Consider the following 64,885-nt stretch of genomic DNA (forward strand, 5'->3'; position numbering starts at 1 on the left):
TGGTAAATTTTTTACACCAGATAGTATTCCAAATCTGACAATCTGAACGATGAAGAGTCCACACTTTGACTTGGTAGTCTGGTCCACAGATAGCTCTCTGTCACAAAGCATATACATGTATTTTCTTTAAATCTTTACAGTCATAGTTTTCTTTTTTCTCTTCTAGTGATTTCTAGTGAATCTAACTTCAAAATGCCACAGGAATTTTAGGAATTACTTGACCTTTCTTTCTTTCCAAATTCATTACCCCTCAGGCCAACTTTTTCTACCTGAATGCTTAATGATTTAGTTTTGAAAAACAATACTGGATCCTCTTTTGTAATTTGAGGAGTTAAGTGTCCTCACAATGAAATATTTAATTCATTTGCTTTTTGTTTTTAAAATTTCAAACAAACAGAAAAGTTGAAAGAACAGGATAGTAAATTTAGATATAGCTTTGTCTGTATTCACTAAAAGAAAGGTTTTTAAATGGGAATAAGTTTGACAAGTTTGAAAAAAGGGAGAGGAAGATAATTCTTCTTCTACTTTTAGAGTTTGGAAGTTTTAAAGCCAAAGACACCAATCCACATGTGTAAGATAACAGTCATTGATGCTGTGCCCTGGGCATGCATCTTTCTCAGTTTTTCTTTTTCTTTTTTTTTTTTTTTTACTTTTCAGACATGGGCCAATATATTTTATTTGCCCTTAGTAGCCCTTTATCCAAGTTTACCACCAATTCTCTTTCCCTGTATTGCCCTTCGGTCAAGTCCCACTTCTTAACTTTTTAACTAAAAAAATTTCCAGTCCTCTTTTTCTTTACCTCTCAACTTCAGCAGCTCTTCTCTCATATTCCCCTCCTGCTAACCTCTATCCCCATTTAAACAAACAAACGAATGGCTCAGCTGGACTTGACCAGAGGAGCCCTTTGAAGTGGGCGTGCCTTTCAGCTGGGGAAGGGGAGGAGTTAGGTTGCAGGGAGCATCACCCCTCCCTGGACAGCTGGGAAAGCAATCAAAACTGCTGCAACTCTGGGGTTCCGGCCAGAGCGCAGGAGCTGCCCAGAGGCTGTGGTCCTGAAAGCTCCACTCCAGGGAGCTAGCCAGGGAGAGGAGGTACTGAAGACCGGCTAAACCAGCTGCATCAGCCTAAAGGAGTCCTGAAGGAGCATATAGAACTCCAAGGAAGGAGTAGAAAAGTAGCAGCCAGGGAAACGAGACCCGAGGGCAATTCTAAGAGGCAGTGGCCGAGTTTAACATGGATCGCTAAAAGCACCTGCTCCTATGCTCTGGATGGTCAGGGAGACTTGGCTTCTCTAAGTCTCCTCCAGGACACAGATTCACAGAGTTCACGCCAGGGATTGCTACTGACAGAGGTGAGCCGCGATGGGGTGGTGCGGGGATTACTGAAGTTTCTGTGGGTAGTTCCTGTGGACCCGGAGAAGCAATTGGGGTGAGGTAAGTCTCTTCTGGGCTAAGTAAGAAGGAAGTAGGCTTTAGGAAACTTGAATGGAGAAGCAGAGAAAGAACGCTTGTGGACAGATATTAAAATTGTAATAATTTCACTAATTCCCAAGCATCTGTCACTCAAAGTGAAACTCAGATATGCTCTATCACTTTTATAAAATAGGGATTATAAATTATCCACCATTCCTATCAAACACATTTTTCCATTTTACTGATGCAGAAGAAAAGGGCCAAAGAATTGAACTGCTTTCCTGAGGTGGGTTACCAGATATGTTGAAAGAACTGACCCAACCCACCATTCAGTTCACAGCATTTTTGACTCTGCGAGGAGTGAAGGGAATGGGGTAGGGGGATGAAAATGGAAAAGGGAAGGAGAGAAGATGTTGTCAAGTCAAGGCATATGCTTTGCCCTTTGGCACCCCTTTGCTTGGCTAAAAGTCCCTAGACTGTTGGCATCACGGGGAAACATTTCCTCTTCCTCAGCTCTTTCAGATGGGAAATCAGAAAAGAAAGATTGTCCATGTATAGTTTTGCCTCCTCTGTCTTTTATCATTCACCTACCCCTAGAAATATGTTCAGAAAAATAACAATATATGTAAAATGCCTCCCTCATTTTGACAGAGGGACCAGAGATGAAATGCTGAAGAACAAGGAGGGAAAACTGAAGGACTGAGTAATTTCTGTTGGCAAAGTTCACCATCAGGATCTGAGGCTATGAAAACTAAAGTGTGATGTGGCTATGCTGGATAAGGGGTGTGTGTGTGTGTGTGTGTGTACAAGTATTAATCAAGTAGGAAAGTGGGAGTGTGTAAAGGTTGAATAGTGTTAGTCACTCAGTTGTGTCTGACTCTTGGCAACCCCGTGGACTGTATAACCCGCCAGGATCCTCTGTCCGTGGAATTCTCCAGGCAAGAAGACTGGCGTGGGTAGCCATTCCCTTCTCCAGGGGGTCTTCCTGACCCAGGGATTGAACCCAGGTCTCCTGCATTGCAGGCAGATTCTTTAACACTGAGCCACCAGGGAAGCCCAAAAGGTTGAATAGAAAGGGTGCAAAACAGCCTACTGGCTGTTTCCAGGCAGCTCGGCTTATGAGCACCCTGGTTCGCATCCTGTTGTCAGTACAAAGACTCTGTAAATCCCAGCAAGACATTAGTCTCTCTGATCCTTACATTCACAAGAAACTGGACTGAGTAGTCCCTGTCCTTTTTGTATTTAGGATTTAGTCATAGGATCAGGAGGTAAAGTTAGTACAATCAGCTTTTAAGAGGAAAAAGACACCACTTAATCACCACAGACACACATGCAAGCCCTCCTGGCTCACTTAGTCATCAACTGAAACTTCTTTACAACTCAAAAATAGTAAACGTGCAGGATGAGTTCCAGGACAGTCCCACATGACAGTAATGCCCAAAGGCCTCAGCCCCAGTGATGAAAGTATTGTGTGTACTTAGTTGCTCAGTCGTGTCCAACTCTTGCAACCATGGACTGTAGCCTGCCAGGCTCCTCTGTCCATGGAATTTTCTAGGCAAGAATACTGGAGTGGGTTTCCATTCCCTTCACCAAGGATGAAAGTATTGGGTCATCATAATCATTGCCTAAACAAAACTTTTTGTTTTACAGAACAGATTTTTTAAAAATGAAAAAAAGTAGGAAAAAATTGACTGAGAGAATTGTCCAAACTTGAAATTTCACAGAAGAATCCTAAAGAAAGGGAAAAATTCTGTGTGAAGTGTAGATGCATAAGGAAATCCAAATTCTAAGATTAAAAGATAAAATGAGCTTTAAAAGATCAGAATGTATTTGGGGGTACAGGGGAGACTGTATTGTGCCTCCAGAACCAGTAGTCATTGATTTTTGTCTTATTTGAGTCTGCTTCATGTAAACTTTGAGAGCTAATTTCTTTTCTAGGAATTGGGGAAACCTAAAAATGGTGTATCACAGAACTTTGTGCAATAGTGGTATAGATTTTTCCATACAGCTATTATCTTAACATTTGCATAATAACTTTACAAAGTACTTGCTTTTATAAAAGCTTCTAAATGAGATATGAAAGACAAAAATATTATGTCCATTTTGCCCCAAGGGTAAAAGAATCATAATATTTTTTGCGCTTATATAATAAGAGAGTGATGGAACACAGTTTTGATTTCATGCTTTTTTCGATACACCTCGGAGCTGGTTCAGACTGAGAGCCATGGTAGAATTAGTTACCTGTTCTGGACACAGCTAAGTTGGTTTCCTTGACTGAAATTCAGAAGTGCATCACATAGGTTTTCAACTCTCAAATAAAAAACTGGATGTTTATCTTTTTTCCCCTGCTGACCTCTTGATGCATTGAAGATATTTAGGTGGAAAAAGTCAAAGGACTGTATCTTTGGGGAGTCCTGGCTTTTACTTCTATTTGAGAAACTCTTGATTTTTCTCCTCAGTGGTCTGGCCCTTGATTCTGGTAGGAAAGTCTTATCCCAAATGTTATTTAATCTGAGACAAAGGAAAAATGTCTAAGTGCTAAGGGTGGTCTATATTCCACCAGAAACTTTATGACCCTGAAAATTCATGTGACTGAGGAGGAGTCCAGCCAATTGTGTCTTGGAGTTATAAAACAGGATAAAAGAGGTTAACTTCCTTCTGGAACATGGTGGAAGAGTGTTAGTCAACCCAACAGAGGCAGAGGATAGAGTTCTGTTCCCTCATCCTTTGTAACAGAATAGGAACTTTGAAATTTCATTTCATTAGGAAGTTGGGGGAGAGGGTTTATCGGGAAGTTTTTGAAATTGGTGTTGAGATGGAGCCATTGGCTTTTGCTGGCATAAAATCAACATTAAGCATAGACTGTAGTTACACCTATTTTGTCCCTGTGGCCAGAAAAACTCATGGTGAACTTTAAGAACAAAATACCTCACAATCACATGGCATTTACAATATCTGGCACTACTCAAAGTCTTTAAATGTATTTATGCTCACAACAAATTAGTGAGGTAGGGCCATGTTTATGCCTACTTTAAGGAGAAGACTGGACAGAAAGATTATGAAACTTGCTTAAGACCACATATCTGGTAAGTGAGCTGAAATCTGAACTCAGATTTCAGTGGCTCAGTGAAAGTGGCTCAGTGGTAAAGCTTTGCCTGCCAATGCAGGAGATGCGGGAGACGCTGCAATCCATGGGGATGCAAAGAGTCAAAGGGGACCGGGTGAATGAGCACACATACAGAATCTGACTCCAGGGTTTGTGCTGTCTAGCCATATTGGGTAAAAGGGAACGTTATTAGGCAATTGTCAGATGATCTTCTGAGCCAATCAGAGGAGGTTCCATCCAGATAATAAGGGTCACAGTAATTAATACAGTTTCCTTTTACTATTCACCCATGAGGAATAATTTGTGTTTCTGAATAAGCAGATGTGTGAATGAATTTGATAAGAAAATCCCAGAATAAACAGAAAATAAATAAATATATGGACAATGTTTTATATCATTAAAAGTTTACAAAATCCTTTCTCATATTTTTGTCTTGCAAAACCACATAGAATATATCTTATCCTCACTCTGTGCTCGCTTCGGCAGCACATATACTAAAATTGGAATGAAACAGAGAAGATTAGCATGGCCCCAGAGCAAGGATGACACGTGAAGTAATTAGCCTCCAACTAATAAAAATAAATGAAAAAAAAAAAAAAGAATATATCTTATCCTCACTTTATCAAAGAGGAAGTGAAAGATCAGAGAGCTTATGTACTGTGTTTGAGAACAATTACCAGGAATTACGAGTTGGGGCTAGACTGTGTGTTATTCTAGCTTCCACGTTTTGAAACCACACTATATGTTCATGGGATTCTCTCAGAGCTTATGGACCAGTGTTTATGGGAATAGGGAAAGTTAAACTGGAGCTGTCTATATCCTTTCTATGGTCAGTAAGAGAACATAGATGAAAACTTGTTGCCCTTTTAATTGTTTTAGTCAAAGTCTTTTGGCTCTTTTCCTTTATATCTGCTGTAAATCTGATTTGAAAGCAGCTCTTTGACTCTTACAGAAACCATCTGATTATGTTAAAGGCAAAATGTAGTCTGTTCTGATCTAATCCCATGTCGTGTTGGGTGTGAGGGTAGACAGCACTTGGCTAGTGTCCAGAGGCACAGAGGTAGGGATGACAAAAAACTCAAATGCAGAGGCTAGGATAGTATTTGGTTTTAGGACAATGGAGGAAACGCTCCTTTCCTGCATCTTCCTTCTCTCCTCTTCATGCATGTATGTACCACCCAGTGCTAATGATGACAGTGAAAAGGGGATGAGAGAAAGAGAAGAAAGTGGCAAAGGAGAAGGAAACAGAGTTTGTTTTTTAAAAAGGAGGGGAGAATAAATGAGGAAAAACAACAAGAATCTAGCTTGGAAGAGGAAGGAATCCTGGAATATGAGAGTTTAGAAAGCAGAGAACTCTTAAACAAGCCTCCCTTTGGGTGAGTATCATTTCCTATTGACTTAGCTCTACTGACCCACATCTCCTGAAGTCAAAGTCTCTTTGTTTCTTCTGGTAGCAGTGATGAAAATAAAACGGAAAAAAACCATAAAACCGAAGAACTGGTGCTATGTCTTCCTCTACCTGCTCTAAGTCTTCACATTTCCATTACTTAATCTACCTGACCTACAGTGACCTCAACTATAGACTGAGCATCAGAGTCCCCTTTTCCCTCAACATTTTGCTCTAAGACTACACAAACGGTATTACAGTGATGTGTGGAACACTAGGTTTCCCAAGCCCACTCCGTCCTCTCTGACCTCAGACTGCACCTGCCTCTGAAAGGTCTGTGTTGCTTTAACAGAAAGTTAATTAGGCCTTTCACCCTCCCTCTAGATATTTGCCTGTGTTAGAAGTGCCGCTCAGCACACAAGCTCCATCATCCATATTAAAAGTGGGATTTTCTGATTTGGCCTGGGCAGCCAGTTGACCAATAGGTTTGAACGTGTGTTTTCAATAAAGCTGCTTACCCAGGAAGCCTTATTAAGTGAGTAAGTCAAGCTGACATGATTTCCATGCTGATTAACATGAAACCTAGGCTGTTTTTGCCATGCAGTCGCATTAATTATTTATAGGAGGTAAATGAGGTTACAAGGAAAACAAGCTCAGATTACCAGAAACAAATCAAACCATATATTTATACTTTTAAAAGCTACATACTAATTCCTGCATTCATTGATTTGAGGCTCAAGCCTCAAGGATCAAAAAAACACTTATCATGTTTTCCCCTTTCTGATATACAAAGGTGATGGAGGGTTTAACATCTCAAAAACTAGCTGGTGAACTGGGATGGCCCAATGGAGTTTATCAGATACTTTTATTTGGTAAATTATATACCTACAAATCTCTCAACAAATCTCAAAACAATTCAGGCTCTTCCAGAATTGAATGCTAAATGTTGACTAAACAACCAGTCTCTTCTGGTTTTCAAATAAGTTTTACTATTTTTCATAGAAAATTCTGACTAAACAGTGTCTGTTAGGCAAGTGAGTTAAAATAGTTAGACTATTTGCATGTTTGCCTCAAATAGTCTTTGCTAAGTTTGCAGTCACTGTTTGGTGAAGTGTAAAATCTGTTCCAGATTTTTCATTTTTAATGAATTCTTATTATAATAGTTGCACGAAGATAATCTTAAATAGATTTGGTAGAACTCTGGCTTGTAATTCTAGCTGCTGCCATTTTCTTGTCTGGTGGTGTGAGATACATGTTCAATGAAGAGTTCTCACTTTTAACATATGGGTGGATTTGAAAGATAATCAGAGGTAACCTCCTCTGTTTTCCTGATTCTTTCTAGACACCATGTGACTAACACCTCTAACACCACTAATGTTAGACAGACCACAAGGTGCTTACTGAAAAACTAAGTGCTCTTTTGGCCATGGTGAGAGAAATATTTCATGATCATATGGTGTACCAACAGAGTCAGTGGGAAACAAGGGATCTTGGGGTTAGATGTATGTGATATGTCTCTAAATAGAGATTGAGTAGTCCTTTGTAGAACATGAACAAAGTCTGAATGATCTCAGTATGGTTTCTCACTTACTTTGTGATGTAAATATAGAAAAATTTATTAATATTATCACTTGATAAGTTTTAAAATTTTGTGATAACTACAATTATTGTTTACATATTATCTAATTATAACTACTTCAGCATCTTCTTTCCCTTTCAGAAGTTTCTGTATTTGGATAATAATTTATATGCCCACCTTAGCTATTTTCTTTTATGATCTGATTCTGGGAAGAAATAAAAACATGTTTTGAGTGGTATATCAGCTATTTTTGAATAAAACATCCATAAGATGAAGAACTGGAGAATAAAAAGAGTTAGGTAGTGACTGCAATGAATAATCAGGTCAATTTCCTTTTTCTATAGTTGACTTTCTTATAAATACTACAGTTAAATGAGTGTGCTGGGCATTTACTTGAGTTTAGATTTGTTATTTAGAGTGGAGGGTTTGGGATAGATAATCATAAGTTGAATTTCAATACAAATTATGTGCTTTACATCTAAGATGTAAAAAGAAAGTTTAATTTTAAATCAAGTCAAATGTTCCCAGGCACTAACCATTGCCCTTCTTTTCCAGAGTCTGGAGATGGCAAAAGCTTATGTGAAACCCAAGGAGATGACAGAGTTGGTCAACACACCCTCTTGGATGGACAAAGGTCTGGCCTCTCAGAATGAGGTGAAGGAGGAGGAGCGAAGACCGACTGCTTATGGAATGCTTGGCAGCTTAACTGAAGATCATGACAGTATTGAGGAGGAAGAAGAGGAGGAAGAAGATGGGGAGAAGCCTAAAAGAAGAGGTCCCAAGAAAAAGAAGATGACAAAAGCTCGCCTTGAGAGATTCAGGGCTCGAAGGGTCAAGGCTAATGCTAGGGAACGGACCCGGATGCACGGCCTGAACGATGCCCTGGACAATCTGAGGAAGGTCATGCCGTGCTACTCTAAGACCCAAAAGCTCTCCAAGATAGAGACTCTTAGACTGGCCAGGAATTATATTTGGGCTTTGTCTGAGGTCCTAGAAACTGGACAGACACCTGAGGGGAAGGGCTTTGTGGAGATGCTCTGTAAAGGGCTCTCTCAGCCGACAAGCAACCTGGTGGCTGGCTGCCTCCAGTTGGGTTCTCAGTCCATCCTCCTGGAAAAGCGTGAGGAGAAATCTGTTTGTGACTCTGCCATCTCTGTCCACAACTTCAACTATCAATCTCCCGGGCTCCCCAGCCCTCCTTATGGCCATATGGAAACACATCTTATTAATCTCAAACCCCCAGTATTCAAGAGTTTGGGAGAGTCATCTTTTGGGAGCCAGCCGCCTGACTGCAGCACCCCACCTTATGAGGGCCCACTCACACCACCCCTGAGCATCAGTGGGAACTTCTCCTTGAAGCAAGACGGCTCCCCTGACCTGGATAAATCCTACACTTTCATGCCACACTACCCCTCTGCAAGCCTAAGCTCAGGGCATGTGCATTCAACTCCTTTTCAGGCTGGCACCCCCCGCTATGATGTTCCCATAGATATGTCCTATGATTCTTACCCCCACCATAGCATTGGGGCCCAACTCAATACAATCTTCACTGACTAGGGCAGTCAGACCAGCATTTCAGAGAAAGACGTCTGGAGACATTTTCCATAGCTCAAGTCATTGAGCTGAGGATTCAATGACCTTAATGGGACCCTATAGATATATACCAAACACAATAGTCCTAGGCTCTTTGGGTCTCCCTAACCTGTCACCCTCCTTTCTCATCAATTTTTCATATTGTATTGATTCCTTTATTTTGGGTCCTCACAAGAAATTATTTGATTGTTTACAATCTTGTGAAAATAGATCAGAAACCCTGGGTCTTATCCTAGTGGTGCCAAAACTTATTGGATGGTCTATGCCAATTCGTTTTTCATTTCTGACCTCTGTTTACTTACTGGTAAACCATGCAATTGTTCTAAGTTTAGATAATTTCTAAAGTTCTTCACAGTTATGAAATTCTATGACTTTGGGGATCATTCCTACAAACTTCTAATGGTGGAAGTCTTGAGGAGTGATAGGAAGTGGACACTATGTGCGGAATGATCGGATGGAATTGCCAAAGTAGCAGCAGGTTCTTGTCTTTCAGACTTGATGAAAGGACTTCTTTGCATCCATCTAAAAATAGCTTCCAGAGGCTGACATTCTACCTTGACTGTCACTGTGAATAATGTTCTTTAAGAGATTAGCTCTATTTCTTACGGGGCTGAAAGCTGAACATATCTTCCTTAGTAACTTGAGAACCATAATAGAGATCTCGTACCAACTTGATTCTTGATAATATTTCAAAAGCACTTTTCTCAGTACTCGAAATGGGGCAAACAAGACACTGAAACCTTAGACTCCTCCAAGCCAATAGGACTTGGAGAATCATTTCATGACCTTCATAACCAGAGAGGCATGGAAATTCTGATGAAGTTCAGGTACTGCTATTGGAATCAGCAAACAACCCAGGTCACATTCAAGAGCAATAAAATGGCCATTGGATACTAACTAACCATCATTTTGGGACTCTCAACCTGTGCATAGGAAAACCACTAGGTTTTCTTTGGCAAGATGAATTTCATTTGGTTAAAGAAAGCATGGCTAAAAACCACTAACATCTGCCCACACATATTTTCTCAAAGTACAAGCACCAGTCAATTTATTGACCAAACTTGAATTTTTCTGACATATATAATTCTTTATCTCCTTTCCCACTAATGGTTACCTCTTCTTCACTTTTAAAATATGTTATTACATATTGTAGATAACATTTCAAGTGACCAAACTTAGGGATGTAGAGATCAAATCCAAGGTCAGCAAATGATTTTACCAATTTACGTCTTCATCACAGATTTATCCTGATTTGCAGGATGTTTATTTTCTTCACGTAACTCTTCTTTCCTTTATATTAGCAGTCATCTCGTCAAGTTTATTTTTTCCCAGAGAAATGTGATCTGAGAAGTTTCACTGTCCTGTTCAATCTGCCAGAGCAATTATTTAAAACAAACCAAAACCCTACATGGTTTACATGATAGTGGATCATATCCTGCTCCTGCCAGAGAGGATAAGTTTAGGAAGCAGGCAGGGTACACAAATAGGGCCAATGAATAAAATTGATAAGGCAGATTAGTATGTGATTTTCTACAGCTCAGCTAACCCCTAAAACCTGCCAAACTATTTGTGTATTGACTTTTTTTTTCACTTTTTACTTATTATCTCATTATAGCTGAAGTCATTTTCTTTCCATTTTGCTTGCAACACTAACCCTACTTTTTTTTGCACCCTTAATTTGTAAATCTACTTGAAAGTACCCTTGAAGAGAGATCCTAAACCCCATCAGCCACCAAAGTGGTTCCCCTCACCATGATTTGCCCTAGAGGGAATAGACAAGTAAAATGATTTATAAAGCCATCCTATGTGCTTTCTGAGTCTATACTGGTTCTTACCTTCCTGAGAGGTTATGGGGGTGGGGGAAGCTATCCTTGAAGTTAGCATTTTGTGGCATTTAAGTTTGTAGATAATGAATGTTGTCTGAGTTATTTATTAGATATTATTTATTTAATTTATTTCTTATTTTCATGCAAATTCCTTACGTTCTATACATGTGCTTACAAACCCTCCCCAAGACTTCATTTGGAAAGTAGCTCAAAATTTTGCTAGGAATTCCTGAGTTTTGGGGTGAGGGCAAAGGAGGAAGTTAGTGCAAAGTTACCTGTAAGAATTTTATAAAAAGCAGCAATAATTTGAATGGCTATGCAAGTTAATATTTCTTAGATTTTTTTCTTCACTCTAAGATGAGCCAATCATTTTGGCTCATTGTTTACGATTTTAGGGACTATGGTATCTGTGAACCAGTGTGGGATTGTTCAGAGATTTCATAATTGAATAAAATTTGTAAATGCCTTGTAATTGGAAAGAACCTACTCTTCAACCCTGGATGGTCTTTTTCTTCTGGAGATTTTATCCAATTAATACAAAACAATTGTTTAAACATTTTGTAAAAAAAAACCCAACAATTTCCTCTTTTTCTAGCAGAAATAAAGCTGTGAGTCTTAATAGACATTGTGTTGCATTTGCATTTTCTGTCTTCAAATGTTTTCTTCATTCTCACCTATTAATTTTCTTGGACTCTAAATCCTACGAGCAACAGCAGGATTGCTGGCCCGATTGGAGGATTTATACATCCCATATTTCAACTGATCTTTCCAAAAGATTTGAAAGGTCTAAACCAAGTAGTTAGAAGCCTAGATGCACTCTGCCACTCACATAATCAACCATCTGCAATTGAGAAAAAAAAAAAAAACACAAAAAAACTCCCCATTTACAGAAATCTATGGCTTTGAGCATTCTAAGCCATCAAAGAGTTGACTTAGATGATGTACAGAGAGGTGGACCACAGGAAGATAAACTATTATCCAAAATTTAGCTGGACCTACCAACTCTTCAAAAAATTATGAGGCACGTTTTTTGGCAACTGCCTCTTAACAGCTCCTTCTCAAGATTTTTTTCTTTCAGATTTCTCCAGTTAAAATTTTCCAGGGTCCTTTCTTACATGCATAACTGCTGATGACAAAGAAATAATAATGATGATGATGATAAAAATGAACTTTAATAAAATATTATTGGTTAATCAAGGGAGAGAAATGGTTTAAAATATTTAAGAAACAAAAGAAAATGAAAGTCATCCTCCTACCCCCAATCTCCATTTGTCCAGTACTCACTTTCCAACTAGAAATCAATTTTTAATTTTTAGTTTACTAGTTACCAGAGATCTTTTATGAATATGTAAGCAGATATTAGGTACATTAGATACAAATATGGTTAGTTTATCCTCTTCTTTTTTTTCTATTATTGGTAGTGTATCACGTTTCTTTCATATGTCGTAAAAGTCTCAATTTCTTGTTATAGCTGGTTAACATTTCATGGCAAAACCCATAATATGTGATTAAATTAAATTACAAAATTTGGATTTTTCCAGTCTTTTGCAATATTAAGTGGATAGTAATGTACATGTCATTTGATGGGCTTCCCAAGTTGTATGGTGGTAAGGGATCCAACTGCCAATGCAGGAGATGCAAGAGACGTGGGTTCATTCCCTGGATTGGCAAGACCCCCTGGAGTAGGAAGTGGCAATCCACCCCAGTGATTTTGACTGGAAAATTCCATGGACAGAGGAGCCTGGCAGGCTATAAATTTGTGGGATTGCAAGAGTCGGTCGTGACTAAGCACCCACACGCTAGTGCAAGATAGTCTTATAAAATGGTCTGTCATTTGATGCTTGTTAAGAGAATATTTAGCAAAGACTATTCTAGAGGAATACAAATAAATTGACAGATATCAACGATAATCACATCTAGCTGTTAGGAATGCCTAATATGTACTGTCACTTTTCTAGGTGAATTGTATAATATTCATTTAATCTAAAACAATCCCTATAAGGGAGACATTATTATCACCCTCATTTTACAAATTGTAAACAAAGGCATAGAGTAACCTGTTCAAGCTCACACAGTTAGTGAATGGTAGAGCCAGGATTTGAATTAGATGATTTATACAAAAGATTTGGTTGTTTGGCTGGTTGGCTAGTAGGTACATAAGGATGTCATACCTACAGAAGGTTAGAGCTGGGGGAAGAGGAGAAATTTTTTTGATACTTCTCAAATTGTCCATATGACATATGGCATCCTGTTATATCTATGACCCAGGCTGGCCCATACCCAAGCTCTGAAACAGAACCTGAGAAAAGGCTTTCTTTCCACCGACAAATGCTCAACTTTCAATTGTATGCTGCCTATGTAGACTATGTAGATATAGGCTAGCTCACAGATCAACGCTTCATTTATTGAAACTCTTCACCTCTCTGACAGCTTAAATCCATTTCATGGCTGGTCAGCTTACATACCTTTAAAATCTTAGAAAAAAGTTTTAGCAAGAAATTACAGGTATTAAAATAATGAAATTGTTTGCAACATAGGAGCAGACTATCTTCCAGATTATTTTTTTCTGTCTGTCTATTAATGCACCGAGCTATCTTCAGTGTACAGCTTCATGCATTAATTGCAAGCATTGGCTTCGGGATCTCATAGGTGCTATTTTAGCTATTATCTTACTAGTTGAATGCAGTGCGTTAGTTGTTCAGTCATGTCCGACTCTTTGCAACCCCATGGACTGAAGCCGCCGGGCTCCTCTGTCCATGGGATTCCCCAGGCAAGAATGCTGGAGTGGGTTGCCATTTCCTTCTCATTGAATAACCTTTATTAAATTGATTAACCCTGCAAAGCCTCAGTTCCTTCAAATTTAATGGCAATAATAGCAATGACTTTCTCAGAGGGTCATTCTGAGGAATTTATTGAGGTAATATGTCCACAGTACATAGTATTTAATACACAGCATTTATTACCATCCATGTTACCATAAAGTCATCATTTTATGGTTAACTCTCATTCATCTCTAATATATGACTCCCTCATTCATATATTAACTCTCATTCATCTCTAATATATGACTGGGGAGTGCTGATGGTGATTAGAGCAGGCTTACTTAGGGTATCCATAGAGTTTAGATTAAGAGAATTGAATCAGACAGACTTGGGTTTGAAGCTAACTGGGTGGATTCAAAGCTAATGAGGCAATTTATTTACCAACTCTATGTCTCAATTTCCTTCTTGACATAAAGGGCACAAAAATTCCACCAAATCCATAGAGTTGATATAAGAATTAGAAGTGATGATAATGCCAGTGACGTGATTATCTTAGGTTCTGGCACAAGCAAAGCAATCTACTATTATTATTATTTTTTAAAGTCTTTATTGAATTTGTTACAGTGTTGCTTCTGTTTCATGTTTTGGTTTTCTGGCCAAGAGGTATGTAGGATCTTAGCTCCCTGACCAGGGATCAAACGCTCACCCCCTGCATTGGAAGGTGAAGTCTTAACCACCGGACCACCAGGGAAGTCCCTTATTATTGTTAGTTTTATTATTAGGAGTGGATGGGAAGAGATAAGGAAGTTGAGAATGAGAGACGATCCTTTGAATTTATACAGTTAATTTATAGGGTCGATATAAAAATCCAAGCCTTTTGGCTAGTACTCTGTATGTTGGAATATGCTATTTTCTTATTCTTCATAGAGATACCATAAACAGAATCCTCAATGGCAAATTTCCAGAATTTGGGAAATAGGAAGCACTGTGTTTTTCTTTTTTCCTAGAAATTGGCACGGAGCTCAAAGAAGCCTGGTGGTAGCTTTTGCTGTCATCTGAACTAAGACTATGTAGGAAAGAACTTCTATTATCTCACAAATACTTAGTACCATATATTTCTTTTCAATCCGGTTTTGCAAATAGTTACTGAGCACTTCTTATGGGGCAGGCACTAAGCCAAGTGCTGGGAACAGACAAATGAATATATGACCATGCTTTGTAAGTTTATAGTTTGACAGAGTATGAATTAATAAAGCATTCTACCCAGTTATCACTCAATATTGACTGCAATGTGAGGCAATAAGTTCGAGTATCACAGATACTGTATAACAGAGGAGAAGGCTGATTTTCAGAGACATATACTGATTAGCTAGATCAAGCAACTAGTCAGAAGTTAAGTCAGAGGCTAGCTGTTACAATGTTTTGTTTGCTTGTTTCAGATGAGTAAAGTCCACTTTATTTGTGGTTAAATAAAACATTTTCTGGGATGAGGTTAATGGATTACTACAACAATTCTGTATAACCTACTGGTTGAATAACCTTGGTTAAATTAATTAACCCTTTCAAAGCTTCACACCTTGCTAAAAAGGCTAAAATGAATTACTGCAAATATTACATAAAGCAAAACAGTTCATCATAAAATCAAAGGAATCCCATTAAGGCTGTCATCATGGACAAGAAAATAAAATGTTTGGTCAATACCTCATATGTGTGTAAGTAAATGAATTAACTTGCTAAATGTGATCTGAAGAAATTTTTAGAAAATAATGGCTAAAGACTCAAGGAAAGGAAGAGGAAGTTGCTGTTTAGTGGGCATCTAAATCAGGTAAAATTCACAAAGTTAAGTTCTCAATATTAGCCAGGCTTCAAAACCATTTGAAGGAGGGTTCCAGATTACAGAAACCTATGTAGAAATGTATAAATAAATATGAGACCATGGCAAGTTACATAAACTGAGTTTTGTTTTCTCATCTATAAGATGAGATGGTTGTACCATTATATATTTGGAGTTTCTCTCATCTTAATATTTTCACGGGCAGCAAATGTTCCTTTTCTCTGACAGATTACACATATTTTGGAAAAAAAAAAAAGAGTGAATGGTGATTGAGTAAAAGCTAATACATGAAGAAAGAATGGACCACAAAACCTTAAAATCAAGGGTGTGCTGTGTGTGGTTTAATAATTACTAGTCAGTGATCTTAAGGAACTGGGTGCCTTTCAATTTAGACTGTAATTTTCTAGGCGATGAACTTCATTCTCTAGTGACAGCCACTGTAGCATGTTAAGCAACTAAAAGGTTCATAATCTACAATGAGCTAAGTAAACTTATCAAAGGTCAAATTGAGAAATCGTGTTATTACTAGAAGTGTGCTCTTCCTACTGCCTCTCCTCTTAAGTGAGAAACAATAAGGAAGATGTTGATTATGTTGTTTACTTGATTGCAAATATAGCATGTTCTCTGTTACCCATATGAATAATTCAGGTTGTAGTTGACAGATGAAAAACATTTCATATGAAGCTTGTTTCTCCATGCCAGTTACTATATTCCTAGCTTTTGGTGTGTTGTGTGTGTGTGTATGTGTGGTGTAGGTACAGGCACATATTAATATATCTATATACAAGCATACCAAGATTTACATGTGTGTATATATTTGAAGGTATGTGTATATATATGTATATATATATTTTTAATTGAAGTATAGTTGATTTACAATGTTGTGTTAGTTTCAGGTATATAGAAAAGTGATTCAGTTTTATACATATATATACATACACACATATTCTTTTCCATTATAAGTGATTAGAAGATATTGAATATAGTCCCCTGTGCTATACAGTAGGTTCTTGCTGCTTATCTATTTTATATATAGTAGTGTATATATGTTAATCCCAAATTCCTACTATCCCCACCTACAAAGGTATGTATATTTAACATAGACATATTGGTACATACTGAAAATGGGCACACACACATACACACACTTATTTGTACTCCTAAAGTTAAATGGAAACCCTTTTGGGATCATTTAATTTTTGGCAAGTCGGTAGCCTGATTTCTTTCCTTTATTATCATAATGTTACTAACTGAGCTGGAGGAGAGAGGAGGAGGGGGAGGCCAGAGGCAGGGAGGAAGCTGGGGAGGTCCTCCCTGGGCTGGACCTGGAGAGGCGGCCGGATAAAGGTGAGTGCTGTCTCCTCCTCTGAGAGCTGGCCTCCGAACCGAGGCAGATCCAGGCCGGGCGGACACATGGCTGCCCCACAGAGGGCTAGGCACAGCCGCAAGCTGCTCAGGGGACGCCTGGAGCAGACGCTCCCCTGGCTCCGGCTCAGCGCATTGCTGCCAGCCGGCAGCTTCCCTCCTGCCAGACCCCTGGGCATGCTGATGGGAATGGCACAATTACCTAATCCCTGCCCAGGGAGATCTAGGACACATGCAGACAGATGGAGGACCAGGGGGATTCAGCACTGTTTAGTACTGGAGGAGAAGAGGAGACAAACTCTGAGAGAGGTTTGGCTAACGGGCCAGGCTTCAAAGTTGGTTCTAAAGTCTCCCTGTCTCCAAGCAGCTCCCAGGCAAGCTGTCTTCTCACCTGAAGAGAAGCTCTGAAAGAAAGAACCTTGACCTTCCCCTCACTGCTGGCAAATACTCTGAGAAAGGGCATTGGCCCTCTGTCTGGGTTTCCACAAGGAAAGGGAAGTAAAGATGGGTAGGGGAAGACACAGAATCCGAGAGAGTCAGAACTCCAGGAAGGCCCGTCAGGACAGTCAGAGATGCAGAGATTAAGGCAGCAGTGCACGTGCTCACGGTCTCCCTTCCTTCTTCTTCCTCTTCCCCCGAGTCTGCACATCATCGCTGCCCTGCGTGAGGTCCTCAGATTCTCCCTGTATGGACAAATGTCATAGTGTTCTTTCAAACTTCCCATCTTTTTGCATGCAATGTTTCTTTCTTCATGGGTGCATCCTGATTGATTGACCATCTTAAAGCAAAGCCATGGACCACATCATTTCTTTGGTCAAAACCCTGCACTGATTCTTCCACTACTATGGAATGAAGTCCAAACTTTTCAGCATAACATTTAAAACCCAAGCACCATAATTGGTCTTGGTCTACATTTATATATCGCTAATTTTATATACATATATGTATGTGTGTATATATATATAATATATATATATATTTTATATATGTATATATATATGGGCTTCCCTTGTGGCTCAGCTGGTAAAGAATCCGCACTCAATGTGGGAGACCTCAGTTTGATCCCTGGGTTGGGAAGATCCCCTGAAGAAAGGAAAGGCTACCTAACTCCAGTATTCTGGCCTGGAGAATTCCATGGACTGTATAGTCCATGGGGTTGCAAAGAGTCAGACACGACTGAGCGGCTCTCACTTCACTGTCCATCAGAGTCGCCTCTAGGTCACTGCTCCTCTAATCAACATGAAGTGAGATTGCTCCCTTGCCTTTGTTCCTCTCAATGTCTTTCTCTGGAGTGCTCTGTCTCTGTCTTCACTTGATGAAATTGTATTTATCCTTCAAAGCCTAATTGAAATTTGTCCTCACTAAAGTCTTTACTGAATAATCCTATAATAGAATAATTATGATCACTTTAAAAAATTCACTTACTTATGTGTTTATTTATATTATTGCCTCCATCTTTTTGAAATTTAGGGAGTCATAATAGTTGATCCTAGAAGTTTAGTTACTATTTCCATCTGTGTCTCCTCTAGTATTTATAAGCTAGAGAAGAGAGGCTGTTTTATTCTTTTTCTATAGTAACAGCTCCCAGTGGAGTCCTTTCCACATGCTAAGGGGAAGATAGAGCAATTTTTTTTTCAGAGCACTTGAACATGTGCTGGGAATTGCAAAGTTAATTTTACCTTCCCATGAATTCATACAACTTTGGGAAAAAGTTTTTTCCATTTTACAGATGACTGAAAGGAGGTTCAGATAATGTTCAAGTCAACTCAGTTCATAAGGAGGGAGTGATGACTTGTCAGAGTGATTTTTGCTCTAATACATGTATGAATGAAAAAGACTGTATACGTTTCATCAGTCTCCCCAGTGTCCACTATGCTACTCAACAGAACGAAATGTTGACCATCAAAAATTTATTTAGACAAAGCCAGACAGGCTAGGTGAAATAATACAGAGTTAAATACAAAGACAAATAGAATCTATTGAAGGAGTAGAGTTTTAGAAACAAATAAAACCAGAGGAACAGATGAAGAGCCAGTGTAAAGGCTGAGACTGAGCCAAGGGAAGGAGAGAGAGGAACACTGAACAGAATAAAGCAAGAAAAAAGGAGCACGGGTGCAACTTCTGCAAGTGGGACAACATTTCAGATATTTTAGATATTGTCTCAGAGGACGTGGGGCTCCATGCGAGTGGGGGGAGGTAGGCACACTTGATGAAACAGGCAGCTGCTGCCTCTGTTGTGCTTCAGGCGGGAGCCTCATATATTTATTACTGCCACACAAAAGGCTGGGCACCAGCGTGCTCCCATCAAGCCTCCTTGAAGATCATCACTGGTTATCTGTCTTCAGAGCAATAGAAACATCACCACCATAAATTGTTTTGGAGAAGAACAAAGACTATAGTTCTCCCAAGTCACCCCATCCACCAGCAGACGTACACCTTAACATGAAGGCTTTCATTTGGTCACTGGATATATATCCTTTAATGAAAAGGTACCACAAACAAAAAATGCTTTACCAATGTTGTGGACAGATCAATTTCTCGGCTCATGGAGACATTGAGGTCTCTTGATTTGTTTTGGGTTTGTGATCTGGACAAGCTCTATGTGAACGCTTGGTTTACCATGTATTATCATTGATTTTGGACATGATTTATGAATTCTTAGGACTTTAGAACCTTTATCAACAAAATGATGACAATATCTTATAGGACTTCTGTGACATTAAATATAATGATTACTATACATGTATCATGAGGCCTGCACTTTATTAGTGATCAATAAGTAGTACTTTGGCCTTGTCGTTGTCATCATCAGCATCATTTCCTCCCATGTGAATGAGAACTCCATTGGACTAATTGAAAGAGGGACTTCTAAGGAGGCGCTAGTGGTAAATTACCCACCTGCCAATGCAGGAGACATAAGAGATACAAGTTCGATCCCTGGGTTGGGAAAATCCCCTGGAGGAGGGCATGGCAACCTACTCTCCATGGGCAGAGGAGTCTGGAGGGCTACAGACCATAGGGTCACAAAGAGTTGATCACGCTGGAAACAACAGCACGCACGCAATTGAAAGAGAGATCAAAGAAGAGGAAGAGAAATGAGAAAAAGGGACCCATGGAGGGTACAAGCAGTATTGGAAGATGACTAAAGTTATCAGGAGGAATTACTGGCTTGCAGTCTGGAGTGTGTGACTCAGCTGGAGCCTGAGTACAAAGGGTCCCGAAGCAGAAGCATCAGGGACGCACAGGGGGCAGCTGACACCATGCCCACAGTTGGCACAGCCCAACAGAATTTTCAAGGATAAGTGGGAAAAAAGCAGTCCTGAGAGGGAGCACCACTGAACCCTGCTGCCCTGTTTCTGAGCAGCAGCTGCAAGCGGGGATAGCAGCTGCAGTTGTTCTCAGCAGCCTGGATTCCCAGGGAAAGTGGGCATCAGGTGAAGCAAAGGGGAGGGAGAGACAAGCAAGGGGCAATGCCCTGGGTTCCCAGGACGGGAGATTCCACTGCACAGAAGCAAGGGGCTGGAGCGGCAGGGAGAGGGTGCTCTGAGTGTAAAATGATGCTCGGTGTTGACAGCAGACTCAGTGGAGAGAGTTAGATTGGGGGTCAAGAACTTTCTAGCCGTTTCTGCTCCTAGATTGCCACATAAACATGGGCAGAAGATAATCACAACAGCCAGCACTAACTGAGTGCTAACCAGGTGCCAGGGAATGTCCTTTAGTTTTTACACATATGAAATAATGTGATTCTTAGTGCGGTATTATGAAATTGGTGCTAGCATTGCATTTCACAGATGAAAATCTGACACACAGAGGGATAAAGCAGCTCCACTGGGTCACATAACAAGCAAGCGACAGATCTGAGATTTGATCTAAACAGTTTGGCACCTGAGCTTGCATTATCCATCACTCTCTACCAGTGCTGTCCAGTAAAACTGTCTGCAGTGATGGAAAGGTTCTATGATATTAAGCACTTAAAATGTGGCTAGTGCAATGAAGGAACTATATTATTTATTTATTTTATTGGAGGTATTGTTGCTTTATGATTTTGTGTTAGTTTCTGCTATACAGTAAAGTGAATCAGTTGTATGTATACATACATCCCCTCCCTCTTGGACCTCCTTCCCACCCCCACCACTCCATCCCACCTATCTAGGTCACCCCAAAGCACAGAGCTGAGTTTGGTACTAACTTTTTAAATTTACTGAAGTGTAATTAATTTAAATTTAAATAGCATCATATGCTTAGGTGTTGTACAACGGACAGGAAAATTTATACTATCTCTCTAAAGAGACAGATCTCTATCACTTTCAGTTATTATTTTTTCCATCTAAAATTGAGGGTTTTCACATGGGGATGAAAAACAGGTGCAGTGATTTTTACCATTTCCTCCATGCCTGCCTGGATGGACATCATTAATCAAGCAGGACTGTCTTTCCTACTGAGCCCGGACCTTCCTCAGAATTCATCACAACGAAACTCTAGGCAGTGGCTGACTTAGATTCTTCATTTGAGAAGAAAGTGATATTCATCTCTGGACCCTAAACAGCTCCAGGGTTTAGACATTGAAGGGAAAGAAGATGTTTCTTTTAGCTCTTTGCATTCCACCAACACTGGTTTCTTTCCTCATTGTCAGTGGTAGCCCCACCAAGTTGCTTTTCACTCACAGCATATCTCTCCCTTCCCTTAAGCCTAAATCTGGGGGGCTCCTTATCTCAGTTGGTAAAGAAGTTGCCTGCAACATAGGAGACCCTGGTTCAATTCCGGGGTTGGAAAGATCCACTGGAGAAGGAAAGGCTACCCATTCCAGTATTCTTGGGCTTCCCTGGTGGCTCAGCTGGTAAAGAATCCACCTGCAATGTGGGAGACCTGGGTTCCGATTGGGAAGATTCCCTGGAGAGGGAATGGTTACCCACTTCAGTATTCTTCCCTGGAGAATTCTGTTGACTGTATAGCCCATGGGATCACAAAGAGTTGGACACGAGTGAGGGACTTTCACTTTCACTTTTCATCATTTGCAGTGTATGCAAGGTTTAACTGGTTTTCTCTAAACAGCCAAGTCAGTGTTGCACTAGATGTCTATTCTCTTATCAGCAAATAGGAATAGAGACAAAGGAACATTGTTTTCCTAAATATATTGCTGAAGAAGTCTTCTACCAGCATCCATAGTGTATCTTTGTACACAAGAAAGAGATGAGTAGATTAGAGACAAAGAGGATGCTGTTTCTTGTAAACACAAGGGAAGTAACAGCTCTCCAGAGAATTCTCAAACTAGAATTTTTGGTCTGAGCCTTGAAATCACCTGAATAACCTACCCTTGGCATCAGTCTAAGCCTCTGGAAACTCCAAGGCCTTATTTTGGCAGGTATTTTCCTAGTTGATTCCTAACTAACTCATTCTCTCTCTGTAGAATGATCTTCCAGCTCCCCTGCCTTCCCTTGGCCTTTCACCTGCCAAACTCCTACTCACATCTCAAGATGCAGTTCGAATGTCACTTGTCCTTTTTTGATCCTTTTCCCAACACACACTCATCTCCCAGGTTGGATGAGGTTCCCTTGCTCTGTGAGCTAATGGCTCTTCTGCTCATGTCCCAAGAGTGTCCTCTTCACACCTCTACAGAGCATCTAACTGCTATGTTCCTGTGCTCCTAAATCCATCTCCACTGAAGACTGTTGGTTCATCAATAGTAGGAAGATAAATTACAAACCTCTGTCCCTAGTACCTTGCAAAGAGCTTGATATATGGCAAGGGTTTAATACATATTCATTGAGTGGACAGAAGAATAAATGACTGAGCTGGAGACAGGATCCAGCTCGTGTGGCAGAGCGGATCAGTGTTACTGACAGTCCAACCCCAAGGTCAGGAGCAAGGGAGCCTGTTCCCTGGCCAGGCTGACCTTTTCTGTTCTGAACAGAATAATCAAAGACAGTCTCTCTCCTTCTCATTCCCTGACACCCCCATAAAATTCCAGTCATTCTAATTTTATCCTCACGTTTGTCTCCCCGCTCCCCACCCCCAATCCTGCACAGCTCCAAAACACTTGGCTTCTCTCTCCCTCTGCCCCAATTGTTCCTCTTTCTATAGCATCGGAATCTCATTTTCATGCCTGCCCTATCCCCTCCTGACCTCTCAGCCGCCCATTGTCGAATGTCAGGAGGGCCCCGGGGGCAGATGGGCCCCAGCGGGGCAGATGGGCCCCAGCAGGGCAGACCTGGCGTCCCTGGGGCATCCCTGGCAGGTGCTGGAATACTCGACAGCCGGCCTGATGTCACCACCCCCATCCTCTTGTGTAGGTCCCCTGCCCCCTCCCACTGTCTCCAACCCCCTTTCTCAGGAGCTGTTAAGAGTCTGAATGGTCGGAGTGGCTGGGAAGAGGCTGCACCAAAGAAAACGGTTTGATCTTTTCTCTGAGGAAACTTCAGGTCTGTCCTCTGGGCTATTTGCCCACTCTTGTGCATATCTGTACTCAGTCAGATCTCCTCTGTGCTATTAATTAGCCTAGGTACTATTAACTGAAGTCTGAAGTGAACTGTTAGTCAGTCAGTCATGTCTGACTCTTTGCAACCCCATGGACTGTAGCCCTCCAGGCTCTTCTGTCATGGATTTTTCCAGGGAAGAATGCTGGAGTGGGTTGCCATTTTCCTGCTTCTGGGGACCTTCCTGACCCAGGGATCAAACACTTGTCTCTTGTGTCTTCTTTGCAGGAGGATTCTCTACCTGTTAAGCCACCAGGAAAGCTCTGTAGACAGTGGTATTGGGGTATATCCAATAAACCTAGTTCAGTGATGACACCTAGGAATGAAATACTGTGTGCTAGTTATTGTTCAAGAAGCTTACCCTCATAACTTCATTTAGATTGAGCCTCACAATACTGATTACCAGGATATTATCATTCCCATTTTTCAGATTAGGAAACTGAGACTCTGCACTTATTATTGCCCAGAGGTATATAGCCTATTGGTGGTAGAACCAAGACTTGGTTTTTACAATTTTACATTATATGTAAAATTCATTACATGTAAGTTTGTTAAATATTCAATTAAATTTTGCTGATTTAATGGTTAAGTTCTAGTGATAACACAGATGCAAGGGACAAAAACTGAATGGGAGAATGGAGAAGTTCAGATATTAGGAAGACTTTTCCAAATTTTAAGAGGGAATACTATTTATAGTCCTGAATTCCAAGAAAGGAAAAGGAAACCCCTGTTTGCATGGGTATATATTAAGTAGACATCTAAGAAAGTAGAGATGTATGGAAAGATCAGTTTTAAAATTCTTTCACTTCTTCATTTAAACTCTTCACAACAATGTCTTATCCTCACCTCCAATGACACCAATGCCAATGCTAAGTATAATAAATGATGCTTAGACTCAGCAAGAGAGTTTTTCAGTTAAATAGAGAGTCTGTGAACTTTATTTTGTCCTACCTTCTGTTATGCCCGATGTCCGAATCCCCGAGCGGGAAGAGAGAAGGCCTCCAAGACAATGCAACTCTCAGGAAGGGAAGTTTATTACTGACTCGAGCCAGGACTCTCCGCCCGCAACCAACGCAGTGGTGCAAGTCAGAGAGCCCCGAGCCCAAGCTGTTACACAAATTTATAGGGTGAGAAGCGGATTGGTTACATGTTTGCAAAGCAATTTCATTGGTCAATACTTTTCGCGCGCGTGGGACTTTCCTGGGGGTTTCCGCCCTGTTCCTAATTTCTTAATTGGCAAACATTGGTGAAAGCTAATTGGTCCTAATTGGCAAACAGTGGTCATTGTTAAGCGAAAGCTACCTGATAGTAGGAAGGCCTACTCCTAATCTAAGTTGTGTTACTTCTGCTTGCCTCACACTTCATGTCACCATTTATGGCCTGCACTTTAAAGTTCATAGGCCTTCTTATTTGGCAAAAGTAATACTCAGTATCATGGATTTAATCCTTGAATGGGTCTGGTTTATAAGCTATTCACTCCAAGCCTTCTTGGGAAGACCCAGTAGCTCAAGAGGTAAAGAATCCACCTGCAATGCAGGAGATGCAGGGGACACAGGTTTGATCCCTGGGTCAGGAAGACCCCCTGAAGAAGAGAATGTCAACCCACTCCAGTATTCTTGCCTGAAAAATCTCATGGACAGAGGAGCTTGGTGGGCTATAGTCCATAGGGCACCAAAGAGTCAGACACTCCTGAGCTTGCACACACAACACCAAGCCTCCTCAAGGCACTAATGTGTGTGGTTAAGATCTTTAGTCAGAATTCAGCTCTAAACTCTGAGTCTTGGCTGGAGACTTAGTCATCTTTCTTCTTGCCTCACTCTTTCATCCTGGCTGATTCTTTAAGGTATAGAGCATATGAGCAATGGAGGTTTCTGCTGGAAATGAAGAAGATAAGACATTGAGCTTGGTGGTTCTCTTCTAGTTCCCAGCAGAGAGGATTGTGGGGTCTTAGTCTGACCTGCATATTCATGTTGGCTCAAGGAGGCAGCCTTGCAATTAATAGGGTTGCTGTTGCTGCTGCTGTCACTTCAGTCGTGTCCGACTCTGTGCGACCCCGTAGACGGCAGCCCACCAGGCTCCCCCGTCCCTGGGATTCTCCAGGCAAGAACATCAGAGTGGGTTGCCATTTCCTTCTCCAATGCACAAAAGTGAAAAGTGAAAGTGAAGTCGCTCAGTCGTGTCCAACTCTTCGCGACCCCATGGACTGTAGCCCACAAGTCTCCTCCGTCCATGGGATTTTCCAGGCAAAAGTACTGGAGTGGGTTGTATTTCCTTCTTCGAATTAATACGGTAATTCCTCAATATGTTCTCTGGGGAAGGCTGCTGCCTCACTTGGGGCTTACACTATTAAATCTTCAGATTCCACTTTTGCATTTGAATTGTACCCAGAGCTGAGAAATAGACAACTTGTTGAATCCCTGGGGCTAGAGAATAGGTTTTTAAAGATAGATACTAGCTGAAAGCTAGTGATTCTGGTCAAGAGGACACATAACCTTTTTATAGTTAGGAGCTTCTCCCCTGGCAATGTCTTGAGTCTCCAAGGACAGCTCTCCGCATAGATATTCCCTATTCAAGCACAAGCGCACTGTAGTTCTGTAAACCAAATATCTATTTTTAATAAGTGGCAATTAATTTGTCACTTGAGTGACTAACATATTGGGAAAGTTTTTAAATGAAGACTCTTCTAAAGCCAGGCTTCCTTATTTTCCTTTTTCTTTTCTTAAGAGTAATTCTATGTTGGGGCTTTCTTAAAATGAGACAGACCTGTGTATATGTAACTACTTTGACAATAGCTTTCTAATTTTAAAAAATTCTGTTGTCAACAGTTGGTGATGGTGGTTGTACACACACCATTTTCCAGAGCCTCAGTTTCCATATTAGAAAATAGAGAAGGTGGAGGAATGAGTCTCTGTTCTTCCAAACCAAAGAAGACTAGTCTGATAATCATTGTGAATTTTTCCAGAGGAGGGGAAGGATGTTTTTCTAGGTGGTCAGGGATGATCTTTATATTTGGGATGGACAGCTAGTTTGATCAGGGAAAATGTCTGAGGTTCAAAGAAAAGATGGTGGTACTGTTTCCAATCACCTATCAGCTTCCAAACAACCTGCTCACCTATAGCCATAATATTCATATTACATTTTGATCTCTAAGCATACAAGAGATGGCTTCTTATGATCTATGTTAATTAATATAAAGCAACAACTAACAACAGTGTATGATATTACCAGTCACTTTTGTAATATTTGCTATCTATTAGGTGCTCAATAATTTTTGTTGAATGAATGGTAGGGTTAATTTTTAGTTCCACTCAAATACATTTTTCAGTGATGCAATAATTTCTCTTTTTCTATTTATTTTACCCTCATTATAACTCTGAAAGATAAGTGATGGATATGAGCTATCCTACTGTCAGCCCTGAGTATGGCCTGGTACATGGTTCTTCTGGTAAGGTTACCTCTTTTCTATCCTGGATGGCAGAGCTTAGTGTGTGAGCTGATCAAACCAATAGCATCACTGAAGTGCCAGATTTTTCCCCTCTAAAATGCTTCTTTTTTCCCTCTAGGACATATACGAAATGAAGGCAGAGGAGATTACTTCACATCCTTCTTCAACCATCCTACTAGATATTATTCCTCAGGATTATGTTCTTGTCCCCGCTCATTCCAGTTTTACAATGCAGCATCTCTCATTTCATGGACTTATGGATACAACCTGATGCTGTTCCTCCAGATTGATATCAGAGGGCATTTATATGTGTCACAGGCTACAATCTCTTCTACTCTTGAATATCTTCCTCCTAAAGCCACCTCTTGAAGACTTAGGGAAATTAAGATCAATACAATATTAAAGAAAAAGTGGAAATAATCCTCTACAAATGAGTGAGTCACGGGAAGAATACTCCAAAGCATGTCACCAAAGGCCCTCTTCTCAATGTTCCTAGTTTATAAACTCATTTCCTGGAGAGAGGGGCATCTTCCATGGCTTAGTCAGAGGGAGAGAAATGTGGTGGGTGACCCCTAGAGATTACCATGCCAGTTGACAGAACTACTCTCCAGAAAGCTTTGCTACTGATTTGCTTTGTGGAGTTTTTATAGAGTTTGCTTTATAAGACATAAACGACTTCCTATCCTGTCCACATTTATTTTTCAAGACATAAACTACTTCTATCTACATTTTTTTGGGGGGAAAATAAGTGAGAAACTTCTGGGGAAGCATTTAAGTAAGGACTAGAAAAACCGATTTTTTATGAAAGGGTTACAGGCTACATTTATCCTCTCAAAGGCAGTATAGATCCTCCTCTTCTAAGTGCTCTAATATGGAGACCTTCTATTCTTCAGACAGATTTGAAAACTTCTGACTCAACAAGTTGCGATTCTTTTTCCCTGAAGCATATGCGAAACTTGCTCTTTATTTTTATGTTTAGCCATCTACTGAACGCTATAAGGTTTTCACTCACTCACTTCAGTCACTCAGTCGTGTCCGACTCTTTGCGACCCCATGAATCGCAGCACGCCAGGCCTCCCTGTTCATCATCAACTCCCGGAGTGTACTCAAACTCATGTCCATCGAGTCAGCGATGCCATCCAGCCATCTCATCCTCTGTCGTCCCCTTCTCCTCCTGCCCCCAATCCCTCCCAGCATCAGGGTCTTTTCCAACGAGTCAACTCTTCCCATGAGGTGGCCAAAGTACTGGAGTTTCAACTTTAGCATCAGTCCTTCCAATGAACACCCAGGACTGATCTCCTTTAGGATGGACTGGTTGGATCTCCTTGCTGTCCAAGGGACTCTCAAGAGTTTTCTCCAACACCACAGTTTAAAAGCATCAATTTTTCAGTGCTCAGCTTTCTTCACAGTCCAACTCTCACATCCATACATGACCACTGGAAAAACCATAGCCTTGACTAGACAGACCTTTGTTGGCAAAGTTTTAATATGCTATCTAGGCTGGTCATAACTTTCCTTCCAAGGAGTAAGCGTCTTTTAATTTCATGGCTGCAGTCACCATCTGCAGTGATTTTGGAGCCCCAAAAAATAAAGTCTGACACTGTTTCTACTGTTTCCCCATCTATTTGCCATGAAATGATGGAAACAGATGCCATGATCCTAGTTTTCTGAATGTTGAGCTTTAAGCAAACTTTTTCACTCTCCTCTTTCACTTTCATCAAGAGGCTTTTTAGTTCCTCTTCACTTTCTGCCATAAGGGTGGTGTTTTCTGCATATCTGAGGTTATTGATATTTCTCCCGGCAATCTTGATTCAAGCTTGTGCTTCTTCCAGCCCAGCGTTTCTCATGATGTACTCTGCATATAAGTTAAACAAGCAGGGTGACAATATACAGCCTTGACGTACTCCTTTTCCTATTTGGAACCAGTCTGTTGTTCCATGTCCAGTTCTAACTGTTGCTTCCTGACCTGCATACAGCTTTCTCAAGAGGTGATTCAGGTGGTCTGGTATTCCCGTCTCATTCAGAATTTTCCACAGTTTATTGTGATCCACACAGTCAAAGGCTTTGGCATAGTCAATAAGGCAGAAATAGATGTTTTCCTGGAACTCTCTTGCTTTTTCGATGATCCAGCAGATGTCGGCAGTTTGATCTCTGGTTCCTCTCCCTTTTCTAAAACCAGCTTGAACATCTGGAAGTTCATGGTTCATGTATTGCTGAAGGCTGTCTTGGAGAATTTTGAGCATTACTTTACTAGTCAGGAAGATCTCCTGAAGAAGGGAATGATAAACCACTCCAGTATTCTTGCCCCCACCTCCCTCCCTAAAGGGGCTCAAAGAAATACACACACATATATGTACATGCATTCTTTTTCAGATTATTTTCCATTATAGGTTATTAAAAGATGTTGAATGAAGTTCCCTGTGCTATATAGTAGGCCTTGTTGTTTATCTATTTTATATACAGTAGTGTGTTTATGTTAATCCCAAACTCCCAATTTATTTCTATAGTAAGTTGTTCATTTTATCAAAGGAATTACTTTTTTCACTTAGAAAATTTTTATACATAAATTTTAATAAGCTGTGTTAATTTGACCCATTTCTATTTAAATTATGTAGACTTCTCTATTAGGGAAAAAATGTCCTCAGAGACTTGGCTGTATTTTGTTCTCTTTGAAGTAAAATAAAAGTGGGCTAGTAAAACAAAAAGTGGTTATTGCCTATTTGAATCCAGCATAATGGTTTCTTCAGCTGTTGCCCCAAGAAATATATTGAATCAGACAGGGTAAGAGAAAAAGGGAGCTGTGAGCCATGCTGTCCATTTTTCAACATTACTCTAGATAAAGGCAGATTCACAAGCTGTGGATGGCAGACATTTTTTTCTTCTTATGAAGACTGTGGTAACATCATCTCATAGCCAAAATTCTTTAAATATAGTAAACAACAGTTCCCCAATCATATTTTACACTTTATTTGGTTCCATGATGGGACCATTTGTCTAGGTCTGGAGGCTCAAGTTCATTTAACACAAGCTAGTGCTCTCTTAGTCTCTTCTATTATGAACTTTATTTATTTATTTTTTATATATTTTTTAAATTAAAAAAAATTTTTTTCATTTATTTATATTAGTTGGAGGCTAATTACTTTACAATATTGTAGTGGTTTTTGTCATACATTGACATGAATTAGCCATGGATTTACATGTATTCCCCATCCCGATCCCCCCTCCCACCTCCCTCTCTACCCGATCCCTCTGAGTCTTCCCAGCGCACCAGGTCCGAGCACTTGTCTCATGCATCCAACCTGGGCTGGTGATCTGTTTCACCATAGAAAATATACATGTTTCGATGCTGTTCTCTCAAAACATCCCACCCTCACCTTCTCCTACAGAGTCCAAAAGTCTGTTCTGTACATCTGTGTCTCTTTTTCTGTTTTGCATATAGGGTTATCATTACCATCTTTCTAAATTCCATATACATGTGTCAGTATGCTGTAATGTTCTTTATCTTTCTGGCTTACTTCACTCTGTATAATGGGCTCCAATTTCATCCATCTTATTGGAACTGATTTAAATGAATTCTTTTTAATGGCTGAGTAATATTCCATGGTGTATATGTACCACAGCTTCCTTATCCATTCGTCTGCTGATGGGCATCTAGGTTGCTTCCATGTCCTGGCTATTATAAACAGTGCTGCGATGAACATTGGGGTGCACGTGCCTCTTTCAGATCTGGTTTCCTCGGTGTGTATGCCCAGAAGTGGGATTGCTGGGTCATATGGCAGTTCTATTTCCAGTTTTTTAAGAAATCTCCACACTGTTTTCCATAGCGGCTGTACTAGTTTGCATTCCCACCAACAGTGTAAGAGGGTTCCCTTTTCTCCACACCCTCTCCAGCATTGATTGCTTGTAGACTTTTGGATAGCAGCCATCCTGACTGGCGTGTAATGGTACCTCATTGTGGTTTTGATTTGCATTTCTCTGATAATGAGTGATGTTGAGCATCTTTTCATGTGTTTGTTAGCCATCTGTATGTCTTCTTTGGAGAAATGTCTGTTTAGTTCTTTGGCCCATTTTTTGATTGGGTCATTTATTTTTCTAGAATTGAGCTGCAGGAGTTGCTTGTATATTTTTGAGATTAATCCTTTGTCTGTTGCTTCATTTGCTATTATTTTCTCCCAATCTGAGGGCTATCTTTTCACCTTGCTTATAGTTTCCTTTGTAGTGCAAAAGCTTTTAAGTTTCATTAAGTCCCACTTGTTTATTTTTGCTTTTGTTTCTAATATTCTGGGACGTGGTTCATAGAGGATCCTACTGTGATTTATGTCGGAGAGTGTTTTGCCTATGTTCTCCTCTAGGGGTTTTATAGTTTTTGGTCTTACATTTAGATCTTTAATCCATTTTGAGTTTATTTTTGTGTATGGTGTTAGAAAGTGTTCTAGTTTCATTCTTTTACAAGTGGTTGACCAGTTTTCCCAGCATCGCTTGTTAAAGAGGTTGTCTTTTTTCCATTGTATATCCTTGCCTCCTTTGTCGAAGATAAGGTGTCCATAGGTTCGTGGATTTATCTCTGGGCTTTCTATTCTGTTCCATTGATCTATATTTCTGTCTTTGTGCCAGTACCATACTGTCTTGATGACTGTGGCTTTGTAGTAGAGTCTGAAGTCAGGCAGGTTGATTCCTCCAGTTCCATTCTTCTTTCTCAAGATTACTTTGGCTATTCGAGATTTTTTGTATTTCCATACAAATTATGAAATTATTTGTTCTAGTTTAGTGAAAAATACCGCTGGTAGCTTGATAGGGATTGCATTGAATCTATAGACTGCTTTGGGTAGTATAGCCATTTTGACAATATTGATTCTTCCAATCCATGAACACGGTATATTTCTCCATCTGTTTGTGTCCTCTTTGATTTCTTCCATCAGTGTTTTATAGTTTTCTATGTATAGGTCTTTTGTTTCTTTAGGTAGATATACTCCTAAGTATTTTATTCTTTTTGTTGCAATGGTGAATGGAATTGTTTCCTTAATTTCTCTTTCTGTTTTCTCATTGTTTGTGTATAGGAATGCAAGGGATTTCTGTGTGTTAATTTTATATCCTGCAACTTTACTATATTCGTTGATTAGCTCTAGTAATTTTCTGGTAGAGTTTTTAGGGTTTTCTATGTAGAGGATCATGTCATCTGCAAACAGAGAGAGTTTCACTTCTTCTTTTCTTCCTATCTGGATTCTTTTTACTTCTTTTTCTGCTCTGATTGCTGTGGCCAACACTTCCAAAACTATGTTGAATAGTAGTGGTGAGAGTGGGCACCCTTGTCTTGTTCCTGATTTTAGGGGAAATGCTTTCAATTTTTCACCATTGAGGGTGATGCTTGCTGTGGGTTTGTCATATATAGCTTCTATTATATTGAGGTATGTTCCTTCTATTCCTGCTTTCTGGAGAGTTTTAATCATAAATGGATGTTGAATTTTTTTTTTTTTATTATTTTTATTTTTTTTTTCCAGTGGGTTTTGTCATACATTGATATGAATCAGCCATGGATTTACATGTATTCCCAATCCCGATCCCCCCTCCCACCTCCCTCTCCACCCGATTCCTCTGGGTCTTCCCAGTGCACCAGGCCGGAGCACTTGTCTCGTGCATCCCACCTGGGCTGGTGATCTGTTTCACCATAGATAGCATACAGGCTGTTCGTTTGAAATATCCCACCCTCACATTCTCCCACAAAGTTCAAAAGTCTGTTCTGTATTTCTGTGTCTCTTTTTCTGTTTTGCATATAGGGTTATCGTTATCACATTTCTAAATTCCATATACATGTGTCAGTATGCTGTAATGTTCTTTATCTTTCTGGCTTACTTCACTCTGTATAATGGGCTCCAGCTTCATCCATCTCATTGGAACTGATTTAAATGAATTCTTTTTAATGGCTGAGTAATATTCCATGGTGTATATGTACCACAGCTTCCTTATCCATTCGTCTGCTGATGGGCATCTAGGTTGCTTCCATGTCCTGGCTATTATAAACAGTGCTGCGATGAACATTGGGGTGCACGTGTCTCTTTCAGATCTGGTTTCCTCAGTGTGTATGCCCAGAAGTGGGATTGCTGGGTCATATGGCAGTTCTATTTCCAGTTTTTTAAGAAATCTCCACACTGTTTTCCATAGCGGCTGTACTAGTTTGCATTCCCACCAACAGTGTAAGAGGGTTCCCTTTTCTCCACACCCTCTCCAGCATTTATTGCTTGTAGACTTTTGGATAGCAGCCATCCTGACTGGCGTGTAATGGTACCTCATTGTGGTTTTGATTTGCATTTCTCTAATAATGAGTGATGTTGAGCATCTTTTCATGTGTTTGTTAGCCATCTGTATGTCTTCTTTGGAGAAATGTCTGTTTAGTTCTTGGGCCCACTTTTTTGATTGGGTCATTTATTTTTCTGGAATTGAGCTGCAGGAGTTGCTTGTATATTTTTGAGATTAATCCTTTGTCTGTTTCTTCATTTGCTATTATTTTCTCCCAATCTGAGGGCTATCTTTTCACCTTACTTATAGTTTCCTTTGTAGTGCAAAAGCTTTTAAGTTTCATTAGGTCCCATTTGTTTATTTTTGCTTTTATTTCCAATATTCTGGGATGTGGTTCATAGAGGATCTTGCTTTAATTTATGTCAGAGAGTGTTTTGCCTATGTTCTCCTCTAGGAGTTTTATAGTTTCTGGTCTTACATTTAGATCTTTAATCCATTTTGAGTTTATTTTTGTGTATGGTGTTAGAAAGTGTTCTAGTTTCATTCTTTTACAAGTGGTTGACCAGTTTTCCCAGTACCACTTGTTAAAGAGGTTGTCTTTTTTCCATTGTATATCCTTGCCTCCTTTGTCAAAGATAAGGTGTCCATAGGTTCGTGGATTTATCTCTGGGCTTTCTATTCTGTTCCATTGATCTATATTTCTGTCTTTGTGCCAGTACCATACTGTCTTGATGACTGTGGCTTTGTAGTAGAGTCTGAAGTCAGGCAGGTTGATTCCTCCAGCTCCATTCTTCTTTCTCAAGATTACTTTGGCTATTCGAGGTTTTTTGTATTTCCATACAAATTGTGAAATTCTTTGGTCTAGTTCTGTGAAAAATACCGTTGGTAGCTTGATAGGGATTGCATTGAATCTATAGACTGCTTTGGGTAGAATAGCCATTTTGACAATATTGATTCTTCCAATCCATGAACACGGTATGTTTCTCCATCTGTTTGTGTCCTCTTTGATTTCTTTCATCAGTGTTTTATAGTTTTCTATGTATAGGTCCTTTGTTTCTTTAGGTAGATATACTCCTAAGTATTTTATTCTTTTTGTTGCAATGGTGAATGGTATTGTTTCCTTAATTTCTCTGTCTGTTTTTTCATTGTTAGTATATAGGAATGCAAGGGATTTCTGTGTGTTAATTTTATATCCTGCAACTTTACTATATTCATTGATTAGCTCTAGTAATTTTCTGGTAGAGTCTTTAGGGTTTTCTATGTAGAGGATCATGTCATCTGCAAACAGTGAGAGTTTTACTTCTTCTTTTCCTATCTGGATTCCTTTTACTTCTTTTTCTGCTCTGATTGCTGTGGCCAGAACTTCCAACACTATGTTGAATAGTAGTGGTGAGAGTGGGCACCCTTGTCTTGTTCCTGATTTCAGGGGAAATGCCTTCAATTTTTCACCATTGAGGGTGATGCTTGCTGTGGGTTTGTCATATATAGCTTTTATTATGTTGAGGTATGTTCCTTCTATTCCTGCTTTTTGGAGAGTTTTAATCATAAATGAGTGTTGAATTTTCTCAAAGGCTTTCTCTGCATCTATTGAGATAATCATATGGTTTTTATCTTTCAATTTGTTAATGTGGTGTATTACATTGATTGATTTGCGGATATTAAAGAATCCTTGCATTCCTGGGATAAAGCCCACTTGGTCATGTGTATGATTTTTTTAATATGTTGTTGGATTCTGTTTGCTAGAATTTTGTTAAGGATTTTTGCATCTATGTTCATCAGTGATATTGGCCTGTAGTTTTCTTTTTTTGTGGCATCTTTGTCTGGTTTTGGAATTAGGGTGATGGTGGCCTCATAGAATGAGTTTGGAAGCTTACCTTCTTCTGCAATTTTCTGGAAGAGTTTGAGTAAGATAGGTGTTAGCTCTTCTCTAAATTCTTGGTAGAATTCAGCTGTGAAACCATCTGGTCCTGGGCTTTTGTTTGCTGGAAGATTTTTGATGACAGTTTCGATTTCCTTGCTTGTGATGGGTCTGTTAAGATCTTCTATTTCTTCCTGGTTCAGTTTTGGAAAGTTATACTTTTCTAAGAATTTGTCCATTTCATCCAAGTTGTCCATTTTATTGGCATAGAGCTGCTGGTAGTAGTCTCTTATGATCCTTTGTATTTCAGTGTTGTCTGTTGTGATCTCTCCATTTTCATTTCTAATTTTGTTAATTTGGTTCTTCTCTCTTTGTTTCTTAATGAGTCTTGCTAATGGTTTGTCAATTTTGTTTATTTTTTCAAAAAACCAGCTTTTAGCTTTGTTGATTTTTGCTATGGTCTCTTTAGTTTCTTTTGCATTTATTTCTGCCCTGATTTTTAAGATTTCTTTCCTTCTGCTAACTCTGGGGTTCTTCATTTCTTCCTTCTCTAATTGCTTTAGGTGTAGAGTTAGGTTATTTAATTGGTTTTTTTCCTGTTTCTTGATGTAAGCCTGTAATGCTATGAACCTTCCCCTTAGCACTGCTTTTACAGTGTCCCATAGGTTTTGGGTTGTTGTGTTTTCATTTTCATTCATTTCTATACATATTTTGATTTCTTTTTTGATTTCTTCTATGATTTGTTGGTTATTCAGAAGCGTGTTATTTAGCCTCCATATGTTTGAAGTTTTAACAATTTTTTCCCTGTAATTGAGATCTAATCTTACTGCACTGTGGTCAGAAAAGATGACTGGAATGATTTCAATTTTTTTGAATTTTCCAAGACCAGATTTATGGCCCAGGATGTGATCTATTCTGGAGAAGGTTCCGTGTGCACTTGAGAAAAAGGTGAAGTTGATTGTTTTGGGGTGAAATGTCCTATAGATATCAGTTAGGTCTAGCTGGTCCATTGTGTCATTTAAGGTTTGTGTTTCCTTGTTAATTTTCTGTTTAGTTGATCTATCCATAGTTGTGAGTGGGGTATTAAAGTCTCCCACTATTATTGTGTTACTATTAATTTCTTCTTTCATACTCGTTAGCGTTTGCCGTACATATTGCGGTGCTCCTATGTTGGGTGCATGTATATTTATAATTGTTATATCTTCTTTTTTGATTGATCCTTTGATCATTATGTAGTGTCCTTCTTTGTCTCTTTTCACTTCCTTTATTTGAAAGTCTATTTTATCTGATATGAGTATTGCGACTCCTGCTTTCTTTTGGTCTCCGTTTGCATGAAATATTTTTTTCCAGCCCTTCACTTTTAGTCTGTATGTGTCTCTTGTTTTGAGGTGGGTCTCTTGTAGACAGCATATATAGGGGTCTTGTTTTTGTATCCATTCAGCCAATCTTTGTCTTTTGGTTGGGGCATTCAACCCATTTACATTTAGGGTAATTATTGATAGGTGTGGTCCCGTTGCCATTTACTTTGTCGTTTTGGGTTCACGTTTATACAACCTTTCTGCATTTCCTGTCTAAAGAAGATCCTTTAGCATTTGTTGAAGAGCTGGTTTGGTGGTGCTGAATTCTCTCAGCTTTTGCTTATCTGTAAAGCTTTTGAATTCTCCTTCATATCTGAATGAGATCCTTGCTGGATACAGTAATCTAGGTTGTAGGTTATTCTCTTTCATTACTTTCAGTATGTCCTGCCATTCCCTTCTGGCCTGGAGGGTTTCTATTGATAGATCAGCTGTTATCCTTATGGGAATCCCTTTGTGTGTTATTTGTTGTTTTTCCCTTGCTGCTTTTAATATTTGTTCTTTGTGTTTGATCTTTGTTAATTTGATTAATATGTGTCTTGGGGTGTTTCGCCTTGGGTTTATCCTGTTTGGGACTCTCTGGGTTTCTTGGACTTGGGTGGCTATTTCCTTCCCCATTTTAGGGAAGTTTTCAGCTATTATCTCCTCGAGTATTTTCTCATGGCCTTTCTTTTTGTCTTCTTCTTCTGGAACTCCTATGATTCGAATGTTGGGGCGTTTCACAGTGTCCCAGAGGTCCCTGAGGTTGTCCTCATTTCTTTTGATCCTTTTTTCTTTTTTCCTCTCTGCTGCATTTATTTCCACCATTTTATCTTCTACCTCACTTATCCTATCTTCTGCCTCCGTTATTCTACTCTTGGTTCCCTCCAAAGTGTTTTTGATCTCATTCATTGCATTATTCATTTGTAATTGACTCTTTTTTATTTCTTCTGGGTCTTTATTAAACAGTTCTTGAATCTTTTCAATTTTTGTTTCCAGGCTATTTATCTGTAACTCCATTTTGTTTTCAAGATTTTGGATCATTTTTATTATCATTATTCTAAATTCTTTTTCAGGTAGATTCCCTATCTCCTCTTCTTTTGTTTGACTTGGTGGGCATTTTTCATGTTCCTTTACCTGTTGGGTATTTCTTTGCCTTTTCATCTTGTTTAGATTGCTGTATCTGGAGTGGGCTTTCTGTATTCTGGAGGTCTGTGGTTCCTTTTTGTTGTGGAGGATTAACCCAGTGGGTGGGGTTAGACGATTGGCTTGTCGAGATTTCCTGGTTAGGGAAGCTTGCGTCAGTGTTCTGGTGCGCGGAACTTGATTTCTTCTCTTTGGAGAGCAATGGAGTGCCCAGTAATGAGTTTTGAGATGGGTCTATGTGTTAGGTGTGACCTCGGGCAGCCTGTATGTTGATGTTCAGGGCTATGTTCCTGCGTTGCTGGAGAATTTGCGTGGTATGTCTTGCTCTAAAACTTATTGGCTCTTGGGTGGTGGTTGGTTTCAGTGTAGGTATGGAGGCTTTTGGACAGTCACTTATTACTTAAAGTTCCTTGTAGTCAGGAGTTTTCTGGTGTTCTCAGGTTTTGGGCTTAAGTCTCCTGCCTCTGGATTTCAGTTTTATTCTTCCTGTAGTCTCAGAACTTCTCCAACTATACAGACCTGATAAGAAAACTTCTAGGTTAATGGCTAAAAGATTCTCCCCCGTTAGGGACACCCAGAGAGGTTCACAGAGTCACATGAAGAAGAGGAGAGGGAGGAGGGAGATAGAGATGAGCAGGAGGAGAAAAAGGGGGACTCAAGAGGAGAGAGACAGATCTACGCAGCTGTCTGTTCCCAGAATGTTCTCCGTAGCCCAGTCACCTACAAAGATTCACAGAATTGGATTGGGAAGAGAAGGGGAAAGGAGGAAATAGAGGTGTTCTGAGGTAGAAAACAGAGAGTCAAGATTGGGAGAGAATAATCTTCGGTTTAAAAATAGGGCTTCTCTTCTTTTTTTTTTTTTTTGTAAGGTTATAGTGTATTGAAAATGAAAATTAAGGAGTAGTAGAGGAGTACTAGAGGACTTTAAAAGAAATAAGAGAAAAAGAAAAATAGAAAATAGAAGAGAAAAAGGAAAGAAAAAAAACGAAAAAAAAAAAAAAGAAAGAAAAAATAAAAAGAAAGAAAAAAAAATTTTTTTTTCCCCCTAATTAAAAAATCGTAAAAGTCTATGGAAATGAAAGTTAAGGAGTAATGGGGGAGTAATAGGGGATTTTAAAGGAAAATAAAAGAGAAAAAATAAAAAAGAAAAAAGAAAAAAAAGAAAAAAATAAAAGAAAATTAAAAAAAAAAAAAAGAGAGAGAAAAAAGTAAAGTTATATCTAGGAGTTTCTCTGGAGCTGTTGCAGTCAGCGTGGGTTCGGCTCAGTTTCAGATAGCTCCTCGTTCCAGCTTATGCTTCTCGATATCTACAGGCTCCTCCGGTGTAGTCAATGTTTCCTAGAGCGATTTTAATCTGTTGCACCAGTCCCTTCTGAAGCGGTTCCCTTTGTTTATTTGGCTTCCGTTTGCCGGTCTCTTCAGAGCCTCATTTCCGCCCTGACACAGGCGGGCGGAGGTGGACTCTTATTCAGGTAGCTAGTTCCGTCGCTCCGCGGGGAGAGGCTTGCGCCGCGGGGCTTGCGCCGCGGGGATGGGCTGGCGCTGCCGGGAGGGGCCGTCGCTGCTTTCTCCGTCTGCGCTGCTCAGGCTCCCGGCTGTTCTATATGGAGCGCGCCCCGCGCTGCGCGAGGTTCCAGCCCTCGGGTGTTCCACAAAAGCGGGGAAGGAAAAGCTGCGCCCGCTCTCTGTGCCTTCCCCGTCAGAGCGGTCCAGGCAGCCAGGGGCTCGGTGGGCGCTCTCTCCCCAGGTGTGGCGCGCCCCCTCCCTTCCGCGGACCCAGTCTCAGTTTCCGCCGGCGCCAGTCGGGTGCGCGCGCCTTCTGCCCTCCGCGTCCCCAGCCCCAGTCCCCGCCCGCGCCGGTCGGGTGCCTGCGCCCTGTGTCTCGCCGCGACCTTCCCCTCCCCCCTGCCTCCCGCCTCCGGCGGGGCTGGGCCGGTCCGCAGCCTGCGAGCTCCTCTCTGGACCCTCTCGGTCTCTTTGTTCTGCGAACGGCCGGCAGTGTGTTCAGGCTGGTTAATTTACTCTCTCCTCTGGTCTCCCACAGTTCATGTTGGCAACTCACAGAAGCTCCCTCCGATTGTCCTCAGGGCACTCAGGCCCGGACCCTACCCCAAGCAATGCCACCTAAGAGCGCCCGGGACGGATCTCCGTCCTTAGCTCTTTTGTCTCACTTTTTATCTTTTATATTTTGTCCTACCTCCTTTCGAAGACAATGGGCTGCTTTTCTGGGCGCCTGATGACCTCAGCTAGCGATCAGAAGTTGTTTTGCGAAGTTTGCTCTGCGTTCAGTTATTCTTTTGATGAATTTGTAGGAGAGAAAGTGGTCTGCCCGTCCTACTCCTCCGCCATCTTGGCTCCTCTGGATGTTGAATTTTGTCAAAAGGCTTTTTCTGCATCTATTGAGATAATCATACGGTTTTTATCTTTCAATTTGTTAATGTGGTGTATTACATTGATTGATTTGCAGATATTAAAGAATCCTTGCATTCCTGGGATAAAGCCCACTTGGTCATGGTGAATGATTTGTTTTTAATATGCTGTTGGATTCTGTTTGCTAGAATTTTGTTAAGGATTTTTGCATCTATGTTCATCAGTGATATTGGCCTGTAATTTTCTTTTTTTGTGGCGTCTTTGTCTGGTTTTGAAATTAGGGTGATGGTGGCCTCATAGAATGAGTTTGGAAGTTTACCTTCTTCTGCAATTTTCTGGAAGAGTTTGAGTAAGATAGGTGTTAGCTCTTCTCTAAATTTTTGGCAGAATTCAGCTGTGAAGCCATCTGGTCCTGGGCTTTTGTTTGCTGGAAGATTTCTGGTTACAGTTTTGATTTCCTTGCTTGTGATGGGTCTGTTAAGATCTATTATGAACTTTAATTTAAACTTCAACATTTTTATTTTTCCATATTTTCCATGCCATCAGGAGTGGCATTCTGTCTTCACTCTGATAATTGTCAATATTACTATGTCTTCACCAAGCAGTGGCTTACCCTTCTCTATTTATGCTGCTGCTGTTGCTGCTAAGTCGCTTTAGTCATATTTGACTCTGTGCGACCCCATAGACGGCAGCTCACCAGGCTCCCCCGTCCCTGGGATTCTCCAGGCAAGAACACTGGAGTGGGTTGCCATTTCCTTCTCCTCTCTATTTATATTCTTTCTCAAACTTTCTTTCATTCTCAGCTTCCTCTTTCCTGGTCTATATCTGTGGCTTCCCTGGTGGCCCAGATGGTAAAGAATCCACCTGCAGTGTGGAAGACCTGAGTTTGATCCCTGGGTTGGGAAGATCCCCTGGAGAAGGAAATGGTTACTCACCCCAGTATTCTAGCCTGAAGAATTCCAAGGACAGAGGAGCCTGGCGGGGTACAGTTCATGGGGTCGCAAAGAGTTGGATATGACTGAACGACTTTCACTTTACTTTACTTCATTCTTTTCTGAACAAGCTTGACTATAAGGTGCTTTATTCCAGATGACATGTGTATTTCTTTTGAATTGACATTTTTCAAAGGATTCTTATCATTATATCATTTCTTTATAAAACTGGAGAAGTGGAATTGAGGTTTGTACCCTTAGAATTAATATTGGTTATGATACATTTTAAGTCTATAATCTTGATCAAATCATTGGACATTTGAACATCAGTTCAATCTTTAAGTTTCCCAGATGGCACTGGTGCTAAAGAATCTGCCTGCCAATGTAGGAGACATAAGAGATGTTGGTTCAATCCCTGGGTTGGGAAGATCCCCTGAAGGAGGGCATGGCAACCCATTTCAGTGTTCTTGCCTGGAGAATCCGATGGACAGAGGAGTCTGGCAGGCTACAGTCCATACAGTCGCAAAGAGTTGGACATGGCTGAAGCGACTTAGCATGCACTTTATTTTCTTTTTGGTACTGTAATGATTTGAGATCATTTTAAAGTTTTCTTACAACTGTGCGGTCTTCTAGGGTCTAGGACATTACACTTTATTGTAAACAGTTCAAATACAGAAATGTACAATGTAAAAAGAAAAACATAATCCAATGCTGATTGCAGATAACTCGTGTGTATGTGTGTGTGTGTGTGTGTGTGTGTGTGTGTGTGTGAAATCAAAAGCAATCTACACATAATGGTCTAGTATTTAAGGAAACTATGTATTACTTCTTTGTTTCTAATGATGGTTTCAGGATACCTTTTGTTTGTTTTTTGGAGTCATTTTGTCTTATGCATACTTACAATCATCTTTCTTCTCTTCTCCCCTTTACCTACTGTAAATAATTATTTTCCTTTAACTTCTGTCAGTTTACGTAGTTTAGGTTTGCTAATTCAACTTTGGCTGGAGACTTTGGGCTCTCTGGCCCATGGTGATCTTTTCCTGGTCTCTAGCTCTCCTTGACCATGCCTAAGGGTTCAGTCCTGGATCTCTCTCCTCGTATGGACAAGCCACTGCCCCACAGATCTGATATGTCACAGGTCTGATATGACAGTAACTTCCCCCAGGCCATAAAACCTCACCTCCCATCTCCATCAAGGGGTTCCCATGAAGGAATATATTGGATGTCTCAAGTGGTTTAGGGTCAGGGGATACCTTAGGGATGAAAAAGACACAGAGAGTTGAGGTTATTAATTAAGTGTCACGGACGTTAGGAGTGGGAGAGCTGGGTGCAGACTGAAGGATCCAGGATTCTTCCCATGCAGGCCCTGCTGATCCCGAGTGTCTGTGGGTAGCAAGGATGCACTGAGTTATTAACAGAGCCTGTATGCTAGGTGTCTTCTCTCACATTTATCTTTGGTTCTCACATTTTGACTGAGATATTTTAATTTAGGAATTTCAACATGCTTCACTTCTATAAAATGTATTTCCCTTTTAAAATGTGTGTGTGTGTATGTGTGTGTGTGCATGCACGTGCTTGTGAACATGCACGCATTTCATGGCAAGGACTAGCATAAAATCATGAAGCAGATAACCAAGTTCTCTGACAAATAGAAAGGACCACACCAGACTTTAAGACCGAACAGTCACAGAGGAGGCGAGATCAGGTGTGACTGCTTTATGGTGAAGCCATGAGGCACGTCTTATGCTACATACATCAAAGCAGACCATCCTAGACTCACGGTGAATGTTTTTGGTCAATTACATTCAGGCAGAAAACCTAGAAAAACCAGAAAATTAGGAGGCAGAGGGATGTTCATTTATGTGAGATCAACTTTGGAGCACTGTCATTGGTTTTGGCATCAGAACTCTTGGATTTGAATCCTAGATATGTTGTTGACTGTTTCCTTTTGGACCTTAAGCTTGATACATGACATTTCTGTGACTCAATTTTCTCATCTTTAAAACAAGTACAATATCAGTACCTCTCTCAGAAGGCTATTATTGCAATTAATTTAACTAATGTGTGTAACAGATAGTTGGTGATCTGTTGCTGCTTTGACTCACAGTGGTGGTGAACAAACTAAAAGAGTGTTTATCCTAATTCTCTTGGAATGTTAGCAGCTAATTATAAACTCCTTTATTTTACAGATTACAGTGCTGAATCCCAGAAAAGGGCCATATTTTTCCAAATTTATTCTGATAATAATAGCATTAGCTCAGTGCATTTTTGTTATCTTGCATAATTCATTTTTATAAACATTTTGTTACCTTATATGATTCATTTTTAATATAAATTGTATTAAAAAGCAGAGACATTACTTTGCCAACAAAGGCCCGTCTAGTCCAATCTATGGTTTTTCCAGTAGTCATGTATGGATGTGAGAGTTGGGCTATAAAGAAAGCTGAGCACTGAAGAATTGATGCTTTTGAACTGTGGTGTTGGAGAAGACTCTTGAGAGTCCCTTGGACTGCAAGGAGATCCAACCAGTCCATCCTAAAGGAAATCAGTCCTGCATATTCACTGGAAGAACTGATGCTGAAGCTGAAACTTCGGCCACCTGATGTGAAGAGCCAACTCATTGGAAAAGACCCTGACGCTGGGAAAGATTGAAGGCAGGAGGAGAAGGGAATGACAGAGGATGAGATGGTTGGATGGCGTCACTAATGGACGTGAGTTTGAGCAAGCTCTGGGAGAAGGTGATGGACAGGGAAGCCTGATGTGCTGCAGTCCACGGGGTCGCAAAGAATCAGACACGACTGAGAGACTGAACAACAACAAAAGCACTCTTTAGTGAGGCAAGAGGTAGGTGGCCCCCTCAGGGTAAAGCTACTGGAGATTCAGTAGCAGGGCAATTGGGAGAGGATGCTGGGTCCTGCCCAGATAGATGATAAGAAACCACATATTCCTCATTCTCAAAGTCAGGAGACCTCCTGGACTATACATGCACTGCGCACACACAGAAAAGCTTCTTGGCAGTGAAAAAGGGAGTGATGCTAACTGATGCCACTACCAATAGGCCTCTTCAGCAGAATTCGTCTTGGCTAAGAGATGCCCATGCGCACATGGGAGGAGCCTGAGATATATCAGATATGACTCTGAACCAGGAAAATCAAAGTGATGGGCCAAAAGAAATCTGGAAGAAATGCCCCATATTGTATGGGCTTCCTTGGTGGCTTGGACAGTAAAGAAGATGCCTGCAATGCAGGAAGAGGGTGCAACTCAGCGACTCTCCCTGAGTCCGCCCATGTGTCCATCTACATTTACTGGACTCTTTCTTCCTGTTACATGCATAGTGTCTTTCTGCACATGTGTAGTGTCTCCCTTATCCTTTACTCACAGAGGTTTTTGCCTCTTTTTGTCCTTGCCATGATTATTCCCTTGAGATGTTTGCAAGAGACAAAGACTGACTATTTACCCTGTTTCTGTTGTTACTTCCATTTTGGAGAGCAAACAGGAAGCGGGTTATAAATTCCTTAACTGGAGCCCACCTATTCTTGATTCAGGAAATGCAAAGAGGAGGCTGGCTGATTGTAAAATTGTCCATCCTGGAGCCCATCCATCTCCTACCTCAGTGCAGGGTCTAATCTCATCGGATCAGAGAATGCTTTGTCAATTAAAGTGTTGCACTGTTGCTTCCCTGGTGGTTCAGCTGGTAAAGAGTCCACCTGCAATGTGGGAGACCTGGGTTCAATCCCTGGGTTGGGAAGATACTCTGGAGGAGGGCATGACAACCCACTCCAGTATTCTTGCCTGGAGAACCCCCATGGACAGAGGAGCCTGGTGGCTACGGTCTCTGGGGTCGCAAAGAGTTGGACTCGACTGAGTGACTTTAGCACGGAACAGCACTGTTGTACGGGGAGGAGGGGACTGGAATTATCCCATTTTCTTAAGACTCGGCCACTCAGGAGCCCTATCTCAGCACCCTCAACTGTGTATTCTACATTATGGCAACTTCTGCCTGAGCTTTTGCCTGTGTCACTCATGAATCAGAGAAGTCACCTTGAGTTTTTCTTGTCCCACCTCATAATTTTATTGGAGTGGAGACCTAGTTCTTTAACAAGGAAGGAACTCGCTTTTGACCATACCTAAGTCATAGCAGAACCTAGGACTCCTGGCTCTAGTCACTGCACAACAATGCATAAAATATTCATGGAAAAATCAAGCCTTTTCCTTCAGGAGCAGCTCTGAATGCCCCCTCACTAGGAAGCCACCTCTACCCTGGGACTTCTGTTTATACTCCCCTCCACTCTTTGTCTGATTGTTGCTCTGGCAGTGTTAAATTGTTTCTGTTGTCAGTTATCCAGGGTTGCCTTTCCCATGTCTCTGTGTCCCCCTGGGGCCTTGGGTATCCAAAGCCAGGGCAGACTGGCCACTCAGAAACAAGACCGCTTTTCTGGGCTCTGGGACACTGATCTCTGCTTATCTGCCATGGTTTTCCCCTTTCTCTCCCAGAGGAGAGTGACAATTTGATGATTTAAAGGGACTGATGAGAGAACTGCAGTGATCTGGGCAGGGTGACCCCGAACTTGATCCTTACAGGCCCAGCAGGCTAATCCCTACCTCGTCTTTCCCAGCCCCCATCTTAGGAGGTCAGGCAGTGGGGTGCTGACGATGGTGTGGGGGTGGGAGCAGGATTTTGAGCTTCTCTCTCTGTCAGCTGGTGTCTGTTTTCACGACAGATGGTGGGTGGTGACGTGGCTCTATTGTCCTTCCTTGTCTGCCCTGGAGGGAGATTTCCTCCGCCAGCAAACAGTGGTATACTTCCAGAGGAAATAGCATCTGCCTCTGAGGACAGGTCCAGGAGGTATCCCTACTCTCTGTCCATTGCATCCCTCGGTCTGAAAGCCACTCTTTGCTCATTTAAGGCCCAAAGAGTAACCTGTTGTTCGGTCGGTTCTAATGGCTACAGCAAAGGAACAAGTTTAATCTCCCAAAGGAGTCAGTAAAGTTAGGTGGGGGGAGGGACTTTTTTAATATAAGGGTTATTAAATATGACTCAATGAGCTCAAAAATTTCAAATTTGTTCATAATCGAACCTGCTTCTCCACTCCGTATTCTTTTCTTATATTCTCTTCCCTGACGTAATACTGCAATAATTTCCCCCTATGATTGTTCAGTAGAATATTTATTTTTAGATGCTGGAAAATGGGAAGTACTTTGTGGAGATTTTTCAGAGAGCTTAGTAGTGCTTAAATTTTAGTACACATCAGATTTTCTTGGTATGTGCTTGAGTTGGAGGGAAGGGTAGGAGAGCTCGCTAATATGCAGAATTTAGGGCAAAGACCTTAAATTCTTATTTAGTAGGCATGGCTACTCTGGAATGTGCAGTTTCGGTAAGAACAACAATGATGATACAGTTGAAAAATATTTTCTAGGGTTTTAGACCCTAGGCTATTCATTTAGCAGGTTAAAAAAATGCCTTGAGGGAGAAGAAAATGGAGAAATATTTGCAAGCCTTGTTGCTAATGGAGGATAGAGGGAGGAGGAAAGGGACATGTGGTTAAATGAGAGAAGAAAGAACAGAATTTTGTGAATTAAAGGGCTCAACCATTTCTGAAAATAGGAAGCGCTGGAGAGCTTAAGTAAGATGAAGACTGAAGTGGAGGAATTTGGCAGTCCTCACCTTAGTCCTCACCTAAGTGAATATACTTAGGATGCAGAACCATTTCAAAATAATACTGTTAGTGGTTTCTTTGGATCAAACTAGAATTAAAATGAAAACAGTTCTGGCTGATGGAAGATGTTGAGCTTAGAGCCTAAAACTTGGGACTCTACTTCAGGCCCATGTAGATCATAGGGCTTTGAGATACACATGTTCAGATGAGGCTACTGGAATAGTAATGACAAAGTAATAATAATTTGTATTTATAGAGTGGTATAGTGGTTAGGATATCAGTTTTTACTGTACCAAGTAAGTTCAAAATATTGATGACTTAATATAGAAGGTTATTTTTCCTTTACAAAATGTCTAGGAAATGTGACCAGGAATAGTAATGTAACTGCACAGTTTCAAGGACTCAGGATCTTTCTCTTTTGTTTTTCTGCCATCCAAAAATGCAGCTTAAAAAAAAATATTTTCTTGAATATAGTTGATTTAAAATATTGTGTTAGCTTCTGGTATATAGCAAAGTGATTCAGTTATATATGTATCTAATAGTTTGCATCTGCTAATCTCAAGCTTTACCTGGTGGCTCAGGTGGTAAAGTCTCTGCCTGCAATGTGGGAGACCTGGGTTCACTCCCTGGGTTGGGAAGATCCCCTGGAGAAGGATATGGCAACCCAGCCAGTACTCTTGCTAACCCCAAATTCTTGATCCATCCCCCCACCCCTCTTCCCCCTTGGCAACCACAAATCTGTTCTCTATGTTTGTGAATCTCTAAACATTCAGCTTTTATTCATTTCTAAGATGGTTACTCTGGCTCCGGCCATCACAGTCACATTCCAGCCAGAAGCAAGGATAGGTGATGGGGAAGGGAGTGTGTGTAGAGAGAAGAAAAGGTGGATACAAACTTGCTCTTGGAGTACATACACCAGTGACCTGAACTTGGTTGCCTAACCATGCATAGCTGTGAGGGATGCTAAGCTATTTTACACCCAGCTTCACCTTACATTACAAGTGAGGACAAAAAAGCAGATATTGGTAAATTTCAGTGTCCCATTTTCCCCCACAAGCAGGTTCCAGATCTTAAAACACAGCAAGTGAATCATATTTTCTTCTCAGTGTGAGACAAGTAACATGGTCAGTATTATTTCCCTTTTAGATGAAAAACTAGGCATAAGTGACAAGTGGCCGATGTTGACTTTGAACTCAGACAAATCTATAATGACAACCTGCCCGCCAATGCAGGAGACATAAAAGACACAGGTTTGATCCCTGGGTCAGGAAGAACTCACTTCAGTATTCTTGCCTGGGAAATCCCAAGAACAGAGGAACCTGGCAGGCTACAGTCCATGGAGTCGCAGAGTCCGGCATGACTGAAGTGACTGAGCAAGCATGTTCCTATTCCTTCCACTAGACTGGGATGTTTTCCATTTAAAACAATGCGCAGATGGAGCTTTTCTGACCTTTCTGATTGTTTCCAGTGAGTAATGACAACTTCTGTCCCTCCAGACACCTAATTCAGACTATCCCTTTTGCTCTCCTCCCTACCCCACACCTCCCACTCCCATCCCTCCAGACCCAGCTGGAGAGAGATTTCTAGCTCCCTCACTTTGAACTCAACAGCTGCCAGGAACCAGAGGGCTATATTTTGCAGTAATTTTAATACTGGTTTTGGGAGCAGCCTTTCAGTTTAATCCTCGGCAGATAAACTCACAGTAGAGAGATTGGGAGTTATTGAGGAAGACTTGCTGGCGGTAGGAGATTGGACAGTTATTAATCTTTTCAGCTGAGGTTGAGGGAGCCCATTTTAATCAGAATTTGTCCAGGAATAATCCTTTCTTTAAATTCTGGCCCAATCCCTCCAATAATTGCAGTCAGGGCAGTGCTCTTTGGAAGGTAGTGTGTTAATATGGAGTTTAAAGGGATGAAATTGGCCGACTGAAATAGTCCCAGAAAAGAACCCAATCAAATCTCTGATTAATGCTCTCGCATAATTTAAGGTGGCCATGGTGGAAGGGGTGTAACAATTACTGTCCTTCTACCTGTGTCTAGGGGAGTCTTGTGTGCAATTATGCCTCATGTGACCCTGGGAAATGAGAAAAAACTAAAGACCCTCATGACTCTCTAGAGAATTTTACTCCAAGAAAGAACCCATAAAATAAGAAAAGATTATTTTCAAACAAGTCGATGGGGGAAACTTCTTATCACAGTGCCATTGAATAAATATCTAATCATATTTCTGTGGGGAAGACAGTATCAACCAACTGTAAGCCAGGAGACCACATATGTTCATTTGAGATCTTTCAAAAGCAGATGCCAATATTATATTAAACAAGCAAGAGAGTTGGGGGCAGAGAGAGATGCCTCTGAAAGGTTAAGGGGAGGGAACATACATAGGAAGGGACATCCCTCAGACTGTAATGCAGGTCTGATACCTATGACAGGAGAGGGGAAGGAAGCAGGCTTGTGCAGGAAGAGACTCTGAGTGCAGAGTAGTCATGAGAAAGCTTTGGCTGGGTCGGTCATGAATCCCTGAGCCCAGAGGGCCTGTTGGAGCAATCCTGCATGCTGTGGGGCCTGTCTTGTGCTTAGTCATTCACTAGGAGCACCACACAAGTCACGTGGCATCCATGGTGGTGGATCTAGAGTCAATGATGCCCCTTCCATGGGCTCTTTTTCAGAAGATCCCAGTAGCCCATTTCCAAGGCCACTACACCTGGGTTCTGTTGTTTGGCTTGAGTAATTTCCTTGCCAACTTGGGCTTCAGCTTCCTCATTTGTAGAGCAAAATGGCTGTAGCTAGTTGCTACATCTCTGTGTTTCCTTCCATCTCTGATTTTACAGTCTCAACCTTGTAAAGGGTGAATGTGTGTATATGTCAGGCAGGGTCATGAGCTGGGGAAGGTTGGAGCAGAGAGAAATGTGTTAACGGCTGGGAGGAAAGCTAGATCATTTCTTAAGGTATCTTCTTTCTGTCTCAGCCCTTCCCCTTTTCCAGTCTTTGTGCTCCAACCTGGGCAATGTCTGAACTGGCCACAGCTTCAGCCTGACCTAATCTAATCTATCAGAGAGGTAATGAACTATAAAAGTGTGGATTCAATTACAATTAGAGGGGAGTTTTGTGTTGGCTGGAGTCTGGTGCTAGCCAGAGAATAGAAACTCAGGCTAGGTTGAAAGGCCCCATCTGTGCAAGCCGGGTCTGCCGTTAGGGGCTGGGCAGAACCCGACTGAACACAATGAGAGAAGAGCCGAACTCCCACCAGTGATTTTTTCAAAGGGATAAAAGTATTTTTAGATTTCGTCTCTTTTTCAGGACAGGACCAGAGTGAGGAAAGATTTCCTTGATTTTCTTACCCTAATTTTTTGGCTAGAGCCCAGGCATACCCAATCTTTTTGGCTTTGACTCTTTCCTCTTGAGGACTCCTAGAGCCTCACCTCTCACACTCTCCCCTCTTTCTAAATGGTAAAGCGTTAGGCAATGGGATAGGCTGTCCTTTGGGTTTCAGGAAACATCTCATTCTCTAGGAATCCAAAAATTCTGCCAAAGAGCCTTAGAGATAATCATTCTTCCTCTATTTCTGTAGTCCAAAATTGCACCCATCTTTCAAAGTACAGCTTTCTAGCATTTCCTAAGGATGTACCCTCAGAGAAATCTCAGAGAGATGGGATTTTTTTTCTCTCCTAAACTTGCATTCCTCTATACAACTCTCCCAGGCAAATCTGTTCTATTTTGCCTTGCATTAGAGACATTTGTGTTCTTGTTTTCACTCATTTTTCTTATCATCTTTACTGTGATAAATCTCTGATTTCAGGGACTCCCCCCTCTACCACTCTCTATATCCTTTGCCCTGAGCCCATTGTTAATTAGTGTATAATGTTCATTAAATACAAGCTTATGAGAGAATAAATACAAATTTGAGAAAGATCGTCTCAGCTGTTCTCTTTTATCTCTTTGCTACCCTACTTTCTTGCTTTGCTTAATTTCCTTTTTTAAAGGGAACACTGAGCAAGCCAGTTAAAAAATAAAGTGAATTTTAAAAAGCAAAAATTTTTTTTCCATGCTATTAGCATGGAAGAGAAGACCCTTGTTCCTTGACCCAATTATAATTATTCTAACCTGAAATGTTATAATTTAAAGTATAAGTTTGTAGAGTCCCACTACAATATATGGTTTTCCTGAAATTCCATATGAACTTAAGATGGTTTCAATATTCATCCGTCTATAAGGCAATGTGGCAATATTCTTTACATAGAGATATTTTATTTTTACCTTTAATTAAGCAAGTAATAAAAGCATACTTTATCCCAGTTCTGTCTCATACTAGTAATATGATATGCGGCATACAAAACTTCTCTGTGCCTCAGTTTCCTTATTTTTAAAGCAAGTATGAAAATTGTATCTTCCTCAAAGATCTTTTGTGCAAATGTTGTCTTATAAAGCAAGTGTTAATTAAATATTTGCAGTGTTTATTACTTTTACAGTCAAAATAATTAAAAATAGAGAAGCAAAATTTTTAAAAACTCTTTGAAAGTCACTCATAATTCACTATCATGTATCTTGATTTCTTTGGAGAAATTTTTTTAAGTGGCTAAAACTTTTCTTTCATCTTTCAGTGGACACATTTGTGTTAGCGACCGAACGGTTAATATTTTGAGAATTTATAAAATGTTGAAAAAGAGAGCTGGGCCTATGTCTTTACAGAGGCTCTCACATTAGACCAATCTGACGAGCTGAAGAGCACCTGGCTCATGCAGGGCGTAAGAATTCATGCGCTGTATTAGGGAGTGGGACCCACACACAGGAGGGCTTCTTTTTAAAATCAAGCAAATAACATGAAAATCAGATGCAAAATAAAACCCAGATTAGCATATAATCACATTAGCAGACTAATTGAGTCAGGAGCTCAGCACTTTGGGTAATAAGGTTGCATCCTTCAAAGAGAGAGAAAGACCAAGTCCAAATTGTTTATCCATCCTTCTATTTCAATGCAGAGCAGAGGGTCTTGGGACCAGATGCGGCCAGGGTCCCATCCGGGCGCTTAGCACAGTATCACCTACTCTAGGGGACCTGTAAGAGGGGATTAGGGGTCATAGACTGAGTGGGGCAGCCCCCTAAGGCCTGAAGGATTAGCATTTGATGCAGTCAGCTTTGCAGAAAATCGGACTCAGATGAGGATCTAACCTCCTTTATTTATCTTTGTTTTTCAAAAGCTCCACGAGTGAGGGGGTTTCTCTCTCTTTTCATACTGCGACATTTTTTCATCCAGAAGAGCCAGGGCGGGGACAGATATGTTGGATCTACAGGTATTGGACAAATCTGAAATAAACTGACTTTCCTTAAATCCAGACTTCCTCTCTTTCTTTTGGGCCTTTGTTATTTCTGCACAGTTAGCTTTTATCCATTCTCTCCACCTAGATGCCTAACCTCAAATATTTTCATTGGAATTAGTTCCTTTATTCCTCTTGAGTCTGAAAGGAATCAGTAAAATAAATCCTTATTTTCTAGCCCCCTCAGTGCATTTGAAACAGTTGTTAATGTTGCTACCTTTGCTTTCAGTCTCTCAAAATTTATCTGCATAGTGCTTAATACATATAGTCAGGGTTTTCTAAGCTCCCTGTCTAAATCATTATAATATAATGGAGAACACTAGAACAAAATAGACTAGAACCAAATGTAATTATACATTTAGATTAACTGTTAATTCATTTGGTTTACTTCAATTTTCCTGATGAGTAGGATAAATTTATGAGATATTTTGGAAGGTGTTCGTGACCCCAGGTCTAGATATTGGATGACAAAGCCATATCCAGGATCATTCACTTTCATAACAGTGTTCTTTTCACTATATTCCTGATGAACAATCATAGCTGACCCTTGAACAATGCTGGAGTTAGGGGTGCTGACCCTGGTGTAGTCAAAAATACATATATAACTTTTGACTTTCCCTGAACTTAATTGCTAAAAGCCTACCGTTGACTGAAAGCCTTATCAATAACATAAATAGTCCACTAATATATTTTGTAGGTTCTATGTATATCTACATGTATTCTATGCATTCATGACACATCTAGTTTAATTTTTTTATATTTATAGGCTATGCAGTTTGTAAGATTTTTCAAATTGCTGCAATTCCCCCAAAGTTTTCCAATTTATCCATTGGAAAAAAAAAAATCCAGGTATAATTAGATCTGCACAGTTCAAATCCATGTTACTTAAGGGTCATTATATTTCATTTTTCTGTTTCCCTCTACTATTTTTTTCAACATCTCATAAAGTTGCAATTCTTACAACTTATCTGCAGCAATTGAGATTCATCTGAAAGTGGAATATTTTGTCCCCATTTATTTTCTCCCTCAAATTTGCATTACACATTAACCAAAGGGATCAAACATTTTTATGAAATACTCCTATTTCCTACCTTTTTCTCTGAGGCATATGAAAAGCACAACAGCAAACCATACAGAACCAATTTCTTAGTAAATCTTCAAGCTAATAAGATGCATAGACGTTCTTAGACTAATGATGCTTTTAATATTTATTACTTGTGTGGCAGTGGGCAAGATTCTCTGTAAGATTCAATTATATGCACTGTATGTGGAGGGTTCCCAGGTGGCTCAGCGGTAAAGAATCCCCCTGCCAATGCAGGAGACGCAAGAGACGATCAGGAAGATCCCTGGAGGAGGAAATGGCAACCCACTCCATTCTTCTTGCCTGAAGAATCCCATGGACAGAGGAGCCTAGCAGGCTATAGTTCATGAGGTCACAGAGAGTGGGACATGACTGAGCGACTGAGAACACACACACTTAAACCGACACATGGAAGTGAAAAAAGTGAAAATGGAAGTCGCTCAGTCATGTCTGACTCTTTGTGACCCCATGGACTGAATATGCCATGAAATCCTCCAGGCCAGGATACTGGAGTGAGTAGCCCTTCCCTTCTCCAGGGCATCTTCCCAAACCGGGGTCTCCTGCATTGCAGGCAGATTCTTTACCAACTGAGCCACCAGGAAAGCCGGCACCAACCAAATAGCAGTCTGTAAGCAAAAATATTTCTTAAATTGTCTTATACTTTGTAGACTTGGCATGGAGACAAAGGGAATTTAAAGGAGGAGAACAAAACAGAGTGTATGGCCCAAAGACATCAATAATCCAAAGAAATGGCTGAAATCCCAAACTGCCAGCTCATAGGCAGAATTCTAGTTTCTGATTCCACATGTAAGGGGCTTGGAAGTTCCCTTTCTGTCCTAGCAAGTAAAAGCTGAGAAGACCGAAAAACCAACAACTCTTCTTGGAGTCACAAGAGAGGGGAGGACGCAAGGCAAACCATTATCCCCGAGATTGAAGAGACAGACAGGAGAACACAGGCGATCCAATTCACCAGAGCAGAAGCTCACACATGACACCGCTAAAGGTGAGGCCCCTGTGCTGTAGATGATGAATTGCTGGAGGCTCCGTGCGGACACCTCTGAGAGTGAAACTCCAGGGCATCCCATCATGAGGAGCAGGGACACACAGTTTTGTGATTTACCTGTGGGAGCTCAACCAGATTCTCACAGCAAATAACAGAAAAATCACTGGGTGCTTCAGGCATTTGGAGGGAAAGAAACAGCTTTTTGTTTTTGTTTTTTTACTTGGCGTATTATTGCTTTACAATACTGTGTTAGTTTCTGCGGAACAATGAAGTGAATCGGCTGTACATATACGCATATCCTCTCCCTCTGGGACCTTCCTTCCACCTCCCCTCCCCAGCCCACCCGTCTAGGTCATCACAGAGCCCTGAGCTGGGCTCCCTGTTCTATACATATAGCAAGTTCCCACTAGCTATCTAGTTTACACATGCTAGTGTATTTATGTTAAGTCTTGTCTCCAAATTCATCGCACCCTCTCCTTCCACCCTGTGACCACACGTCTGTTCTCTACATCTGCGTTGTCTATTCTTGCCCTGGAAATAGGCTCATCTGTTCCGTCTTTCTAGATCCGACATTCATTGTTAATATACCATATTTTTTCCTCTTACCAACTTACTTTGCTCCATGTGACAGCTTCTAGGTCCATTCATATCTCTACAAAAGACTCAGTTTTCTTCCTTTTTTATGGCTGAGTAATAATACCATTGTATATATGTATCACGTAGTTTTGAAATACTTTGGAGCACTCTATTCTTAACAAGGCCTGCCTTCTGCAGAAACAAGTTCACCGGAGCCTGACTGACTAGCGGGTGGGAACACCCATGCCAGCCACCTCTCGCTGTCGTGTCCCCTAAGGGGGAGAGGAGAGAACTGAGGAGTCCTTGTGATGCTCACAGTCCCGAGGCACAGGCTCCTTAGGAGACAGAGACCCTGACTGTAGGACGATAGAGGATTCTCTTCTTCACGCACCTCACAACCACATCACAAAAGGTCTACTTGTAACAGTTCCATTTACCCATTATGATACGTCTGGTTATTAAGAAGAAATTGCAAGGCATACCAAAAAGGTAAAAAACCCCCTTAATTTAAAGAGACAGAGCAAGCTTCTGAACTAGATATGACAACGCTGTTGAAAGTAAAACAGAAATCAACAAAATCCTGTAAAGCAATTATCTTTCAATTAAAAAATAAATAAATAAATAAAAACTGCACCCCCTGCAGTGGAAGCACAGAGTCTTAACCACAAGACCATCAAAGAAGTCCTCACAGACGTATTTAGAAGTATCTTCAGGCTTCCCTGTTGGTTCAGTGGTAAAGAATCCACCTGCAATGCAGGAGATGCAGGAGACACTGGTTTGATCCCTGGGTCAGGAAGCTCTCCTGGAGAAGGGCATGGCAACCCACTCCAGTATTCTTGCCTGGAGAATTCCACAGCGGAGCCTGGAGGGCTACAGTCCATGGGATTGCAAAGAGCTGGACATGGCTGAGTGACTGAACACACACACACACACACATACACACACACCCTCCAGGATTTCATGTTGGGATAAAAAGGATAAGTTGCCGATCCATTCTTCAAGGGCATTGATGCCTAGGCAGAGACAGATATTACACTGCCACAAAATATATGATGTTTGCCACTATGAAAGTATCAATCAAGTACTACATGATACAGGAAAAGGAAATTTGTATAGACAGAAGACAGAGGCTGTTAGACGATTAAGTTATGCATTAAAGAATAAAAGTAAAGAGAAGCATTCCAAGCAACGGGGATGCCAGGGCAAAAGACAAGCTTGAGAATAACCGAGGTGTGCTGGGAATAAGGGATGTTCCAAGAGCTCACTGGGCAGTGCTGGTGGTTGGTGATGTGTGTGGAGGGGGTCGGTTAAGGATGAGGTCAGATAAGCCATAACTAAATAATACCATTCTGATCTTACCAATGATAGGGAGACACTGGCATTTTTTACACAGAGAAGTGGCAGGATTCAAAGTCAGTATCCTAGTATCCTGGTTCTAGGATTGGTTTATTTTGGAGAAGTATGCTTAACACACCAATGTATCCTGGTGGGATTTTTGTTGTCTGTTAGGATGATATGGTGTATTTTCTCTGAGTCGGATTTAGGGAGACATAGATCACTGAGGGTCTCATTGATGAGTGAGGGGTGGATTAGAGGCAGAGGTGGCCTGTTGAGGGAGTTCTGTCGCTAGACCTGGACTCCCCGCCCACCCCTCTGTGTGCTCATGAGAGACTTTTTCAAGGTGCCAGTCTGGTATTCACACCCCATCTGTCATGATTCCGGCCGCAGACCTGACTCTTATTACAGAGGTGGGCAGCCCCCTTCCTGGCCACCTCCACTGCCCTCTCACCCAGCCTCTACACCCAAACAATCGGGTGGAGTCCGGTTGATTGTTTCCTATGGAAATCAGGCATGTGGAGCCCCAGGGGGAATGGCTCTAGTCTCTTACATTCATTTTCTTCCAGAAAGGACAGGGTTTGGGGAAGGCAGTTTCTAGCCCTTCACATTTGTCTGAGAGAAAGGGACAGAGAATGGTTTAGGGTAGAAAAGGGTAAGGCAGGAGCAACAGAATTGCCTGCTTACATCACAGACACTTCTGATGGAGAAAGAACTCCAGATTTCTAGGGTGTTAAAAACCAAGAGAGGCAACTTCAATCCAGCTATCCTAAATGTTAGTACATTAACAATGTGAGGATATTATCATAAAGTAGGATAAAGAGACACCTCATTTGTTCTATTACACCAAGAATTCTATATAAGCAAACAGAACATCATCTAGGGCTGCAGGTCATTTGCTTATTTTTGTTCTGTAGGACAGAGCTGGATAAAAGCATTTTTTTCCCTTTTAAATTGGTTAGTTATTCAGTGATGTTCAAAGAGCCAGAAAGCTAATGCGCAGATAAAAATATCTGCAGGTTTGACAATTATTTTTAGACTTCATATGGGTAGTGGCTTTTGATAATTCTTTATTACTTTCTAACTAAACTAGAACTCCTTCACAACCATCTGTATCTAATCTAACCTAATCTATACCTGTATCTCCTAGACATTTTGTTGTACGTTCAAATTTGTATTAATTGCACCTTGTCTATGGCCCTTACTTTGTACCTACCCGATCCCAAATTTTTGCAGAGAAAACAAACATGAATTACTGTGTGATTATTTTTTAAAATTCCAAATTGATGTATTTTGTTGGAGAAACTTTGATATTATGAAATCAGGAATATTCCTGCCAATCGGACATGTGTATAAATCAGAGGTTGATCTAGGCTCAGGGCCCAGGTGTTCTCCCTGGGGGGCAATATGGGTGGATGATGCGGGTTGGGAGTTGGATCAGAGGGTGAGTGAATGGACAGACTCAGACAGCTGAGGTTTTTGTTTGATTTGATGATTTGATTTGATTTGAGAAATTTGTTCCTTAGACACAGAATAACTCTGTTCCTTTAGTTTTGTTTGCCTAGTGTTTATTTTTGACAGCATCTTATTAGCACACCTCCTTTTTTTTTTTTTTTTAGAAATTATAAGATTTCCCATTTCTTATTCAACTAAGTAGTAACACTGAGGACAGTCTGTCATTCAAAGCCTCCACCAATAGCTTAAATCTATTACCCTAATCATTTACCCAAATATTTCTGATTACAAACTTTATATGCACTTTTAAAAACAGACCCCAATTCTTTTTCTATTAGTACAGACTCTGCTTTGGACTTTCCTAGACAGTGCTTTTGCTCCTACATGCACTTTTGCTTGGATTTCTTATAATCTACCCCTCTCTCACTTCTGAGACATCCCATTTTTGCCAATTTCTTGAAATCAGTCAGATGGAATTTGGCTCCTTCATTTAAATCTTCAGGATAGTTCTTACTTCACTGATGTTATTTGCAGGTTTTTTGTATTAACTTTTTAAAAGCCACATATCAATTTCACAACTGTAGTCCAGGCCCTCGTTGGGGTAGTGGGTGACCTCGTCTTATCCTCATCCCCATCTCCACCCCACCAGGTCCCTATACCCTAAAAATACATTCCCTCTCCTACTAATCAGAGAAGAGGTAATACACATTTTAAGTTATATGTGTGTGTGTGTGTACGTGTGTGCTAAATCGCTTCAGTTTTGTCTGACTCTTTGCAACCCTATGGACTGTAGCCCTCCAGGCTCCTCTGTCCATGGGATTCTCCAGGTAAGGATACTGGAGTGGGTTACCATACCCTCCTGCAGGGGATCTTCCTGACCCAGGGATTGAACCCGTGTCTCTTATGTCTCCTGCATTGGCAGGCAGATTCTTTACCACTAGAGCCACCTGGAAAGCCTATATACATAAAGTTGGAAGATGCAAAGATACTGAAATTCACACACACACACACACACACACAATATATATATATACCTTCGCATCTTCCAACTTTGGATCTCTATTTATTCAATGTAAAGTTAAAGAGGTTTGATTCAATGGTCTTTAACGTGTATGACTGATTGATTGACAAAGTGTTACAGATTCTACAGAGCTTCCTAACTGCTTCATTAAGGGCATTCTTTATGATTGTTGGAGGGCAGGGACTAGCCTTTAGAAAGGGTGTCTTACAGAATCTGTCTCATAAATATTTATTTGAATTAAAAGCAAATGTCTAGAGTCTTCTTTACTTTGAGAAGTTCAAATAGATTCTCTTTTCCCCCTCTGTTGCCTCCCCAGTTAGCAGAAACCCTGCTGTGACTGTGCTGTCCCCGGGCCTGGGTCACAGCTTGCTGAGACTCACTCAGCTTTCCGGAGGGGGCTGCAGACGCTGGCGGGTGACAGATGGCTCAGTAGCAGCAACAGTTTAGGAAGGAGTCACCGAGGGGAATCTGAGAAGACATGTGTCAGGTCTTCTTAAGAGGTAGAAGAAAAGACCAAAGGGGATGTAAATATCAAGTGTTGTTTCATTTTGGCAAATTTGTTGTTTTGGCACATTTGGACTAAGGAAACACAAAATCCAAAGCTTCTTCCTTGTGTAAAGACTTAAATTTTCCACTTTCTCTACCATCTTCAGAATTTTCCAATCGCTCTGTCCCTGTCGTCTCTTCCTGGTGAGACTCTTTCTGTACCTTCAGACAGGTACTTTTTTCTGATTCACCAAGTTCTGGGGAGGGGTCAACACCTCTCTCTGGCCCAGGGTTAAGGCCCTAACCTGACACCTGCGTTGTGAGCCTCGAGTTCTAGAACACTGAACTTTCAGGGCTGGTAGGAGGCTAAGGAGCCACTGAGATTTAAACACCTGAGCCAAGGCCCTGGAGTGGCAGGAATGACCAGGGTATGGATAGGACAGGGGTCCACTATGATTTTATTTCCAGTTTATCTTTGTGCAAGTGATTAAATCTCAGGGTGTAATCACCAGGCTGTTCACTCAAGTGCAGCCTTGGGGAGAGCCCCTCCCTCTGCGGCCATTAATTCTGGAAATCCTCAACTTTCTAAACCTATTGTACCAGCACCTCAGTTGGGATTAGACCGGGTGTCCATCTAGTGGCAGCAAAGAACAGTAGCTTGGGAGAGCTGTGTCCCTTCATTCTCTCTAAGATGCTGGGAGACAACAGGAAGGAGTGACCTCGGGAGACCAGTCAGCCATCTCACCCGCACTAGGCTGAGACCAGTGTTTCATAACACTTCCTTCGGGCACATTCTTCCAAAGGACCAATCATATTACTTATGTGAAAGGCTATCACTGAGTGCTTTACAGTTTATGAAAATGTTTTACAAAAGCTACAACTTTTATCACGTATAATGCTATGGTAGATGGTCATGAGAGATGGTTAATATTAAAATGTAAGTTATACTAATAGGATTTATACAATTAAGGATATTAATTTAAAAGAGGGCTTCCCAGGTGGCGCTAATGGTAAAGAACACTCCTACCAATGCAGGAGACTTATGAGACAAGAGTTGGATCCCTGGGTCTGGAGATCCCCTGGAGGAGGAAATGGCAATCCCCTCCAGAATTCTGAAGATGATTTAAGGTGGATGATTTAAGGTGACTCTGACCATTTCCTAGATGGGAAATCTGAGGTACAACATGAACAATGACCACAGAAGAAATCAGGGTCAAAATGAAATCAGACTCATCACACTGGTTTTCAATAATTCTAATATACACAGCTGGCCCTCTGTATCTTAGGGTTCTGACCCGTGGATTCAAACAACTGCAGATCAAAGATATTCCAAAAAATTCCAGAAAGTTCCCAAAAACAAAACTTGAGTTTACTCCACACTGGCAACTATTTCTGCAGCATTTACATAGCAAAGGCTTCCCAGGTGGTGCTAGTAGTAAAGAAACCACCTGCCAATGCAGTAGATGTAAGAGACTCAGGTTCAGTCCCTGGGTTGGGAAGATCCCCTGCAGAAGGAAGTGGCAACCCACTCCAGTACTCTTGCCTGGAGGATTCCATGGGCAGTTGGCAGGCTACATACAGTCCATGGGCTTGCACAGAGTTGGACACGACTGAAGTGACTTAGCATGCATACAGGTATTATAAGTAGTCTAGAGAAACTGGATTCGCTCAGTCGTGTCTGACTCTTTGTGGTCCCATGGACTGTAGCCTACCAGGCTCCTCCTCCATGGGATTTTCCAGCCAAGAGTACTGGAGTGGGTTGCCATAAGTAGTCTAGAGATGATTTAAATTATATGGGAGGATGGGTGTAAGTTATATGCAAATACTATGCCATTTTATATAAGGGACTTGAGCATCTGTGGATTTTGGTATCCAGAGGGGTCTGACAACCAATTCCTTGTGGATACAGAGGGATGACTGTACTCACATATCAAACAATGGTACTGGATAGAATGGCACTTGTTTCTTGAACATGCCTGAGCCTGAAGTGAGAATTCAGTTATCCTTTGAACTCAGAGCAGTAGAAATAGGATATTCCTCCCACATTTTCACACTCTCTTCACCAAGGGTGTTTAGTGGGGTTTAAAAGACAAATTATTCCAAGTCTTAAGGGAGGTAAGGGGGAAAAGAAACCGTATCACTGAGATAACTGTGGGGTGCTTTACATTTGTCATTCAAAGTTTAAACCTAACCATAATTTTAAGAGAGGATATAGTGAAAGAACCCAAATTGGAGAGAGACTGAAAAATTTTCTGATGTGAATCGTCATATATTGGAAGAAGTGCTAAGTGGCGCTTACGCCATTTCCTGCCTAAATACTTTAAATCCTTAAGGGGCAGATGAAACATGTTTAGTGATTATTTGTTCAAAATAGTTTATGTGTCTACTTAAAACATAACAACTGTCTGGTATAGTGATAATCATCCTCATTTTATACAGGAGTCAACTGAATATTAAAGATTTAAAGCAAAAATGTCACTCTAGTTCACACAGATGGTAGTTGACTCTAATGTTCGTTCTCTTTTTATTATGCAACAGGTACGCCTTGTTTTATTGCACTTCCTTCTTTTGTACTTTGTAAATACTGCAATTTTTACAAATTGAAGGTTTGTGGCAGCCCTGAATGGAGCAGGTCTAATGGAGCCGTTTTCGCAGCAGCGTTTGTTCACTTCACGTCTCTTGTCACATTTAGATAATTCTTGAAATATTTCAAACTTTCCCATTATTGTTGTACTTGCTGTTGGTGATCTGTGATCAGTGATCTTTGATGTTACTACTGTAATTGCTCTGGGGCACCGGGAACTGCACCCATATAAGATGGTGAACTTGCTTGCTGATGTGACAACAAAAGGATTTAGAATAAAACCACAAACTTAATTGATAAAGCAGTGACAGGGTTTGAAAAGATTGACTCCAAAATTGAAAGAAATTCTACTGTGGGTATGAAACTATCAAATAGTACATACTACAGAGAAACCATCCGTGAAAGGGACAGTCGATTGATGTGGTGGAATTCATTGCTGTCTTATTGTGAGCAACTGCCATAGTCTCCCCAACCTTCAGCAGCCACCACCCTGATCAGTCAGCAGGCATCAACATCAAGGCAAAGCCCTCTACCAGTAAAAGGATTACGAGTTGCTGGAGGTTCAGATGGTGTTAGCATTTTTTTTTTTTTTGTTAGCAGTATTTTAAAATTCAGGTATGTATGCTGATTTTTGGATAAAATGCTATTGCATTCTTAATTGACTATGCTATAGTGCACAAGTAACTTTTATATGCACGGGAAAACCAAAAAATTTATGTGACTCACTTTATTGTGATATTCAGTTTATATTGTGGTGATCTGGAACCAAGCCAGCAACATCCGTGAGGTCTGTCTGTGTGTGGATGTCACACACCTAGACTTCTGCTGTCCCATACATTAGCCACTGGCCACACGCAGATATTTAAAGTAATCAAAATTAAGTAAAATAAAATTTCTGTTTCTCAGTCACATAAGCCATATTCCAAATGTTCAGCAGTCCCATGTTGCCAGGGGCTACTCTACGGGACAGAGCAGACATAGAACATTTCCACTGATGCAGGGAGTTGTAGACAGAATAAGATCCTGTCTAGGTGAGAAATGGTACCATGAAGTGAATGAGGGCCCAGGCTCTAAGAAAAACTCACAGATTTGGGCTTGAAACCTAGTTTCTCCACTGTTAATTTGATAATCTTAAGTCACTTACCTTCTTTAAACCTCAGTTCATTGGTTTGAAGCATGAGAACAAGAAAAGATTTCCTCTCAATAGGTGATTATGAGTCAAATGGCAGAATCTCAGAAAACTGGCAAACATTTGGCAAAAGTTAGCTCTTATTACACACATTCAAGTTTTAAGAAAATAACTAGGTTTTGTTAGAAAGATATGCTTCTTTCTAACTGGTTCGATTTACCGGAGTTGTAAAATAAGCCAGGTTGGTGTGGGAGCTTCCCTAAAGGGCATACAGGAAAAATGTGACATTCTGCGCAGACCTGGGCAAACTGGGAAGGTTAGTTCCCTGACTGCATTTAGCTTGAAGAACGTTAGTAAAGTCAACTTAAAGATTTACCTATTTCTTTTTTTATTACTAATTTTTATTGGAGTATAGTTGCTTTACAAGGTTGTGAGATTTTATAGTCTAATATTACTATAATTTAGCAACATTCATTCATTTTGCGGTTAAACATATGAGGTTCCTGTCAAAAAGAATTGATATCCCAGTTGCTCCCATTTTGTTGTGGGAAGGGATTAGAAAATAGGAAGACTGTAGGTCAGGACTGGGACTAGACAAAGAGGAGCAGGACCCAAGAAAAAGCTGCTTGTTGCCTAGTTTTCATGTTTTATTCTAAAGCATCATTTCTCTTCGCGACCACCATCATCTGGAGGCTTTGGGGTAGGGGAAGGGCATGTTGAAAGATTTTTACACGACTAGGGACTGGGCCCTGGGGGCTACACGAGGTTCTGATTCCAGTTCTGTCCATGAACTGCTTGTTTGACTTTGGAAAACTGCTTGTTAACTTTTCAGAAATTAGGTTTCTCTTTTGGAAGGTGAAGGGAAACTTGGGTTAAGTTGATCCTGAATTTCTTTCTAAAGGTAACACTTCAGATTTAACGGGGACATCTCACTGAAGGTTTTCTGAGCATAAAATCGGTGCGGAAGCGGTGCTATTGTGGGGACGTGCTGCCACCTCGTGGTATCTTGGATGGTCTGCATGCACTCCTTTGGAAAATGTCCGATTTGATACTGAATTTTAATACTGGTTTCTATTAAAGGAATACAGATATTTGCTTACTATTTGGATGTTTTAGGATGAAATACTTGAAACTTGAGCTTGTTTCTAGTGACTTTAAGTAATCGGGCACCGTGTCTATACACATTTTTTTTTGATGAAAAAGTTGAATGCATTTCATGAACTTCTGAGATTTAAGTCAGTTATTTCTTAAACTTAGAATACAAGGTATTTATGTCATCCACACAAGCCAAATTTTTTCTTAGTAGTTTTTAGAATATGCATTTCTCAGTACCATGCACACATGCCCCTTTATATAGAGACATTTTCTAGGACAGTATCTTACTACTAGTGAGCATCCTCATCAGTCTATTGCAGGAACAACAACAGACTAAGTATGTACCTCCATTCTCTGGAGTGGAGCTACCCATTCCAGTATTCCTGGGCTTCCCTAATAGCTCAGTTGGTAAGGAATCCACCTGCAACACAGGAGACCCCGGTTCGATTCCTGGTTTGGGAAGATCCCCTGGAGAAGGGAAAGGCTACCCACTCCAGCATTCTGGCCTGGAGAACTCTCTTTGGGCCACAAAGAGTCAGGCATGAATGAGCAACTTTCACTTCACTTCACATATTAGTGTGCCTAGTATGTACCTAGCGTCTTTTGTGTTGTCATTTGTCTAGGTACTTAACGAACATTGCTTTAAAAATACAGGTACTAAAGTATAGATCTAAGTACTTTAGAAATATATTTTGAAATGTATTTCCTTGTATCACTTTTACCTCGTGCTGCTCTTCTTCAAAGTCTAATCAAGCTGAAGTGGGGCTCTGGAGAAGATGGAATGGTGTACATGCTTCTTCAAGTCTTGGTCTTGATCTTTGGACCTTCAATCCCCATTCAGAGTAAAAGACACCTCAGATGTCTTACTCTGTACAAAAGTCACTGTGTCTTACAAAAACCCTTGCATCTTGAGCAAAATGGCTGTTTTTATTCAATGGCCATTGGTAGACATGTGTGTGGAGATTTTTGAGTTTGGGAGAGCTACTGGCCACTTAAGGGTTCATCCAAGCACGTGGTGAAATTATTCCTTCAAACTATAACCCAAAGAGAGACGTAAGAGGTGTTGGGGTGTGAGATTAGGTCAGCAGGTAGAATCTGGGATTGGCTGATGTCACCTTATTCTGACTGGTATCACACGTGGGATGGGGGTAGGGAGAAAGAAGAACTGAGTTCACATGCCAGTCAGGCACCAGGGAGTCAGGACAAAGCATAAGCATGTGCTCGTTACTGTTGCGAGTCACCCTCTTCTTATCTCAGTTTCAATGCTTAAGACAACTAAAATCCTTCAACGGTATGCAAAGTACTGAAGGCAGTATAATACATGAACATCTAGGAACAACCTCAATTTAGCAAATTGAATGTTTCCCATGTTTTGCTTCAAAGCTCTGTTTTTAAAATTAAACAATGAAGTGATGCTTACCATCACTAAAATCTTAAGCTTCTGTTATTTTATGCTCTCTCTCATGCATAGATTTTTATGTCTGCTATTTATG

At 40.7% G+C, this 64,885-nt stretch overlaps 1 protein-coding gene and 1 non-coding gene across 2 annotated transcripts; both read left to right on the forward strand.

Annotated features, from left to right (window-relative positions):
* The first annotated feature begins 1,200 nt into the window (after positions 1–1,200).
* Positions 1,201–9,049, forward strand: NEUROD4 (neuronal differentiation 4). Its single transcript, XM_061124177.1, has 2 exons — positions 1,201–1,351; positions 8,040–9,049. Exon 2 carries the CDS (start codon positions 8,049–8,051, stop codon positions 9,039–9,041), a length of 993 nt encoding a protein of 330 aa, XP_060980160.1. The 5' UTR covers positions 1,201–1,351; positions 8,040–8,048; the 3' UTR covers positions 9,042–9,049.
* LOC133044078 (U6 spliceosomal RNA) lies at positions 4,989–5,095 on the forward strand. The gene has a single exon (XR_009689829.1). It is a non-coding gene; the product is annotated as a U6 spliceosomal RNA (small nuclear RNA).
* Positions 9,050–64,885: the final 55,836 nt, after the last annotated feature.

The sequence above is a fragment of the Dama dama genome, chromosome 22 (assembly GCF_033118175.1).
Source record: "Dama dama isolate Ldn47 chromosome 22, ASM3311817v1, whole genome shotgun sequence".
Lineage (NCBI taxonomy): Eukaryota > Metazoa > Chordata > Mammalia > Artiodactyla > Cervidae > Dama > Dama dama.

Coding starts and splice junctions, on each gene's coding strand:
- NEUROD4 (XM_061124177.1), top strand. CDS start 8,049: ATGGCAAAAGCTTATGTGAAACCCAAGGAGATGACAGAGTTGGTCAAC.